The sequence below is a fragment of the Vicia villosa genome, linkage group LG2, assembly GCF_029867415.1.
Source record: "Vicia villosa cultivar HV-30 ecotype Madison, WI linkage group LG2, Vvil1.0, whole genome shotgun sequence".
NCBI lineage: Eukaryota > Viridiplantae > Streptophyta > Magnoliopsida > Fabales > Fabaceae > Vicia > Vicia villosa.
This window is the reverse complement of record NC_081181.1, coordinates 133,814,193-133,886,281: the sequence shown is the minus strand read 5'-3', so window position 1 is coordinate 133,886,281 and position 72,089 is coordinate 133,814,193. Positions and strand designations below refer to the sequence as shown.

Genomic DNA, 72,089 nt, shown 5'->3' with positions numbered 1-72,089 from the left:
TGTAATTGTTATATTTAAATGATAAAAGAAAATTTGTTGAATTTTGTCTAAAAATCAATCAAAGGCATATTTTAAGGATATTCTACATCCTCCAAAAAAATATAGGGTATACAATCTCAAAATACAAATTGTATAAAAAAATATGTGTTATATTTCTGATGAATGTAAAAATTTTGACAGTATAAGAAGGAAGATGATGACGAAGATGAACAACACCCCAATTTTGATATCAACCAAAATAGTGAGGATAAATAAACTCCATCCTCTTAAGATCTTCTAAAGAGTTAGAAAATAGTAAAATATTATCGTCAAAATCAAATTATTGGATATATGTCTGATGAAGTCAAAACATGACAATCCTTTAAAGAAGATCCAAGCAACACGATCATTATCTCTCGGTTAAGTTAAAATCGATAAATGATCATGGGACGAGACTAAAACTAAAAAGGTTAAATATGTTTGTGGTACTCCTAAATATCTCAAATTTCGTTTTTAGTCCCTCAAAATACTGTCTTCAAAGTATGGACATCTTAAAATTTTCCTCGTCGCTAAAATTGACACTAACTCAGTTGCTAAGTAATAAATTGTCGCTATTTATGTCCCTAAGTTGTAAAAATCGTTGCTAAGTTGAAGGAGAGACCAAAAGTATGGATGAAAAATTTTAGGAAGACCATTCTTTGAAGGATATATTTTGAGGGACTAAAAATGAAATTTGAGATATTTAGGAGGACCACAAACATATTTAACCTAGAATAAAATACAACTTGAAGATCTTTTCATCATTGAGACTAAAAGTAAGAAACATCACTAAAAGAGGTACATGTTATTTCTACGGTTAAATATGCGACCCTTCAATTTTAGTCCTTCTAAAATTTTCCTTCAAACAATGGTCCTTGTAAACTTTTCCGTCCATAAAATTGGTCTCTCCTGTTAGTAGAAATTAACGGGAGAGACCAATTTTAAAGACGGAAAACTTTAAGAGGACTATTGTTTGAAGGAAAATTTTAGAAGGACTAAAATTGAAGGGTCGCGTATTTATAAGGACTAAAAACATATTTAACCCCTATTTCTATTTGTTTGTTTATGTGCATTTATCTCATATTATAACTTCTCTCTTTTTCCATGATGCATGTTTTTCCCTTTTTTTTAATGATGACAAAATGGAGGAATGAGTAAGGGAGAAACATTTTAAGATTAAAATACATACATATTATCGATTTTTATTCATTTTATATTGAGACAGTATAATCTTTCCATTGATGTACAATTTAAGAGGAGCTAGACATTTCTCCAAACTAAAAAATTAAAGGTGAGTTCTTATCTACCCAACTCAAAAAGTTGGGTAAAGTTACATTCTATGTAAAATATCTTGGAAACAACCAAAAAGTATACTATTTAATAATTAATTAAATAAGATAAAATTAAATGATGTAATGCAAGGTTGTTAAAATCTCGATTTAAAACCTAAACTCTATAGATTTCACGTTTCTAGGTCAGCATTTCGTGTTAAATCACAGGTAAAAACCTTTTTATGTAAAATCGTATTCCATAATGATTTTACGTGATTTAAATCGTCCTGAAGTCAGTAAAATCATGTAAAATCGTTGGATTTTACTCTTTGACCTGATTTTACTTTTTTTTAGTCAAAATTTATAAACCAAATTTTATATTTTGGCCCATAAAATTTTCTCTATGAATTTTTAATTTTATTCACATTCATATCCTGGTTATAATATTAAAGAATCTTTAATATTTGGAGATGGATTTAATCAAGTCGAATATGAATGTTCTAATGAAGATGATGTTGTAGAAGCATTGAACTTTTGTTTAAGTTGAAGATGAAGATGAAGATGAAAAGATTTGTTTTTTTTTTTTGAACTCGAAAAACTTATGAAACTATTATTTTTTTTATAATATTTTAGATGTTACATTTTATGATTTGGTGGACAATTTATGTAGTTTGATACAAATTTGTGAAGATTATGATTATATAGTATATTTTTACTTTATAATTAAGTTAAAACTTTAAATAATTAATGCATTTATAATATTATATAAGTATACATATGTCGTATATATAAATTTAATATAATTTTAATATGAGGTAAACTCTATGATTTTACATTTCGATTTTACCTAGGTAAAACGAGTCAAGGTAAAAATTTGATTCTGACAACCTTGATGTAATGTGATTGGTGGAAGGTACACTAACCAACTTTTTGTGATGGGTAGAGAAGTTGTCCCCAAAATTAAAATCTTAATTACAAGATGTTTGTAATCATAAAAAAAAGGAAGAGATCGTTGAGTTTTTTTTATGTTTTAAAGATAACAATTTTTTGTGTAAATATAATTAAGATTATGATCTTATTTGTGATTTGATGTATGCTCTTGAGTGTAAATAAATACGAAAGATTCATTCATTCTTACTCAAGATATTATATTATGGTATAATTATTCTTGAAATGATAGCATCCCTCAAAATGGAAAGAAGAAGAAAGAATTTCCAAGGATACAAAAGCCAGAGATACAAAGTTGAGGATACAAATCCGATAATACAAGTGTCGAAGATGTTAGAAAATTAATTTCAATCAAATGGAATTGAGACTAGAATCGTGTACGGAACACTTTCCTTATAGTATTTCAAGCACTCCCAATTTGTCTTAGAGTTTCTACGCAGGAATACCCGGGATAATTCAGCCTTATCGAGTTTGCGCAAGACCGGCAAAAACTCGAATGTAGCGAAGAGTGCTCTGGAATTATTCTAAAGAATTTGCATTTTTTTGTGTTGTTATTTTATGAATTTATAATAAATTATTTATAGGCCATATTGGTATTGTTTCATAAAGTAGCGACCCTTGGTGAAACAATCTCTTTTAATCACAATGATTGGCCTACAATAACACATTTCAAGAGTTGCATGGTTTCATTCTACAACACTTCATGAAGTGTTGCCATTTTTCAAATCCACTTCTCTTGTCATTTTGGAACAACTGTTATATTATTAATTATTATTAATAATTTACAACAATCCCCCACTTGTTCTAATAATGTCAAATCCAATTTCAGAATATAGAAAGAAAAAAAGTGTTAATACATTTAGGTATCTTTCGATTTGAACTTAACCTTAGTAAAGATAACGCAAAGTCTAATCGGAACGTTAGGTAGCTATGCTTTGAATCGTTATCCCATGTGATCAGACCGGCGTTACTATACACACACTCTTTAAAGGTTCTTCGCCTACATATCTCGCCTAGCACTATTTATGGCCATGTGCTTTTCCTGTTTTCATGAATTTTTCATGAGAGACACTCCAACTCCCACTTTAAGACGGCACCATCTTTAAATTCATATAGGTGAAGTTCAGTTTTTATCTATTTCTTGAGATACATATCCTCCTCGATATAGAACTTCATTAAGAGTTTTTCAAAAAAACTCAACCCTCAATTATGTAATAGTCAACATTGTCACAAAATGTTGCACCAGCTTCCAAATCAACGACTTGTTGTTACCCAATGAATCTTAAGTTAAGATGTATTAACTTCAAATTGGGTTGCTATCATTGTCGGAACACTTATTCATGGAGTTTCAACCTCATGCCTCTAGAGGTTGTCTTTACTAAATCCCTGGCCAGTATTTTAGTAAATGAATCATTCAAATTATAGATCCATCGTGTATACGTGAATGAAATGATTACATCTTTAATCAATTTTCTCACGAAAGAATGTCTAAGGCCTCAGTGCCCAGATTTTTTATTTTACACTTATCTGAATTCTCTTGCTAAATGGCTTGACTATCACATTGTGTTAACACCTTTGAAACATTGTCTTTAGCCAATGGAACTTCCAACAGAAGGTCCTTCAACTATACAACTTCTTGAGTAGTGGAAGCGAGATCCACACACTATGGCTCTATAGTCAAGATAGTGGTGCATGTTTGTTTCTTGCTCTTCCAAGAAATCTCACCCCCAACTAGTGTAAATATCCATTTAGTTGTAAACTAGTACTTTCACCCGTGCGATGCACGGGACAAAAATATGGATAAATAATTTATTTTTATAAAACAAAAATGAATATAAATTAACAAAATTTTATATCTTCATATTTTATCAAACACAAAGTTATAGGTGTATCCGTACAATAGAAACATATACAAAAACATGAAAAAATATCGCAAAATTTTAATAGAACATGAAAACATACATTTCCCTTTTCTGAATTGAACAAAATAAAACTATAGAGTAAATTCATCATGAGATTTGAAAGAAAAAAATATGAATGAGAATTTAAAACTCATTATAAAAAAATGCAATCAACAACTAAAGATAATGATAATTACATTTTAACAAAAATCCTTTAAAGGGGTAATTAGCGTCATCCACCGCAAACTTAACCATGATATAAATTAATAAAATAGGAGGGAAAACTGATCATTAATTTTTTAATTTTTGTATACTTATGATATATATAATATCAATTTCTATATTCGAGAGTGGAATTAAAATTTTATATGATTGGAGAATCACACTAAGATTTGGAACGAAAAGTATTCAAGAGAGGAAGACTCTGTTTTTCCTTAAAAGATTGAGATTTATATAGCATTAAAATTTACATATAATAGTATGATATTATTCTATCTATTATTACATATAGATAATTATTATTATATGAAAAAAATAGATAAAATTTTTATAAAATTATCTTTTATTGATGATATAGAAATAATAAATTTAAAAAATTGAAAAAAAGTGAATAATAAATATTTGAGAGTATAATAAAAAATATCATAAATAATTTATTGACGTTGTAAAATGACTTTGTTATAAATTTTTTAAAAAATCTATAATATAAAATAAAAAAATGGAGAGAGTACACTCAAATAATAGTTTGAAATTATTATTAATTAGAGTACCAGTTTAAATAAAGAAATTTATTCATTTGATAAATTAAAGATGTTATATGTTTAATTGAATAGAACAATCTTTTGAATTAATATTGCATTTCTGAATTAGTTATAAAAATTATTATTATATGAAAGGGTTATAGAGTAATAATTATTTTACATTTTAACATTTACATAAATAATAAAAAATTATATAAGTGTTAATCAGAGTGATTTTTTTAAGGAATTGTATGGAATAATTTTGAAAAAATCATTGTAAGTGGGTGGAATTAGTGGTTAATGAAAAAAATTATTTAAGGAGAAAATGTAACTACTATTAGAGCGATTAATTAATCACATGTGCTTGGACCTATGGTTAAAAATTAGAACAAACTGATACAAAATAAAATAAATCACATTTATTTCTATCCTTTTTTTCTTATATTTATTTTTGGAAGAGTATCTTTTTTATTTATTAAAAGTATAAAAAGACACATGATATTTGATAGAATTAACAACGTCTAATGTAACAATAATAATAATAATAACAATAATAATAATAATAATAATAATAAATGATTTTAATTTATTTGTCACATGCTGTTTAAAAAATTAAAAATCTCCTTTACTAATTAATATGGATTAATAATATATAAGCATATATCCATCATTGTCAATAGACAAAAACAAAAAGTATTGATATGAATCAAATTCAAAATATGGATCCATATAGATGTGAGCCTCTCTCACACAATCACATAAATAATGATAGTTCATGTGAAGTCACATAATTCATATTTAACTTTGGTTTTGGATTTCAAAATTTTATAAAAATAAAAATCAAATTCTCATTCGAAACAATTACAGAGTTTTTTTCTTAGAAGTTTAATGATAAAAAATATATTTTAATATTAAATAAATAGAGTGTACTGAATTCAAATTTGCACTACTACACTGGAATATGATGCATAATTAGTAGTATAACAGGTATATAAGTGAAAAGTTATAGTAGTTATTAATTTTTATTGAGGAAGTTTTTAGCCACAAAGTGAATTCTCTAGTAACATAATATATTATAACTTATATAGTATGAGTATTCTTTAAGATGACTTAAAATCACCAAATAAGGCCGGTTTAATTGAAGCTTGGATGTTTGAACAGTGAAAAAATTACATCACTAAATGAAAATATAATAACTTGGTAAAATATGAAATAACACATGATAGGTTATAAACAACAAATGAAATACTCACATTTTCAATTTAGAACTTTTGTTGATTGAGCGGTTCAAGTACATAGAATTAGTGGTGGAGTAATTAGTAGAAGTAATTAATATTGAATTTTAATTAATACATTAAATAAAATTTGTTGGACTGTTTCCTTATATTAAAAGATATGAAATAGTAACTGCAATAAGAATAATAATTATTATAATAGTAACCGAAATATACAAATAATTATTTTAATATAGTATAATCATTATGAAATATAATAATAATTGTTCCAAAATTAATGTTTAGTAACTATAATAAAAATAATAATTATTATGATAGTAACTGAAATATATTAATAATCATTATAATATAATATAATCATTATGAAATATAATACTAATAATTATTAATTTAATGTTTATTCACTGCAATAATATGAAATATACTAATAATTTTTTTAATAATATAACACAAAAATATTATTTAATATTTAAGTATAATTAAATGATAGCATGAAAACAAACTTTAATTATTATATGCACTATGATAAAAGTATTATAACTATAAAATTAAGATTTTAAAAATTAAACACTTTTATATTTTTAAGAATAAATTTGAATTAAATTATTATTATAATAGTAATCAAAATATATTAATTATTATTTTTAATATAATATAACTATTAAAAAATATAATAATAATTGTTACTAATTTAATGTTTAATAACTGCAATAAAAATGATTACTGTTATAAAACTAATTGAAATATACTAATAATAATTATTTTTATGATATAACATGAAAATAATATTTAATATTTAATTATAATTAAATGATAGCATGAAAATAATATTTAATTACGATATAAATTATGATAAAAGTATTATAATTATGAAATCAAGATTTTAAAAATTAAACACTTATATTTTTAAGTACAAATTTGAGTTAAATTATTTATAAAGTCAAATTTCAATAAAATCAAAGATAATGTATTTTGAATCCAAAAATATATATTAGAATCTTATTTTTTTTATTTCTTAACTTTTATAAATTAATTTGATTGTAAAAATAATTTTGTATAATTTAATCCTGATTATTATTTATTTATTTATTTATATTTTTTATAGCTATCTCATTATTATTATTGTTATTATTTTTATTTTAATTATTAATATTGTGTCTACTTAATTAATAATATATTATTTATTATAAAGGGTTAATGAACTTTTTCGTCCCTTTAAATATTTCAAATTTTATTTTTAGTCCCTTCAAAATTTTCCTTCAAGAAATCGTCCCTTCAAAATTTTTCTACCGAACAATTGGTCCCTAACGTCAAATTTCGTAGCTAATCGGTGGCTAAAGTTGTAGCTAATCTCTAGCAAATTTGACGTTAGGGACCAATAGTTTAGACGAAAAATTTTGAAGGGACGATTTCTTAAAGGAAAATTTTGGAGGGACTAAAAACGAAATCTGCAATATTTAGAGGGACCAAAAAGTTCATTAACCCTATTATAAAATATTATTTATGTTTTTTTATTTCTTCTCTATCATAAATTAATTTGATTGTTAAAATGATTTTGTATAATTTAATCTTTACCATTATTATTATTATTGAATTATTGAATTATAATACTATAAAAGTAAAAAATAATTTAACTATTTATTCCAAAATATTATAATACAAATAGTTAATTAATATTAGAAATTTTAAGAGATTGACACCTCAGCATTAATGTTATATTAGAATGACACATCATTTTTAGGTCTAGGGTTGTTGCAAAAGTTGTCATCATGACAACCTTGCATTTAGATTAAGTAGATTTATGATCTCCAACACTCGATATCCAACTCATATTGGTATATGTAACACCCCTCTAATAACCCGCGGCAATAGAATAAATATTAATCAGAGTCAACATGCAAGAGGTGTCACAATTCATAAATAAAGAAAAATACACGTTCGGTACATGTCATGCATTCACTGAAAACGTCTGTAATTATAACTCAATAAACAAACCATGTCTACACAGTAGGGGTGTTCAAAACCAAACCGGCCCAATAGAAAACCGCAAAACCGAACCAAACCAAACCGAAACCGCAAAAAACCGCATATGGTTCGGATGTGTTTGGGCCATTTTTTAACAAACCGCGCGGTTCGGTTTGCGGTTTGTATTTTACAAACCGAATCAAACCGAACCAAACCGCATTATGTTACAACCCTCCAAACTTCAATTAACTTATATCCAACCCAAACTCAAACCTATTATGCCTTAGTCTTACGATTACTAATAATTTTCTTTTCCTCACTTAAGGTTTCAAGTCAAGTCTTCTTAAATCTCTCCTAGTGGTATTGCACCTTTTTTTCATCTTCTTTTCCAAATACATATCGATCACATATTCTTTTCTAGTCTTTCACCTCTTAAGTTCGTTCTTTTTCATCTTATTATTTTTATTCTACTATTCTCTCTTTCAATTATGTTTTTAATGTTCATTTTCTTATCTAATCGCATCTCTTCCGCTCTTTCTTTTTCGTCTTCTATAATATTTCATCTCCTTTTTTTTCTATTTCATTATAATGTTTTTGATATTATTTTATGCTACTATTTAATGTTTTTTATTCCATTTTTATCTAATATTATTTTTGTATATTAAATCGAAAGTTATTTTCCAAATATGATAAATTTTGTTGTTATTTGATAACACATAAATGACTAAATACAAAGTTATGTTGTCATCAATATGTGTATGTATGGCTCAATAAATTTTAGTAAAAAAACCGAACCAACCGAACCAATCCAAACCGCATTGGTTTGGTTTGGTTTGGTTCGGTTTTATTTTTAAAATTCAACCGAACCAAACCGAACCGCACACTTTTTTCTCTTGCGGTTCGGATGATTTTTTACGTCAAAACCGCCCAAACCGCACCGCGAACACCCCTACTACACAGCGCAATTAAAATCATCAAGTCAACATCCATCATTAATGTATCAGACTTTAACAACAAAAACAAATAGAGTTATAATCGAACTCTAAAAACAACGCGTTCCCAGTGTTACATCTACCAGAGCATGACACCGACACAATACTAAAAACCGACTTATGAGCTAATCCTCACCAAGTCACGCCGCTATCCTCAATCTGAAAATGACAACAAGTAAGGGTGAGTCTCATCACAGTTAACCAATGTTATTGCATCATAAATAATAACATATCATAGTGATATCATTCACCAACTGTTTCATATTCAGACAAATCATCATTCACACATCCACAGATAAACAGACAAGTCATCTTAAAACATACACCATCATGTTATAAACAAATCATGCACATGTATGAAACTGACACTATGCATGTGGTACCAAACATCACCAGTGGACATCATCCACCGACCGATCTATCATCATCCAGATACGGCCCTGCCAGCACAGATTCCACACAATGGGAATCCTGGCCTTCACTGCATCCTCTCATCTTTAGGATACAGCCCTCATACTATGACTATGAATGCATGCAACATATATACAACATACCATCATCATCATCATCACACAATGAGTAGCCTCGTCTATACTCATATATCATCATTCATCATCATCATCATCATCATCATCAACAAGTATGTTCGTATACATATAAATTAGATTGCATCATTCAAATAATCATATAATAATAAATCATACAGATATACCAGCTCGAAAGTTACACGCCATTAACCTTCCAAAAATCACAAAACAGCAAAATCTGTCAATCACGCTGGCCATACGCGTACCATACGCGTACCAACAGGGCCAGAACTTCACAAAAACACGCCCCATACGCGTATCATACGCGTACAGGCAGAAGCACAACTTCAGACAAAACATACACACCATACGCGTATCATACGCGTATGGACAGAACCATATTTCCACACAAAACAACATCATACGCGTATCATACGCGTACCAGCAGAAGGGCACATTCTGATGCACCATGGGGGAGCGTACCATACGCGTACCACACCCCCCATACGCGTATCGTACGCGTACCATACATGAATGGACAGCAGTTCACAGAAACCTGCAACTTACCATTCATCTTCCTCGCGATTTCACCTGCACAGTCCGCGATTTGGGTCTAAAAACCAGAAAATTCATCTCATAACAGCATACGAATTCACCCAGAAACTACAGTATATGATCCAATAATCAATTTCGTTCATCATACTCTAGATCTACTCAGTTATTAGGGATTTATCAGTCCAAAATTTCAATCCAAAAGATGAACACAACACAGAACATGGAAACTATTGATCAAAACAATACTACCAATCTATACTATTACCTATAACACGGTAATAGAGATTAAATGGAGAGTCTCCCCTTACCTTAGACAATTGTTCTTGATCCTTGATCTCTCCCTCTACAGTTCTCCTTCACGTTCTTCGTTCCAAACCTCTGTTCTTTCACGTTCTTTCTTACTTCCCAAATCCAATTGTTTTATGAAAAATAATAATAATTTAGTAAGAAGGATTACAAAATCACCCCCCTTCTTTTACTATTCCCTCGTATGGTCCAAATGCCATAAACCATTATTTCCATTATTTTCCACAAAATTCTTAATAATTCTAATTATTAATTCAATGTTCCAGGTAACATTGCCTTCAGCTGGTCCTCCCCAAGCTACTCTGACCAAGGCTATTTCCTTGCCTCGCAATTGCTTCAGTCTTCTATCTTCAATCCTCACAGGTAAAGTCTCAACCGTCAAGTTATCTTTCACCTGTACATCATCTACTTGGATCACATGGGACGGATTCGAAATGTATTTCCTCAACTGAGACACATGAAATACATCATGTAAATTTGCAAGCATCGGCGGTAAAGCGATACGATAAGCCACTTCTCCCACTCTTTCAGAAATTTGGAATGGTCCAATAAAACGCGGAGTCAACTTCTTTGACTTCAATGCTCGACCAATTCCCGTCATAGGAGTAACTCTCATAAACACATGATCTCCCTCTTGAAACTCAAGTGTTTTCCTCCTTTTGTCATGATAACTCTTTTGACGACTCTGAGAAGCTTTCATCTTCTCCTGAATCATCTTAATCTTCTCTGTAGTCTGTTGTACAATTTCTGGACCAATCACAGCACTCTCACCAGATTCGTACCAACACAACGGCGTCCTACACCTCCTACCATACAAAGCCTCAAACGGAGCCATACCGATACTCGAATGATAACTGTTGTTGTAGGTAAACTCAATCAAAGGCAGATAACTACCCCAAGTACCTCCTTTTTCCAACACACAAGCCCGCAACAAATCCTCTAATGACTGAATTGTCCTCTCAGTCTGTCCATCAGTCTGCGGATGATAAGCAGAACTCAATCTTCGCTTAGTACCCAAAGCTTTCTGCAAACCTTCCCAGAACTTAGACGTAAACCGCGGATCTCTGTCTGACACGATACTTGAAGGAATACCATGCAGACTCACTATCTTCTCAATATACAATTGAGCCAGCTTCTCCATCGGATAATCCATTCTCACTGGTATAAAATGTGCAGACTTCGTCAACCTGTCTACCACGACCCAGATAGCTTCACAATTTCTGACAGTTCTCGGCAAACCCGACACAAAATCCATTGAGATGCTATCCCACTTCCACTCAGGAATAAACATCGGTTGCATCAACCCAGACGGTTTCTGATGCTCAATCTTTGACTTCTGGCAAGTCAAACAAGAATACACAAACTCAGCAATTTCCTTCTTCATTCCCGGCCACCAAAACAACTTCCTCAAATCATGGTACATCTTGGTAGCACCAGGATGAATGCTCAATCCACTACGGTGTCCTTCTTCCAAAATACGCTTTCGGAGTTCATCAACATCAGGAACACAAACTCGGTCACCAAACCTCAGTATACCATTCTCGTCGACTCTGAATTCACTACTCTTGCCTTGATTAACCAAAGTCAACTTATCAATCAATTCCACATCAACTTTCTGACCTTCTCTGATTTCTTCAAGAATACCACTAGTCAGCTTCAGCATACCCAATTTGACACTAACAGGAGTACCTTCACACACTAAGCTCAAGTCTCTGAATTGTTCAATCAAATCCAATTCCTTCACCATTAGCATAGACATATGCAAGGTCTTCCTACTCAAAGCATCAGCAACCACGTTTGCCTTACCCGGATGGTAATTCAAACCAAAATCATAATCCTTCAGAAATTCTAACCACCTCCTCTGCCTCATGTTCAACTCTTTCTGGTCAAAGAGATACTTCAGGCTCTTATGATCACTGAACACCTCAAATCTCGAACCATACAAATAGTGTCGCCACAACTTCAACACAAAAACCACAGCTGCCAACTCCAAATCATGAGTCGGATAATTCCTTTCATGCACTTTGAGTTATCTCGACGCATAAGCGACCACTTGTTGATTCTGCATCAATACACCACCTAAACCCATCAGTGACGCATCACAATAAACCATAAATGATTCTGTTGGATTCGGCAAAATCAAGATAGGAGCACTAGTCAACCTCCTCTTCAGCTCTTGGAATCCTTCCTCACACTTTGCATCCCAAATAAAAGCTTGTCCCTTCCTGGTTAGTTTAGTTAACGGCAATGCTAACTTTGAAAACCCTTCAATGAATTTTCTGTAGTAACCTGCGAGACCAAGAAAACTACGAATCTCTGACACTGACTTCGGGGCTTCCCACTGAGACACAACTTCTATCTTTGTAGGATCAACAGCAATACCATTCTTAGAAATCACATGTCCAAGAAAACTGACTTCTTTCAACCAGAATTCACACTTCGACAGTTTGGCAAAAAGTTGCTTCTCTTTCAACAGCTCCAACACAGTTCTGAGATGTTCCGCATGTTCTTTCTCACTTTTAGAATATATCAGGATATCATCTATAAATACCACCACAAACTTATCGAGATACGGATGAAAAATCATGTTCATGTATTCCATAAAAACACCAGGTGCATTAGTAACTCCAAACGGCATTACAGAATACTCATAATGTCCATACCTCGTTCTAAAGGCAGTCTTCTGAATATCGTCGTCTTTCACACGAATCTGATGATACCCAGACCTCAGATCAATTTTACTAAATACACATGCCCCAACCAACTGATCCATCAAATCATCAATCCTCGGCAATGGATACCGATTCTTGATAGTAACCTTGTTCAATTGTCTGTAATCTACACACAGCCTCATTGAACCCTCTTTCTTCTTTACCAACAACACAGGCGCACCCCACGGCGAAACACTAGGACGAATAAATTTCTTCTCAAGCAATTCCTCTAACTGCTTCTTCAGTTCAGCCAATTCAGACGGCGACATACGATACGGCGCCATCGACACTGGACTAGTTCCCGGAACCAAATCAATAGAAGACTCCACTTCTCTTTCCGGTGGTAATTCATTCACTTCTTCTGGAAAAACTTCTGGGAACTCACACACAACAGGCAATTCGCTACTCGCCACTTTCTCCTTCACATTCATCAATGCAAACAACATAAACACTGTTGCACCATCTCCGATAGCCTCATTCACCTGTCTAGCTGTCATTTCCAGACTATCAGAACTAACCTCTTCAGGAAAAATCACTGTCTTTGCAAAACAGTTGATATGAACACGGTTGAATTCCAACCAGTTCATTCCCATGATTACATCGAGTTGTTTCAACGGAAGGCACACTAAGTCCATCCCGAATTCTCTACCAAAAATATCAACCGGACAATTCAAGCATGCAGACGAAGTAGTTACTGAACCCGACGCAGGAGTGTCAATAACCATACTTCCATTTATGTCAGATATCTCAAGATTTAACCTCATAGCACAATCCAAAGAAATAAAAGAGTGAGTTGCTCCAGTATCAATAATTGCAACCAAAGGTGTGCCATGAATGAAACACGTACCTTTAATCAACCTGTCCTCTGGAGTAGTCTCTGACCCGGTCAAAGCAAAAACCTTTCCTCCCGATTGGTTCTTCTTTGGCTTAGGACAATTAGGACTGATGTGACCCTCTTCACCGCAGTTGTAACAAGTCACAACCCTCTTCTTGCAGTCAGCAGCAATATGACCCACTTGGTCACACTTGTAACACTTCTTCTGATCAAGCTTGCACTCATTCCTACGATGTCCCATCTCACCACAATTGTAACATCTGATACGAGCACTGGAATCTCCCCCACTGGGTTTCTTCCAATCAGCAGGTTTACCTCTACCATATGGCTTACCTCTATCCATATGTTTCTTCCCTTTTCTGTCAACCAACTCGCGAGAGTGAGATGACCTCAGCTTGATGTTATCTTCCTCAAAAATCCTGCTACAATCTACCAGATCAACAAACCTCCGGATTCTCTGGTACCTGATACCCTGCTTGATCTCATCACGAAGACCATTCTCAAATTTGACACATTTTGAGAACTCACTGGCTTCATCATCATTATAGTGCACATAGTACCTTGCCAGTTCCACAAACTTGGCCGCATACTCCGGTACTGACATATTGCCTTGAACCAGTGCCAAAAATTCAACTTCCTTTCTGCCTCTGACATCTTCAGGAAAATACCTCCTCAGGAATTCCCTCCTGAATACAGTCCAGGTAATTGCTGTACCACCAGCATCCAGCTCAGTTCTGGTTGACATCCACCAGTCATCAGCCTCCTCAGATAACATGTGAGTACCATACCTCACCTTGAGATCCTCAGCACAGTCAATGACTCTGAAAATCCTCTCGATCTCCTTAAGCCATTTCTGAGCACCTTCAGGATTATGCGTGCCCTTGAACAATGGAGGATTGTTCCTCTGAAAACTGTTCAGTTGTCTGTCAGCACCAATCGCAGCTCCATTGGCATTCCCTCCCAACACACCAGCAATCATGCCCAGAGCCTCAGCGATAGCATCATCGTTTCTTCCTCCTCTTCCAGCCATTGTTCTGCTTAACACAACAATCCAGTCAGAACAAAAGTATCGACAAATAACTCGTATTAGTCGCATACACGGAAAGACTGACACTAAGACTCTGGTCACAACGACCGACTATGCTCTGATACCACTATTGTAACACCCCTCTAATAACCCGCGGCAATAGAATAAATATTAATCAGAGTCAACATGCAAGAGGTGTCACAATTCATAAATAAAGAAAAATACACGTTCGGTACATGTCATGCATTCACTGAAAACGTCTGTAATTATAACTCAATAAACAAACCATGTCTACACAGCGGAATTAAAATCATCAAGTCAACATCCATCATTAATGTATCAGACTTTAACAACAAAAACAAATAGAGTTATAATCGAACTCTAAAAACAACGCGTTCCCAGTGTTACATCTACCAGAGCATGACACCGACACAATACTAAAAACCGACTTATGAGCTAATCCTCACCAAGTCGCGCCGCTATCCTCAATCTGAAAATGACAACAAGTAAGGGTGAGTCTCATCACAGTTAACCAATGTTATTGCATCATAAATAATAACATATCATAGTGATATCATTCACCAACTGTTTCATATTCAGACAAATCATCATTCACACATCCACAGATAAACAGACAAGTCATCTTAAAACATACACCATCATGTTATAAACAAATCATGCACATGTATGACACTGACACTATGCATGTGGTACCAAACATCACCAGTGGACATCATCCACCGACCGATCTATCATCATCCAGATACGGCCCTGTCAGCACAGATTCCACACAATGGGAATCCTGCCCTTCACTGCATCCTCTCATATTTAGGATACAGCCCTCATACTATGACTATGAATGCATGCAACATATATACAACATACCATCATCATCATCACACAATGAGTAGCCTCGTCTATACTCATATATCATCATTCATCATCATCATCATCATCAACAAGTATGTTCGTATACATATAAATTAGATTGCATCATTCAAATAATCATATAATAATAAATCATACAGATATACCAGCTCGAAAGTTACACGCCATTAACCTTCCAAAAATCACAAAACAGCAAAATCTGTCAATCACGCTGGCCATACGCGTACCATACGCGTACCAACAGGGCCAGAACTTCACAAAAACACGCCCCATACGCGTATCATACGCGTACAGGCAGAAGCACAACTTCAGACAAAACATACACACCATACGTGTATCATACGCGTATGGACAGAACCATATTTCCACACAAAACAACATCATACGCGTATCATACGCGTACCAGCAGAAGGGCACATTCTGATGCACCATGGGGGAGCGTACCATACGCGTACCACACCCCCCATACGCGTATCGTACGCGTACCATATGTGAATGGACAACAGTTCACAGAAACCTGCAACTTACCATTCATCTTCCTCGCGATTTCACCTGCACAGTCCGCGATTTGGGTCTAAAAACCAGAAAATTCATCTCATAACAGCATACGAATTCACCCAGAAACTACAGTATATGATCCAATAATTAATTTTGTTCATCATACTCTAGATCTACTCAGTTATTAGGGATTTATCAGTCCAAAATTTCAATCCAAAAGATGAACACAACACAGAACATGGAAACCATTGATCAAAACAATACTACCAATCTATACTATTACCTATAACATGATAATAGAGATTAAATGGAGAGTCTCCCCTTACCTTAGACAATTGTTCTTGATCCTTGATCTCTCCCTCTACAGTTCTCCTTCACGTTCTTCGTTCCAAACCTCTGTTCTTTCACGTTCTTTCTTACTTCCCAAATCCAATTGTTTTATGAAAAATAATAATAATTTAGTAAGAAGGATTACAAAATCACCCCCCTTCTTTTACTATTCCCTCGTATGGCCCAAATGCCATAAACCATTATTTCCATTATTTTCCACAAAATTCTTAATAATTCTAATTATTAATTCAATGTTCCAATTAAATTAATATTAAAATTATACGGGTGTTACAGTATATCCTTCTACCATGGCAGGAAACCTACCATAATGGAGGTCAAGATTTGGTTTTTAAAAGATAATCAAAATCCTTGTGATCAAAAATCCTTGTGATGGCCTTCCAATGTCTCACCATTTGGATTGTTAGTAAATCTACTCATTTACTAATTGCAAATGCTATGTCGGATATAGTGCATTGCACTAGAAAACCAATTTCACTTGTGTATTCTAATATGACCACAACTCTTCCATCATCATTTTGACACTAAGATCAAATTGAATATTCACTTTCAAGAAACGTGATAGTTTGAACTTATCAAGAACTTTCTCAACAAAGTGTATTTGACTAAGTTCATAACCCCCACTATTTTCGTATTACTTTTGATCCCCAAAAGAGTGTCAACTAGTCCAAGATCTTTCATCTTGAATGTGGAAATTTTCTCAATATAGTGTGTTTGACTATGTTTTTAACCCTCACTCTTTTGCCTTACTTTGATCCAAAAGAGTGTCCACTATTTTAAAATCTTTCATCTTGAATATGAAAGCTAGAAACCTTTTTTGTTTCTAATACTCCATTCATCTTGTTTCTAATGATTAACATGTAATCAACATAGAGACAAAGGAATATCACAATATTCTCACACAATTTTATATACAAACACTTTTCACAAAAATTAAATGAAGAACGATTTTTAGATAATTATGCATGATGGTGCAAGAAGGTCTTTAGATAAAGTGAGAGATGAAATTATGAGCAATATAAAATAGTATAATATAAATTGCAATGAGTACCTTAGTTATGTTCACTTCTCTCAAATTCTTCACTTGAATTTCTTTGCTAAAACTTCTTGATAAACTTCATCATTGATGTGCATGACACTTTTGATCTTTTTCTTCTTTGATAACCTTTGTCTTCATCAAAACTAAATATAAGATATATTCTTCACAATCTCCCCTTTTTGATGATGACAAACTCTTTGAATTTGTATTTTGATAAGATTGAAACATCTTCCCTTAAGTTGTATGTCTCCCCTTTAATTTGTGTGTTTCCTGCTTAATCGGAGAATATTACAATGACAAAGTTTAACTTTTAATGTCATTGTTTCGGTGCTTGTTTTAATCCACATAAGGATTTGACAAGCTTTCACACCTTTTGTTTATTACCAGGAAGCACATAACCTTCTGGTTTCTCCATGTAAATCTCCTCATCGAGATCTCCATTTGATGAACTATAAGATCATGCAAAGAAAATAATGCAAACGGAACTCCAATGTTCGTTGTGCTTGCTATATTAGTGCATATGTGTTGAAATAATCAACATACTCCTTTTGTCTAGACCATTTCGCTACTAATTTATCCTTATTGGTGTTTAGTGTACCATCACTGTAATACTTCCTTCTAAACGCCTACTTGCAGCCAATTAAGTATGGTTTGACATTTTTGAATTCATCTCGTCTTGGATATCATCCTTCCAAAATAAGGATTCTATTGAAGTTACTGCTTCATTATAAATCTTATGATCATCCGAGTTCATGATACAGATTCTTCTTGTATTCTTGATTTGATTTATTCTCTCCTTTCTTTGATGTTTGAAATTGAAACCTCGATAGCCATTATATTAAATACTATAAGATTGTTAGAAAATTAATTTCAATCAAATGGAATCGAGGCTAGAATCGTGTACGGAACACTTTCCTTATAGTATTTCAAGCACTCCCAATTTGTCTTGGAGTTTCTACGTAGGAATACCCAGGATAATTCAGCCTTATCGAGTTTGCGCAAGACCGGCGAAAACTCGAATGTAGCGAAGAGTGCTCTAGAATTATTCTAAAGAATTTGCATTTTTTTGTGTTGTTATTTTCTGAATTTATAATGAATTATTTATAGGCCATATTGGTATTGTTTCACAAGGTAGCGAACCTTGGTGAAACAATCTCTTTTACCAAAAGTCACAATGATTAGCCTACAGCAACACATTTCAAGAGTTGCATGATTTCATTCTACAACACTTCATGAAGTGTTGTTATTTTTCAAATTCACTTCTCTTGTCATTTTAGAACAACTATTATATTATTAATTATTATTAATAATTTACAACAGAAGATACAAGTTACATGTATACAAGTGTTATGATAGATCAGTTACTTGTGCACCAAGTATCATAAAAGATATTTCAATATGATGTGACTAGACACTATGCACTTTACTTCATGAAAGTGCATTTGAACAATATTAATTGTTCTTTTGAAAAATCAAGTTCCAAAGTAATTATTTTCCTTTCGATGAGTCAAACTGCACATATGACAAAACTCTAATTAGAGATATTTTTCATGGACAATCTTTAATTTATCTTTTTACATCAGTCACATACTCAAATATACATATAAATTGAAGCCTTCATTTTGTTTCAAGGTGAGACTTTGCATATTAAAAGAAAAAAGAAGCAAAAAGAATTATCAAGCATCAAGACAGCTTCCTTTCTCATTTAAGTCATTTCAAATTATCAAAATAAATTACCAAATATATATCCTTATTAAACATCTCACTACCATATTGTGAAGTTTTTGTCTTTCTTTGATCCAAATAAACTCTTTTAAAATTGTGTATCCTTCATTACATTTTAAGTTTACCGAAGCAATATTAATGAGTATTATAAGTCTGGTGAGACTAAGAAAATACATAGTTTCAAAGGTGCACACAGAAAGAATGGAGTAGTTACTTTAGTGAATTAGTATAAATCTCTTGTATTATCTCTCTTAAACTCTACTCTTTTTACTTATAATATTGTGAATCACATTCTCACACGTGTAGAACACTATTATCTAAAATTTACTCTAACTTTTATTCTCCAAGAGATTCATTGAGAGATTGTATTTTTTTTATTAAGCTAAAGAGAAATCTTAAAAGGGTCACAATTAAACTCTCCTCCTAACATTTATAATTACTTCATGATTTGTAGGCTTAACATACCATTAGCATAATAGATATGCTTGTAGAATATGATGAGTTAAATGAAAAACTTTGAAGTGTGTGCTTAGATATTTGAATTGTTTATTTAAAAGTGATTTTAAATACACAAAAACAACACATGGTAAAGGCTTTGGCTAATATGCATAAGGATTTTCCTTATGCACCATGCATAAGCCTACATAAGTCATTGGATCATGCTTTTAATCCAGTATTGAGTATTGAGTATTGAGTGGTGAGTATTGAGTAATAACAATTGATGTCTAGAATTTGATCCAATGATCCAAAGGTCTATAATAATCTATGCACGGTGCATAGATTTTTATCTATGCACGGTAACTGCACCCCATGGTAAAGATACTTTGGTGGGATATGTAGATATGAACTATGTTGAAAAAGTAGACACTATAAAATTCTTTTGTAGTAATATTTACAACTCAAATGGATTACATTTTCAACTCAAATGGATTACATTTTCCTTGTTAAAGGGGTCAGGAAAACCAAATGGTTAAAAGGTACTCCCTCCGTTCCTTTATAATTACCACTTTTTAAATTTTTTCACATACCAAGAGTCCAAGACAACCAATGATTATTGTTACTTTTTAAATAATGATTATTCTTTTTTCAATAATACCCTAAACTTTTATTTAACTTTTTCTCTCTATATCATAATGATTATGGGTAATTTTGACAAAACAACAAAATACTTTCTTGAACTTTGAAATGTGACACTTAAAAATAAACAAATTTTTTTCACAAAAGTGACAATTATAAAAGAACGGAGGGAGTATAATTGAGAAGTTAGAAATTACTCAAGAATGTTTAAAACTATATTGAGATAGTCAAAATATAATTTATTTGGCCAATCATACTGTGTAAATTGTATTTGGCCAATCATATTGTGTAACTAGGATAAAGCGCGTAGACATTTGTTTGCACTTCATTATAGACATGATTTAGTCGAAATATATTGAACTTTAAAAGACTATTTCAAACGATAATCTAACATACATGTTTACTAACCTAAGTCAAGGTCTAAACATTACTTAGATTTAATCAATTTTGTTGAAGAATAATTCAAACTTAGATAGAGTAGCAAGATGGTTAATATTCAAATTGACATCACCATTGTTTTTCAGGCACAGTGGAGATTTGCAAAATGTGCCTAAAAAAATTCAACAAATGAAGCATTTTGTTACAGCCTCAAATGTGATGCGTTATACATTGGTTGCGAGGTGGGTATGCATTGGAAAATGTTCTCTTGGGAGAAATGGAAAATGGAGCTTTTCACTACTATCTCATTTGCAAGGCAAGTGTGGGTACACGCAAGGCGAACACTTCGAAGTGTGAATTAGAATTTCTTAAGGTAGAAGAGAAGAGAAGTTGTTTGATTCTTAAGGTAGATTATGAGAAAGCTTACGATAAGGTGAATTGGAATTTCTTGAGGTTCGTTTTGGCTAAGATGGGCTTTGGTGATAAATGATAAGATATGGATGCTTGTGTGTTTACTAGTTACATGACAATGATTGTTAACGGGAATAATACGAAGGATTTTAAGGTGGAGAGAGGTCTTCGTCAAGATGACCCTCTCTCGCCTTTTTTGTTTGTTATTTTGATGGAAGGCCTTACTAGGCTTATGGAGAAAGCGGTGGATTTAGGCGTTTATAGGGGGTTTAATTATGGAGAGAATTATTATGTGCATATTCTACAATTCGCGAATGATACGATAATTTTCAGAGACGGTAGCAACGATAATTTGTGGGGTTTTAAAGCCATTCTTAGAGGCTTCAAACTTATGACGGGATTGAAGATAAATATGTGTAAAAGCAACATTTACGGTATTAATCTCAGTGATGGAATTTTATCTATGGCTTCTTCCTTTTTAACTTGTGGAATAAGAGCAATTCCATTTAAGTTTTTGGGGGTTAAAGTTGGCGACAGTCCCATGAAGGTAGCTATATGGAGAGATGTTATTAAGAATGTGAGTAGCAGACTATCTAAATGGAGTGCTAAGTTTCTCTCTTTAGGAGGGAGGGTGGTGTTAATCAACTCGATTCTCAATATGCGGATGATACAATAATTTTCGGATACGGTAGCAACGATAATTTGTGGGGTTTGAAAGCCATTCTTAGGGGCTTCAAACTTATGACGGGATTGAAGATAAATATGTGTAAAAGCAAAATTTACGGTATTAATCTCAATGATGGAATTTCATCTATGGCTTCTTCCTTTTTAACTTGTGGAATAAGAGAAATTTCATTTAAGTTTTTGGGGGTTAAAGTTGGCGACAGTCCCATGAAGGTAGCTATATGGAGAGGTGTTATTAAGAATGTGAGTAGCAGACTATCTAAATAGAGTGCCAAGTTTCTCTCTTTAGGAAGGAGGGTGGTGCTAATCAACTCGGTTATCAGTTCGATACTGTTGTACTCTTTATCTTTAAGGCTCCCAAAAAGATGATTCAAGAGATTAGGAGATTACAAAGTAGATTTCTTTGGAGGGATGTAGATGGCAAGAGATTTAGGCATTCGGTCAGTTGGAAAAAACGTGTGCAAAGAGAAGTTTCAAGGGGGCTCGGAATTAGGGACGTGGAATGCTTCAATACGACTCTGTTATTGAAATGGAAGTGGCGTATCATAAAGGAGAAAAATGTGTTGTAGAGGAATTTGTTGAATTATAGATATATGTGTCTTAAGGCGAATATGTTTGTTAACGATAACAGAGTAATCTCAAACAAGGATTCAATTTGGTGGTGAGATCTCATTTTGATTAACGTTTGCGTAGGATCCATAGGAGTTTCTTTCTCATATCTGGTTGAGTGCAGAATTAAAAAGAGGAGACTCTTGTTCTTTCTAGTTCATTAGGTGCAATCAAGCTCTCTCGGAAGCTTATCCGGAGTTGTTCGTTGTAGCGGCAAATCCGTTCTTGATAGTAGTAGAAGCGGGGGAATGGACAGAGGGAGAATGAACTTGGATCGAAGCCAAAATTTTGCGGCCCGAAGTAGATGTTGAATTCTGGCTGGTTGCATAATTCTTTTTAATGTTGTACGACGCTGCTCTAGAGGAGGGTGAAGAAGGCAGTTTCAGTTGGGAACCTGCGACAGGCGTAAGTTTTACAGTGGGATCGTCGCGAGTGTTTTCGCAGACAGAGAAGAACAACACAATTTTAATCATGGGGTTAAGGAAGCTCTTAATTTTCTTTGGAAACTGGACACTCCTTACAATATAAGGATATTTGGTTGAAGACTTTTGTTAAATAGACTTCCTACTAAATATCAACTTTGGAGTAGAGGAATAATCGAGAACGATAGAGATACTGAATGTGTTTTTTTTGTTCTTCTGAAGTTGAAAATTCTGACCACTTATTTAATTCCTCTCATGTTACCATAAGAGTTTGGGATGAAGTCTAAAGGTGGATTGGAAGATCTTTTCTTGTAAATTATAAATTTGGAAACACTTTCTAAATATCTAAACACATGTATTGAGAGGAAGAGATATTTGAATCATCGGAGAACTATTTTTTGCAAGTGATTCATTGTGGATTTATTTGCACTTAGGCTGGTAGATCAATTTTATGTTTTAGTGTGTTTTTTAATGTGTCAGATCTTTAACTTCACAGCACAATCAATTTGCCTAATTGTTATCTGCATACTGTATCATTGGAAAATTGTTATTTCATAGCAATCACCTAATCCCTCCGTCCCACGATAAATGATTCATTTGAAATAAAATAATATTTTAAAATAAATGGCAGCATTTTAATTTTCAATACATTTTTTTCAATTTTACCTTCTAATCAATAAAAATTTCACCATTCTCAATATACGATAAAGATATTATAGTAAAAATAATATTATCTCTCTTACTTTCATACATTTTTTTAAATGGTATGAAATACTGACAACTGATTATTTGAAATTTAACTCAATAGTAAGAATATAAACCATTGTATAGTTACAAACGTGAGGAGATAGGTAGGTTTTTAGACTTAGTAGAGTAGGGATTATGGACCAAAACTCAAAGTTTCCTAGGTTTCTTTTTGTACAGCTTATTTCCGATAAATTCTTCACTCTTATCTCTGGCTTTCTATTTTTCAACCTTTTCTGGTCTAGTTCTATCATCATCTTTTATGCTCCTATTAGTACTTGTTACCGATTTCACTCCTTCCCCCTCCCAAAGCATTTTCTGTTATGTGAAAGCATCAAATATAGTTATGCTATTGCTTAGTGTGATAACCTGTATCTTTCATTGCTATGTTGTTTGATATATTTCTTTCTTACTTCTTTATTGCCATGTATTAATAATAATATCCATACTACCATCTACTATCAATAAATTCATCAGTAGAATATGGAGTCAGAAGTCTCTTCGCAGCTTCAGGAACTAAAAATATACACAGTTTTCCACTGCCAAGTAGCAAACATAATATTAAAAAACGATAAATGATAAATGGCCAAGTAACGTTAAATTCTTTGATAAAAATTCACTGAAAATCTGTCACTACACTAATTCCTATTCCCCGTGTTTGCAGACCATGCTGAAAAGATACATAAACAAGGCCTTCCAAAACTAATTTGATAAATAAACAAAATTAGCCAAATTTTCCAAGCTCACTGCATATAAATGTGCAAGCAACTCACTGCTATGTCTTTATGAAATGAGGCACCAGCAGTTTTGTAACAGTGAAGCCATTGAAGGAGTCAACATCAAAGAGTTCTTTCAACTTTTCGTCGCATATTATTTGCCTCTTGTCAGAAGGATCCTTCATAAAGCAATCAATCAAAAACTCAACTTAATTTAGCTAGCATGTAAACACAATAAGTTCAAGCTATTTGCAGCTAAAGGGTAGTTAGCAATTAGCATTTCTATGCTTATTGGGGGGAAGTTGGTGATTGACAAATGCATTGGTCAGAAAGAGTGTACAAACTTTATGATAAGAAAAAAATGGTTATGACAGATATCAAAATTGACCAAAGAAAGAATCTGAATAACATTGGTTAAATCAACTTCAACTTTTTAGTCTCTTAATTATAGCTGGTCTTACGATCTTCAGCAAATAAGAGGATTGGTCGGATTAGGTTGACAACCTAGCATGAAATAAACGTGTGCATTTGTTTTATGCTGTAATAATAGAAAAATGGAAAAGGTGGAGGGTCAACAGCCAAAAGTTGAATATTTAAACATGGGGCAGGGTTATGCATTGCCAAGTTACATCATTACCCCTCCACAGTTTCCAAATGCACCCCAACTGAATACCAACAAAATGAATAGTATTTTAATGGCTTTTCAAGCTTTAAGCATGAAATTTACCACTAATGTGCAGAAACCATCAAAGCTTTATCAAAGCAATATATATGGCTGGAGGACAATTTAGAGAAATAACAAACCTGAAGGTTGTTTCCTTTTATATAATCCCACATTCTTTTAATGACATCAGATCTTGATAATTCACTTTCTCCAAGGAACTTCGCAAGGGCATCAGATAGTTGAAGTGGAGCAAGAAAACCTTTTCCCGATCCTCCCTTCTGCCGTTTTTCCTTTCCTTTCGGCTCATCTGAATAGACGCGGGAAACATGGTATAAAAAAATTGGCTATTTTCTTTTTGTAAACATGTAGACAAGCGCAGAAAATTTACAACCATGTACCATAAGTTTCACTAAAAAGATGGTTTGGCTGTGATCAAGTAAAAAAATAGTATTAGAACATAACAAAGTTAATGAATCGTACCATCATCTTCTCTCTTTTGCTTCTTCTTCTTCTTTTCCTTTGGTGTCGACTTCACCTGGATAACTATATCAAGAGATGAAGTTCAAACAATTTTTTTCTTCTTTCTATTCAATATAACAAAGTTAATGAATCGTACCATCATCTTCTCTCTTTTGCTTCTTCTGCTTTTCCTTTGGTGTCGAATTCACCTGGATAACTATATCAAGAGATGAAGTTCAAACAATTTTTTTCTTCTTTCTATTCAATATTGCCAACAAAGAATTTACTTCAAGAATAAAACAAGGAAGCAATTATTTGCAGGATCGTCCTATAAAAGTTAACAAGTAGAATAGAAACCATATATTAAACCACTCGAGTTCTTTCAAAATGCCGTAGTATAACTATATCGCACTTGGAAGTCGACCCAAAAAACAACTAATTTGACAAGAAATCTCAAAAAGAAGATTTCAGAATAACATGATATCATAACCCCTACAATTAAATGAGGATCACAGGGAGGTATTTAAAAAAGGATTAGGGTTCGTGTCTAAAAATTTACAAAGGAAACTAACAATATAAAAGAATATCCAATGTCTTATTTTGAAATAAGAAAAAAGTAGTAAGAGGGAAGGATAAGGTTATAGGAGCATACCATCATCCGAGTCCAGCGGCCAGATATGCTTTGCCAATACTTTATTCATTTGGAACATATTGATGGAATTCACACCAAAAAGAGCACGCAGTGGTTCATCACAATTGATATTTCGCCTATTGTTTGGGTCTTGCAAATTTTTCTCCCTAATATAGGCCCACAATTGCTTAACAACCTAAGGTCACCATTATACATAGATGCTATGAGGCCAGAATCATAATCACATCATGTACTCACTTTTAAATAAATTCTGGATATTATCAACAGTCAGTATCAGAGCAGCCTATATCTATCTACAACATTTTTTTCACCAAAAAAGGGGGGGAAAGAAGAAGAAAAGATTATACCTCAGTCCTAGCCATCTCCGGTGCTCCAGTGAATTCCTGAAGTTGTGGAGACAGGCTACAAATTCTACAAAAACCATTGCCGCCTTTTTTCTTTACTACCTCATCACCTGACTTGTTAGATCTGAAGTAGAAGAAGAAACAGAAGCTTTTAAAACAAGGGTACCTCGTCCAAAGTAAATATTTACAACTATAGGTATTTGTCCATATTGGCTAGGAACAAGACTGCAACCTTTCTGCAAATGTTTTCCTCTTCAATTTTTTAAGGTAAAATAGGGTTAAAGATGAAGAGGTTAAAACATTTTTATCCTGAATGTATGAAGAGGTTAGAACATTTTTCATCCTGGATGTATGAAGACGTTAAAACATTTTTTATCCTGAATGTATCAAGGTCATTGTATGTTCGAGGAAGTCTATGGAAATAAACAAAATCAAATTTCAGCCAAATATGAAGTTCAGTTAGTAGTAAATGCAGTTGGAATAAATTATTCTTAGCAGTTTTGCTTTCTCTTTTTTTAGTTTTCTTCAAGCAATAAATTTTAACAAAATGCATTATAAGAAGAATGAAGAATCAAAATCTTAAGTTCTTAACACTTGCTGTCAAAACTTTTCATTGTGTGCTTTGGAAAATGGTTTACTCTTGAGGTCCACAACAATGTAAGTTTATATATTTTGTACTTTTGAACTAAAGACAGATATGGTTAGTGGTCAGGGTAAAGTTGCATCAGCCTTCAGAACATATTTGCCTAGCAAAATCTTGGGAGATCAACGATGTATACACATAATGACAAATATATGAAAAAGAATTACATGCTATTTTCTTTACTTATTGTTTGAAGCATGAAAAGTAGTTTAACTTGTAGTTTGGCAGAAGAGTGATTAACAGGTAAAAGAGGAATAACAGAACCAATAAGTAGTTTAGTAATGTATGAATATGAAAATATGCTACTAATACAATCTTAACAAGTGTCAATTTCAAAGCCAGAGAGGCCATAGAAATTAAATTTTGATTTGTTATTGTCTTTACCTAAGGAGAAAGCATCCATTACATAACAATAACAAGATTAAATGATTAGGTCAAGCAAAGAATAAGATGACAATGCATTAAAAAACCTAAAATTAAACACTTTTGCTGGTCTAAGAAGCATAAAAATGTACACTTTTTGTTGATGAAAACCTACAAATCAAGCAACCACATCACTAACTTCAAAAGCACCCAAATTTTAAACAAACTACCAATGGACCCCAATCACAAAACAAAGCCATGTGCTTTTGTTAATTACTCATCATCATTAAATCAATAGCATTAGAACAATCTCATTCAAACAATGGTGAATCACAACTATATAAAAAAAAATTGAAAACAAAATTGAGAAATGGCAAAGAATATAAAATGAAAGAAAATCAAATGCAACATTTTTTTGTTTTTTTCTTCAATCGAAACGAATTAGAAGGGAAAATCAATAAACAGAAACTAACTAACCGTTTTTTACTCTTCGTGTTCTTCTTCTTCTTATTCGCACTTCTGGTTCGCCTAGGTTTTTCTTCCGCCTCTTCCTCTTCCTCATTATCACCATCTTCTTTAACTTCTTCTTCTTCGTTTTCTTCCCTCGAACCAGAACCTTGGCTTGGTTCAGGTTTATCCGCGTCTTCTACTACGTCATCGTTTTGTGGTTCATCTTCTTCTTGTGGTTGGTTAACGCTTTGAAGGAACGAGTCTACCTGCTCTCGAATGAACGCTTTTCGATCAGACAAATCGATTCCGAAATCGCTCTCTAACTGACGGCGGACGGTGGTGGTTGTGGTGGTGGTGAGGTCGGAGCTACCGAGGAACTCGCGGATGCGGCCGATGAGTTCCGATTCGGATACCATATCGAACGAGTTGGGTTTTTTTTTGACTCAGTGTTGAAAGAGAAGAAATTTTCAGACTAGGGACAAAGATGGAAATAGAAATTTGTAAGGTTTTCTTGTGTTTTTCTTTCGCCTATTTCTCGTTAAGGAGTAGAAGAAGTGCAGTTACAAATTCTAAGTGCCCACACGTGCCACATATGTACTTTCTTTCTTCTATGCGTTTGTATATCCACTTTATTTTGTTTTCTCTATTTTGCCCTTATGTTTAGAATTTGGAGTAAAATTAAATTTAAATAATAAAGTGCAATATAACGGGTTCGAAAATAAAAAAAATATCTGATCTTGCTTAAAATGAAAAAGACATTTTATTCATCAAATAGTGAATTAATCACATTTGATTGGTGCGTTTTTTTAGTGAATAGAGAATATTCTTTGAGAAAAGGGGTCATGCACTGACAGTGTAAAATATTTTTACACTGTCAACCAATCATCATCATGCATCCAATTAAAGCATTATTTTATTTAAAAAGAATTTTAATGACATGGCAAATTGATGACTCTCTATTGGATGACAGTGTAAAATAATTTTACACTGTCAGTGCACTACCTTTTAACTCATATTTTTTTGATAATAGTAATGTTCTGGACTGGGCCAAGACTAGGCCCAACACCGCTTTCGGCCCAATAAGCCTCAGAGGCCCATGTATAGTTCATGGCCTTCCGACACGCCTTGCTCGGCACCAACACCGCGCTCGGCGTTCATTCTCCCCCGGACATCATCCTTGCCGAGGACCCTGCTCCGCGCAGGGCTCCTTCATATCCAATCCTCCGAATAACTCGGATCCCACGTGGCTCCTAAAAGACCGCGTCCTCCCTTGGACTTCGGAGCGGTTAACCAGGACAGAGGGCGTACACGCACCTCCGATATTTCCGCTCAGGAAACCTGGCAGTCTCCTAGTTGGGCTTGGGAATCCAACCCAATAGCGAGATCATGGCCCAGCGCTAGGGGCTATATATACCCTCTTTAACTAGAGGGTCAGGTATTCAATTCTCACTCACTCTTAGCTAGTACTTGCGCTCCTTTGCTCGTCATCTTACTTTGGCATTGGAGTACCTTGCAGGTACACCCCCCTCCTCCTCCTTCCTAGAAGATCCAGTCCGAGCAGCCTACGACGATTCTTCTGATCAGGTACGATCAGTGGCGCCGTCTGTGGGAATCTTGCTTCCCCATCTTTAAAGAACAAAGATCAAAGCTAATCATCTCCAATCGTCATGGCTGAGAACAACAACATCCCAAGCGCTGACCCTTTCCTCCTCCACGAGCTGATCGAGGAATCCTCCCGCGAGCTAGCTCATCATCGTCGGGGGGATCGTCGGCGACAAAGGTCCGGGCATGAAACCCAGGACACCCAGCTGTTGCAGGTCCTACAACAGGTCCAGAATGTCGACCATGTTCCTCCAGAAGGGCACGTTCAGAACGGTGAGCAGATCAGAACGACCAACGTGCCGGAACATGCCCAGAATGTGAATGAGACCGACCCCCGAGACGGGCAACATGCTTCCTCATTCACCCACACCTCCGAGAGGCGGAGAGCCCGTCATGGGGAAGAAGAGGAACCGCTCAACATTCCCGAGGATGCTGACCCCATCACCGTCCGCTTACTCAAAGAAATACAATTGACGAACAGCCTCCTCAGAATTCAGGATGACCGAATTCACGAACTGGAAAGACAGCGGCGACGTCGCCCTTCTCCACGGAGGCGCTACAGGTCACGCTCCTATTCCTCTTCACGCTCGCCGCCGAGAAGATACCGTCGGCGTTCCCCATCCTCTTCAAGGTCTCCCCCGAGAAGACACCGCCGCCGGAGGACTCGTTCCCGTTCTCCACACAGAAAGAACAGGAAGAACCAGAAACCTGAAACCGCTGAACAAAGAAGCCCCTCCCCCGAACAGGGCCGTCGGGGCCCCTCCAAAGCTGCGACCGGTAACAACCAAGAGGATCCCCGACGAAACAGGCACTACAATTCACCAGGACCGAGCGACGAGGAGGACTTCCGCAGCCCCTTGTCCGCCAGTATCCGGAGAGCCCGCCTCCCTCGGGGAATGGAAAAACCGCCAGTGTTGGACCAATACGACGGAACCACTGACCCCGACGACCATATCCGGAGCATCGAAGCGGTCATGGACTATCACGTCGTCCGAGGCTCGATCAAATGCCGCATTTTCCCGACCACCCTCAGGAAGGGAGCGATGAATTGGTACAGGAACCTCCCTTCGAACTCCATCCATTCTTGGACCGAGCTCAAAGAACTCTTCTTGAGCCACTTCACAGCCTCCCGACGGCAACCGAAATCGGAAGCCAATCTCGAGGCCGTAGTACAAGGACCCAACGAACCTCTTCGAGATTACCTTGAAAGATTCAACAAGGAGGCCGTCCAAGTACAGACAGAAGACTACATGAAGAGGTACATCTTGGAGCGAGGACTTCTCCCCGGCAGTGACTTCAAAAAAGCTATTAAGATTGAGAAGGTGCACTCGATGAATGACCTCCTCAACAAAGCAAAGGCATTCATCGACTTTGAGGAAGGCGAGGCAGCCGCAATCAGAGCCCCGAGGGGCAGCGGTGCCTCTCGCAACTCAAACCTCGAAGACCCGGGGTCGCGCCGAGGACAAGACAAAAGAAGGGACGACCGATCCCGAGATGTCAAAGAACGGCGAGGACCAGCAGGGCGTTTCAACGACTACACTCCTTTGAACACCTCCCGGGAGAAAATTCTGGCCGACTGCCAGAACGCCGAGTTCAAGAAATCCAACATCAGGCCCCCGAAGTCAAATCCTACAAGACCGGGGACAGACAAGTCCAAGTACTGCAAGTACCACAAAAGCCACGGACATATGACCGACGAGTGCATAAATCTCAAAGATGCCATAGAGACCCTGATCAAAGAGGGCCACCTGGCAAGATACACCAAGAAGGGAGAACCCCCCAGAAGAGGCATCCCTCGAAACTCGGACGAGGGGAACTCACCAGACAGCAGACCACTTCAAGTCGCACTGTCCGTAAGCCGACCGGAAGACTTCATCCCTTCGCTCGGCGTGACGACCGCCCTCAGCACCTGGGAACATTTCCCCACCGCTATGGTCATCTCCAACGGCGGGGACCCCGGCTCTCTCACGGTCAGTTCGGTCAAGAGAAAGTTCGACGAGCTACTCAGCGCCAATGCAGATCTCGGCCCTACTCTCCGGAAATTCCGAGGAAAGTCAGAGCCAATCACTTTCTACCTCGAAGAACTGCCCGGCGGAGCTCCAAACGCCACCATTCCCCTTCTCGTCCGAGCCAGAATGGCAAACTTCGATGTGCGACGGGTCCTGGTAGATGAAGGCAGTTCAGTCGACATTATGTACTCCCACCTCTTCCACACACTTCAGCTGGACGACTCGCACCTCACTCCCTATGTGGGTTCCGACCTCCAAGGTTTTAACGGAGCCACCACCAAACCATGGGGCTACGTCGAGCTGATTGTCACCTTCGGGGAAGGGGAAGCGTCCAGGCAAGTCAAAACCAGGTTTTTGGTAATCGATTGCAAGACATTGTACAACTGCATCATCGGGCGACCCACACTGGCCGAGCTAACCGCCGTACCCTCCACGGTCCATCTGAAGATGAAGTTTTACACGAGGACAGGGAAAGTGGCCACCATCAACGCCGACATTGAAGCCGCGAGAAGGATCTTCGATGCCTCCGTCAAAGGGCTAGAGCTGATCGCTCCTCCGACCAGCTCCAACAAAAAACCAAGAGCCGAAGACAAGCATCCTCGGGAAGATCAGCTTCCAACGGCCAACGTCAGCTCAGTCGACCTTGACGCAAGGTTTACACAGGAAGAACTGAAATCCGGGGAAGAGACACTATCAAAAGCCCCTCATCCCGTCCGGCCTGTCCCCGACGGAGACTTCGAGCTGATCCCCCTGGGAGACAACCCCGACAGAGCAGTGAAGATCGGCAAAGGCATCCCTGACCTGCCGAAGAAGCAACTCGTAGCCTGCCTTCGAGCCAATGCCGACCTGTTCGCCTGGAGCGCCGCAGAGATGCCCGGACTCGACCCTGAGGTCGCCTGTCACCACCTCTCCATCAATCCAACCGCCAAGGCCGTAGTACAACGTAGGCGTCGGCAGTCTCCCGAGAAAGCGGAGGCTGCCGAGAAAGCTGTAAAAGACCTCCTAGAGGCAAAATTTATTTCCGAGGCCAAGTATTCAACTTGGCTCTCAAATGTTGTACTTGTTAAAAAATCTAATGGAAAATGGAGAATGTGCGTTGATTATACTGATGTTAACCGGGCATGTCCAAAGGACGCCTACCCTTTACCTAATATTGATAGACTGGTCGACAACTCGGCCGGCTATAAACTGTTGTCCTTCATGGACGCTTATTCTGGTTACAACCAGATTCCCATGGCGAAATGCGACAAACAATGCACGGCTTTCATGACCGAATCGGGCAATTATTACTACAACGTAATGCCCTTCGGACTCAAAAACGCCGGAGCCACTTACCAGCGGATGATGAACAAGGTCTTCCGAGGAGAAATCGGCGACACGCTCGAGGTGTATATGGACGACATGATCGTCAAATCTCGAGAAGACTCCGACCACACGCTACATCTCGAGCGGGTTTTCGAGCAGGCCAGGTCCTGCAAGATGCGCTTCAATCCAGAGAAGTGCACCTTCGGAGTGCGGGCGGGCAAATTCCTCGGCTTCTACTTAACAGAGCGAGGAATAGAAGCCAACCCTGATAAATGCCGAGCATTCTCAGACCTCCCTACTCCCACCAACAAAAAATCCATCCAGGTGCTAAACGGAATGCTCACGGCATTATCCCGCTTCGTCGCAAAATCCGCCCAGCATGCACTTCCATTCTTTAAGCTTCTTCGGAAGGAAGCAGCTTTCGAATGGTCCGAGGAATGCGAACAAGCATTATCCCACCTCAAACAAGTGCTCTCCAAACCCCCGGTGCTATCCCGACCAGACAGCAACGAGGTTCTCTATCTCTACTTGGCCGTTTCTGGCGAGGCGGCCAGCGCGGCCCTGATCCGAGAAACGGAAGACGGGCAGAAGCCAGTGTACTTCACTAGCAAAGCCCTACAAGGACCCGAGGTCCGCTATCAACAGATAGAAAAAATCGCGCTGGCCCTAATAACGGCCGCCAGAAGACTGAGGTACTACTTCCTCGCCCACACTATCATCGTCCGGACAGACCAACCGATCAAACAGCTTCTCAGCCGACCAGATATGGCCGGAAGAATGCTGAGATGGTCCCTCGAACTGTCCGAGTTCGACATACAGTACGAGGGCAGGAAAGCGCTAAAAGCCCAAGCACTCGCCGACTTCGTGGCCGAGATGACGACGATCTCCAACTCCCCAACACCCACCGAGAATAAGTGGACCATCTACGTTGATGGCGCCTCAAGCCACGCGGGCAGCGGAGCCGGTATCATCTTGGAGAACGACGAGGGGCTCCTCATCGAAGTATCCTTAGTCCTCTCCTTCGCCACATCGAACAACCAGGCCGAGTACGAAGCCCTCCTAGCAGGCCTACGCCTTGCCAAAGACGTAGGCGCTCGGGAAGTCGTGATTTATACCGATTCACAACTGGTCGCGTCGCAAGTTAGCGGCGATTACCAGGCCAAAAACGATACACTAGCCGAGTATCTATCGCTCGTCAAAGAAAAGATGAAAGGATTCGCAAAGGCAGACGTCGCTCACATCCCTCGGGAACACAACTCGAGGGCCGACCTCCTATCCAAGCTCGCAAGCACGAGAAAGAAGGGAGGGAACAAATCGGTGATACAAGAAATCTTGTCCGACCCGAGCGTAGGCAAAAACGCGCAGGCCATACAAGTGTTTGCCATCGGAGACGACCATTGCTGGATGACTCCGGTATACAATTACCTCATGAACGACGAGCTCCCCGACGATCCAAAGGAAGCTTCAGCCATTAAAAGGAGAGCCTGCTCGTACACAGTCATCGAAAATAAACTCTATCGGCGCGGCTTCTCCATTCCCCTCCTCAAATGCATCGACGACTCGCAGGCGATGGAAGTACTGCAGGAGATCCACGAAGGGATTAACGGCCAGCATCTCGGCGGCCGGTCGCTGGCAAGGAAAGCCCTCAGAGCCGGCTACTATTGGCCGACCATGCAGCAGGACGCCAAAGAGCATGTTCAAAAATGCGACAAATGTCAGCGGCATGCCGACATGCACCTAGCTCCTCCCACCGAGCTCAAATCCCTCTCCTCTCCTTGGCCTTTTTCCACCTGGGGAATGGACCTCCTCGGCCCTTTCCCGGTCGGATCGTACCAGAATAAATATCTCGTGGTCGCCGTCGATTACTTCACGAAGTGGATAGAAGCCGAGGCGCTTGCCAAGATCACATCTCAAAACGTGCTCCGTTTCTACAAACGAAACATACTTGCCCGGTTCGGGGTCCCCCAGGCCATAATCACCGACAATGGCACCCAGTTCACTGACAAAAGATTCCAAGAGTTTGTGGCCAAGCTCGGCACGAAGCAGCACTTCACCTCAGTCGAGCACCCTCAGACGAACGGGCAGGCCGAGGCAGCCAACCGAGTCATCCTCCGAGGATTAAAGAGAAGACTCGGCGAAGCCAAAAAAGCCTGGGTCGAGGAACTACATAGTGTACTCTGGGCGTACAGGACGACACCCCATTCGAGCACAGGCGAAACTCCTTTCCGACTAACCTACGGCACCGAAGCCGTAATTCCCGTAGAAGTCCGAGAGCCTTCTCGGCGCACCGAATTCCCCCTCGAGGAAGAACTTAACGACGAGGCCATGAGGGAAGAACTCGATATGGTAGAAGAGATTCGAGCAGGGTCAGCCCTCCGAGAAGCTAAACTAAAACAGCAAATAGCTCTTCGCCATAACGCCAAAGTTATAAAGCGCGAATTTGAAATCGGCGCCCTGGTACTTCGCAGAAACATGAAAGACTCGCGCGAAGGCAAGCTAGCCCCAAACTGGGAAGGCCCGTACCGAGTTTATGACAAAACCGAGAACGGCGCCTACTACCTCGAGAATCTTCTCGGCGAAAAACTTGCTCGACCCTGGAATGCTGAAAAACTCAGACGTTATTACAGTTAAACATAAGCTAAAACGCCCGGCCTCTAACCCAAACTCGGGCAACGGACGGGCACGGATCCACGTCGTCAGTACGGACGTGAGTGTTCCACGACAGCAACGATCGGTTCCTCTCATCGGATAGATGGACCGACCCCTCGGCGGATTCTACACCTAGACCCCCCGTGGAAGTACCTGCATGGCAGAACCCCAGCTCGCGATGGGATCGTTCACGCCGCGAACGCTTGCCCGCAACCGCGGTCTCGCGCTCGCTAAAAGCGCATACCCGCTCTGCGCACCCGGCCCGTACTCAACACGCCCGGGCAATCAATCTAGGTCGAGCATAGCCCACAAAACCAATAATATCACAAGTATACTGGTGACTCTCCGGCATGTCCGAGCATAAGTCATCAGTCACCTAGAACAACCGCAAATACTCTAAGTATAGAGGAAATACCTCGTCATACAAGCACGGCAGGAATGTTATCAAATAGAACAAACATACAGTGATAACGCCGAAAGTAAAAATAAACAGATATAAGCAAGCAGAATTGTAAGACATTAAAATTGCCGACCAACTTGGCCGGCGATGTCAAAGGTTACAATCATTACCGGGCACGCAGGCCCCAAAAATTATCCGGGCATAGCCCAACAAAAAGAATGGCACGCAGGCCGAGAAAAACGGACACGCAGGCCCGGAACTACACTTCCTACTCTTCGCTCCCCGGGGACTCAGGCACCAACACGCCATCTACGATCCTCGAAGAGAGCCCGACATTATCCTCCTTCAAACCAGGGTTCAGAAGCCTCAGCTGGTTAAGAGCACGCTCGAAACCGACGTCGGCCATGTCGGCCAGGCTTATTTTCAGGTTTTCTATCTTCTCCGCAAACTCAGCCCTAGACTTCAGAGCTGCCACATCCGGCGACTCGTCAGCCGAGGGAGCCCATTCGAGTCGAAGGTCAGCCAGCTTCTTCTTCTCAGCCGCGACCTCCGCATCTTTCTGCTTCAGGGCCGCGTCGACCTTCTTCCTCAACTCCTTGCGCTCGACCTCCATGGTCTTCACCTTGTCCTCGGCCACCTTCTTAGCCGCCTCGGCCTCCTTCAGGGCCTCGGTCGAGCCCGAACCTCCACTAGCCAACACTTGGGCCATCTCCAAGACCCTCACCACGGCGGCACTGTCGCACGCCAACTGTTTCTGAAGGGACGGGGGATCCATATCACTGATCCGACGAGCTTCATCCGGTGAGGTAGCCAAGGGGAACTTCTCAAAATAGCCTCCATCCTTGTAGCAAGAAGGCAACACGAAGGCGCGCCCGGGACCTAGGTTCGACTGGTCTGGACGTCCCCCCTCGGAAGCACGAGGTCTCTTGGGTAACCTCTCGTCGACATGAATCTTGTGAGGAGAGCCTGCCGAGCCTGAGTTCTCTCCAGCTCCGGTACCCTGGTTCTTCTTCTTCTGATTCTTCCTCGCATCCAATGCCTGTTTCAGGATATTATCCTCCTTCTCCGGCATAGCCTCTGCAAAGAAAAAATAAACGAGTTAGCAAAATACCGGACAGAGATCACAAAGCAAGGGTAATGGACACAACCTAACAACGCCCAGGTCTCCTCGGGAGTCCGACAAGCTAGCAAAGCCTTAGTATTAATAGGCCGCTGCTCCGTGATCGGCACCCCGTCCTCGTTCAATATGGGATCTCCATTCCTCGTCACCCAACGAGACAGGGTAAAGCTATCTACGTATTTGCAGAGGACCGAGTACGACTCCCGGTCTTGATCATCCAAGTCATCGTCCTCCCAAGCGTAGTATTTCGGAGGAGACGCAAAATGACCCTTCCACCAGAAAAATGGAAACGTTGTGCAGAACTCCCTTACTTCCTGCCCATGTTCATCCCTTACTATCTCCCCCTCGGCATCCCGCTCGGCCACCATATCCGACACCGAAGAATAGGCCATTGGACTTAGGGGGCGGACAACGAAGTATCGATCCTTAAAACCCTTCACGGAGTCAGTATACATTCCGAAGAGTTTACGCTCGGCGTTCCTGAACGAAACCCAGCTGTACCGCCCGTTTGACGCCTGCCGTTGAACACGAAAAACACCTTCCGAACAACGCAGACGTTGCACCTATACCCAAATACTCACAAACAATCTCGAATGCCCGCATAAAGGCAAAGGCATTCGGATGAATTTGGGACGGTGCCAGAGATAGAAACGCCATGACTGAAACCTGAAAATCAGAGAAGGGTAACCGGAAGCCGAGCTCCCTGAACACGTACTCGTACATCGCAAATCCGTCCCCGGCAAACCGAGAGCACACGCGTTCGTCTGGAGACGGGCAACCTATTTGATAATTGGGCGGATCTCCTTCCCCCAGGACCTCAATTTCTGTAAACGCCCCATCCAGAGACGCGGTATACCGAGAAACAACAGACAGAGCCTCCTCGGCTATCCAATCGGGCGCAACGGTATGTTCATAACTGAATAACGGCATAGGAGAAACCCCTCCCTCGGCATTCGAACCAGGGGATCCCGTGTGAACGCTTTCGGCCGCGGGAGTGCCATCTTCCTCAATAATTTCGACGTCGGAACTAGTTGCCGTCGAGCTGTCGGAATCACTGGTCGTCGAGTCGGTGTCCGAGACAGTTCCTGAGGTAGCGCTCGAATCTGATTCACCTGCACGCAGAAGGGAGAAGTGAATTCGATGGTCTATCAAATCCACCCTTCCACCGCAAGGCAAGCGAAAGGGTAGAGCAGGAGCAGCAGAGCCCCCGGCCAAACCCCATCGAGGAACAACACTCGTCAGCCGAGGACTCACAGATGACACGACAACCGGAAAGCTTATCTTAAGCAGTTTAACGCCAACGTGCTCCGGCCTACCAACCCACGCTGACCCCCGGGCATCGCTTAGATAACCCGGGGAGGATGACGTTGGCGAAGACCTCGGAAGCGAAACACAAATTCTATGAAAAATAGTAAAGCAACGACAGGCTAAACGAACTTACTTGCAGACATGATATAGATGGCCGGGGAGAATCCTTCGCTAAGCAACGATCTTGATATGACGAACGAGCTGGGAAATTATTCTCCGAGGAACCCTTGATCGAAGCCGAGCAGATAAATAGAGAAAGGAAAACTCCCTTATGAGAGAATTCGCCCCCTTTTATAGGAAAAAGGCTCGGAAGGCGAAGCGTCACCTCTCCTGACAGGCGCCGCCTCCTAGACCCTAGGCCATCAATGCCTATGCCACGTCAGCGCGTGCTTCCCACGCGCGACGTTTCGCCCACCACTGGATTTTCCTCCGAGCGCGTATATGTGACGAGGACCGATCCACCGAGCAACCACGAGAAATGGGGGTCCGAGCGTAGAAGCAAAGTCACAGTTTCTTAACCAGAAAACTCCGACTTGGGGGGCTCCTGTTCTGGACTGGGCCAAGACTAGGCCCAACACCGCTTTCGGCCCAATAAGCCTCAGAGGCCCATGTATAGTTCATGGCCTTCCGACACGCCTTGCTCGGCACCAACACCGCGCTCGGCGTTCATTCTCCCCCGGACATCATCCTTGCCGAGGACCCTGCTCCGCGCAGGGCTCCTTCATATCCAATCCTCCGAATAACTCGGATCCCACGTGGCTCCTAAAAGACCGCGTCCTCCCTTGGACTTCGGAGCGGTTAACCAGGACAGAGGGCGTACACGCACCTCCGATATTTCCGCTCAGGAAACCTGGCAGTCTCCTAGTTGGGCTTGGGAATCCAACCCAATAGCGAGATCATGGCCCAGCGCTGGGGGCTATATATACCCTCTTTAACTAGAGGGTCAGGTATTCAATTCTCACTCACTCTTAGCTAGTACTTGCGCTCCTTTGCTCGTCATCTTACTTTGGCATTGGAGTACCTTGCAGGTACACCCCCCTCCTCCTCCTTCCTAGAAGATCCAGTCCGAGCAGCCTACGACGATTCTTCTGATCAGGTACGATCAAGTAATAATAATTAATTAATATTTGCATAGACAAGAAAGGAAAACTGACCTCAAAAATTTGGATAAGCAAGAAATGGATGCATTAGGATTGAGGGTTTAGAAGCTGCGTCACGTGCATAAAGTTGGGCTTTCAATACAGGGTCACGTGCATAAAGTTTAGAATGGGCTTAAGTTTTCAAATGGAATGGATTATTAGATGGGCTTTTTTTCTAGCCCATAAAGATAGGTTTCTAGAAGAAAGTGCAAAAGGAAGAAATTTAACCTTTTCTTTGATATTTTGGTGTCGTTTTTCATGATGACACAAATGCATAATAATCAAATATCAATACTATCTGTTATGATAGCGAAGGGGAACATCACTTTCGTGAAGAATGACTCGAAATAAGATAATTTCATTGGCTGGATTTATTTTCACCATTAAGCCATAAAACGATGAGTACTATGTATTTGGTGGGTGATTTAAATTTTCATTTGTTTTATGTGAAAGGGAGTGATTTTAAAGTGGTACTAGTACCACCGTGGAAGTAATACAGATACAGCATTCGCTCTTTTATTTATTTATTTATTTATTTTTCTCTTCAATTTTATTAAAAAACAACTCATTTTTATTTGTCTGATTTTAAATTTTATCATATTAATAATAATAATTTCGTCAAAATATATCCTTAATAATAAAATAATAATAATTTTATGTATAGTCACTTGTCATTTATAAAGAGGCCTTTCATAAATCACAACAAATTATAAGATGAGTGTCGTTTACCACAAACTATTGTTCTATTCATCAATATTATTCTGCTAACCTCTCTTTTAATCGTTATCTTCATATTTCACATGTTTTTAGTTAATTTTCTAACTTTTTTTTGTTTTGGACCGATTATATCGATCTACGTCAACCACTCTTAAGGAAATATATCTAGAGTCTTCTCATCACACGAGAACTATCATACTGATGATCATAGAGAATCTCAACTTCAAATGCATCGTCACTTTTGATCCACACTTCATTTTTTGGTTCCAAAACAGAACAGTTGCGTCGTTTATCGGAAACAATTTGTGATTCATGCATTTTCCATGATTTCACGTTCACTATTTGATTTGTCTGTTCATAATCTTCTTTGATCATCGAATCAAGAGCATTCAAGATTAAACACAAAATTTTGTCGCGTTCGATCCAATTGAATGTCATTTCAACTTCAATTTCTCAAATCTTCAGATCTTTAGTTCATATGATTCAAAATGATGGTTGGATTCGTTATGCACCCGGATTTTGGTAAGCAAAATACCAAAATCCATGGAGAAGCCATCCTAGTTAAATAAATATGATGGGAAGAATTATCTAGGTAAGCACATGCAGTTCGTCAATGAGCGATTAGACTACTTCGACGCTTACAAAGAGTCTAAATGCAAGTTGTTTGCCCTGACCTTGGTCGGACCAGAAAGACTATGGTTTAAAGGTTTGTCTAATATGAGCATCAAGTCATGGATTGATTTTCGTAAATGGTTCTCTGTGCACTTTGCTACCTAAAAGCGATGATCGATGAGTGAAGTCGCTTTGGACTGAATTATCAAAGGTAAAAAGGAAAAGTGTCTACAATTTCATCATAGGAAGACCCTTTGCCACTATGGTGGTCGTCGTAGCCTCACTAGTGCATCTCAAACTCAAGTATCACAACCTTTAGGGAAAGCCGATCACCAATAGCGTCGACATAGAGGGAGCAAAAAGAATCTATAAACGCTTCAGAAAGACCAAGAAGAATGCCTGGCCATGGAGATTAATGTAGCTTCTTCACCAGCTTTCTCAACATTATAGATAGGCTTATGTCCCTTAAGAAATGGCTAGGACGACAAAGGGTGAATAGGATAAATAAGAGTCGTCTAGCCTGTCTGGTTATGTTTCTTTTTCATTTATATTACATGTTCTAACTAAATAGCCCATTCCCCTTATGTACATGGGCAACCCAAAATTATAACTAAAATATGACTCTTTATGAACATTCTCTTCTTTGTAATTGTGCATAGTAACAGCGAGACCGAGGTACGTCTGACAAGCTTGAGACCCAATACAAAGAAAATCAGGGATGTTGTCAGAGATGGTTTGCACGTCCGACTATAATAATTAATTCCACACAACACAAAACATGCACATAGAAAATCAAGGGCTCTCTCAGAGACATTTTGCATGTCTGACTACAACAATTAATTCCCCACAACACAAAGCACACACAAAGAAAATTAGTGGTGCTGTTGGAGACACTTTGTATATCCGACTACAACAATCAAAACCCCATTGTCAAGGGCACTGTCAAAGATGTTTTGCACGTCTGACTATAACAATCAAATCCCTACAGTTGGGGACGTTGTCGAAGATGTTTGGCATGTCCAACTATAACAATTAAATCCCCATTATCAAGGGTGGTGTCGAAGACGCTTTGTACATTCGGCTATAGAAAACGAATCCCCACAGGCAATGACAGTCCACCCCCTCTGACAGCTAGCCACTCTAGAGGCTGTGGTGGGTGGCCACACGTCTACCCCATACCAATTTTTCATGTAGTGGTAGGAGGGGGAAGCGACCCTTGGTCAGCAACGACCTTAGTGACGTAAATCACCTTGCAACTAGACCGAAAAAACGTGTGTCTTCACTTTAAAGACTTGCATTAACAATCCTGGTTCCATGAAAGGGTTCCCATATCACCAACCCTTCTCATATTACATGAAAGTCTCAAGAATATTATTTAATGAGTATTTTGTGCCTACTGTTGTAAAAGATGATGTTTCCATAAGTTATAAACCTTTAGTTGATTAGATCTTTAGTTGATTAGATATACCTTGATAATAAATAAATAGTGTAGTGTAATTTACCTTGATATTAAAAAAAACAAGTGTAGTGATATTGAAAGATGAAAAGTATTCTCATCTCATATTTAAGAGTTGTTGAATAGTGTCACATTTCATACGAGAATACTACGTAAGCAATGTGGGATGCTTTTCAAGTCTTCCACGAAGGGGGCATGCAAAGTAAAATGATCAAGAGTGATGTTGAAAGAAACATTTATAGTAGTATTTGTATCAGCAAAAACCACAATGAAGTGAGTATATTTTATTGTCTCCATAGGGACTGATGCGATAGAAAACCTTATAGATGATTGTTACTATTATAAGGAGAAGAGTTTCTAGATTGTTTTGAGAGTTGTTTTATAAACTAAAACAAGGTGAAGTAAAATATGAAAGTATTAGGGATAAAGACATGTTTGGGTTAGATTGCAATTAATATTGAGACATGCATATAATGATCAGTTATGCACATTTAAATAATGTTTCATATTATCACCTATTTCTAAACAACATTATTCATATATAAGATAACCTCGTGATATCAAATATATTTTTTATTCAATGATACGTCAACCTAATAAATAATACAATAACATTATATTTTAACACTATATGTGAAAATCAAACCTATATATATCTCTACAGTCTAGGTGATAATAGATGATTACCTAGGTCTAAACCTAAAGATCACTCCTCAACGACGGTCTAAGTTCACAAATCATGTTATAAATAATTAAGTCATGTTTAAGCATAAATGCATATCATTACTCTAAACTTAAGAGTGTTTTTTTACATTTGATATATTCACAAACATGATACGAATATAACATGAGCATTAGAGAAAAATGTGTAAACATCAAACACGATTGAATAACTAAAACAAACATAATATCATGATCACAAGTATAACATATAAGTAACAATATAATGCGAAACTAACCTCAATGAAAGAAAACTCAACCACACACGGTAGAAATATAGAAGGAGTAGAAATAAAACATAATCAAGTTACCTTTCAATCTTATACTAAACCCTATCGACATGCCTTCAATGTGAAAAATATCCCAGTTCTCTTTTGCTAGCATTTATAATATAATCTAATAAAACAAAAATATTTACAAAGTGATGGATGATTCAAATGATTGCTTAGTCTTCTATTCATAGAATTTCAAATTTTCCTTCATTTGTTGGGCAAAATGTGGCTCGCCCAATGAATTGAGTTTTTCCAGCATTTCTCCAAGTCAAAGCAACCTTTTGAACCACCTTAAATTCGTTGGGGAAAATATGACTCGCCTAATGAATTTTCCGTGTTTTACAAACCCAAATCTCTGCCCCAGCTTCGCTCATTAAGGGTAAATTCGCCCAACCAATAATGCTTCGCTTTGGCCTTTTATGATTTGGGTTCCTTGCTTCATTTGACTAGGAAATTAATTCTCTCTTCTTGTCTTTGTATCCATTATACACAAATAGTAACAAACCATAGTCGATTCACAATTTGTTACTTCATGTGAAAGTAAGTTAATAAGTATCTGAAATTAATAAATTAGATAAATTCCACACTTATCAAGTCAACTTGATTATAAAGAATAAGATATATTGTGCAAGGAAAAAATAGAATTAGTGAATTCCCTTCAAGTTAATCATAAATAACCCCAAACAACTCATGTTGAACCTCATAATATTTATAGTTGGATGAAGTGTGCTAGTTTTCAAATATATGAAAATTTGTAAGAAGAAATTATATTTCCAAATAATAAGTTGGCACAATTTTCAAACTACAAATAGCCCAAAGCAAATACGATTCATCCATTTTTGTTTTAACTTTCTTATTTTATTCCTTGAGTTATTACTTTGTATTATGATGTATTTGTTGAACACGTGACTTCATACACAAGAGTGTGGAGAATTGTGGAGTTTTGAAAAATGATAGTTTAAAGCAAAAAATATTTTTTAAATCAGAATTTGAAAATATTTCATCAAAAAACGTTTGAATAAGTAGCGAAAAATCAAGATAAAGAAATTAAGTGGACAATAAAAGAGTTAAGGGAAGACAAAATGACACTAGAAACTTATAGTGATTCGGTCTTAAAAAAAGTGACTTACTCCTCTCCGCAAGAACTAATTTTGAAAGTATCCAATAATGCTTGAGATCTTTTAGAAGGTTAAGCCCATGAACCCCCATATACAAGGAGATGAAGTTTCATGCTAACTTCTAACCAAATAAGGAACTAAGTTTGAAGCGATTAGTGTCCAAACAACAAACATGCTTGAAGTATTTAGTCTTCTCACCAAACAAAAATTTTTCACAGGATGATCTCAAACCAAAATGGAGTTTTGAGCTCACTCTCCTCCAAACTGAACCGAAGTTTTACATGGGCTGACTACGAACTGAACCGAGATTTTTATTGGGATGATCTTGAACCTACTGATCTTTTACAAAGGCTAAACTCTTAAATCGAGTGAGATTTTACGCTGGGCTAATCTTGAACTGATAGAGCTTTTAACCAGGTTGAGATCAACAATCTTTGTGAATATTTTTCTCGATTTATTCTCCACAAATCCAAAATGAGAGTTTTTCTTCAATGGTGGAGCTCACGAACCAAATGGAGACTTATACTAATAGTTAAAAGAGCTTTTACATTAGTTTTGCCCCAAACCAAAATAATTACTTCCTAAGGAGAATGATTTACTCGAGAGAAAAACTATTCTTGGTAAATTTACAATAAAACCCTCACCCAAAACAAATACCTCATAAAACTCGAGAACACTCTCTAAACACTATGGCTAAAAATATGTGAAAGAGTAGAAATGATTTAGAGAGAGTATGAGAAAGGAAAAGTGAGGTGTTTCATGTTTTCTAGATGTTTTGAAATGATATAGAGCCTCTATACTTATATGCCAAGAAATGGTATAGTTTTGGAAACAATCCATCAAATAAATGACATAGTCGATTAGGTACTTGCAATAATCAATTATTGCTGCCCAAATAAGAAGGTTTTGATAGAGATATGTTATCATTCATTAAGATAATTTCATAATTGATTATACACTCAATTTTTCCTTAACTAATCGATTAGGACAAGTATCTAATTGATTAGACAATTATAAAAGTCTTATAATCAATTGAACAATTTCCTAGTCAACTAGTTAGGCTCTAATAGCATTTTTGGTTATTTTAATTAAAAAAGAAAGGCTTCAAAAATAGTTTTTAGTGAGTGTATGATGTGTGGGTGTGTGTGTGATTTAGCCATGCTACTTCCAGAAACGCCCTTATGTTTGTATAATACACTGATCACTCAGATAGACACAGTCATACAAACTTTATCACTTCCTCTCTTTCATACTCTGAAGCTTCAAGTTTTTTTGTCGGATATACTAATTATATACGCACTTGAATTGAATCTTCTATTGGACGAAGCTTGATATATATTCATGTTAATCACCATCATCGGAGGATTACAAAGATATCATTGGTGATCATAAACCCTAATTGTTTAGCTTGATTTAGAGAAGTAGTTTGATCAACCACCTTGTGCATCTTTTACCACTTGAGCTAGCTATAGCAGTTGCTTGACTCTAGGTGTTGTTATCCTCAAAACCAAGTCAAATGTTGTCATCATCAAATAAGTGTTGCCATCATCCATACCAAGTCATCATCAAGGCTAAGAATATGCTTTATGTGTCTTGCTATCCATGATCTTTATCATCTTGGATCATTTCTTGATTATACCTGCAAGCATATGGCTCCACAATATTTGTTATGTGGAATAACTATTTATGTAGTGTTTTGGATATTCGGCTTCCAATTTGAACTTATGCTCGAATGTTAAGTGTACATTTTATTATATTTATTTTCTTTTGGTATTTTCGTCTAATTTGTGTTGTTATATTATGTGACGTTGAACTACTTTGACCCTTTTATTTTTTTCTTTTCTTCTTTTTGATAATGTTAAAGGATAATAAGTTTTATCAAAGTATTTGCATACTATAAAAATGGAAATCTCTATGTGAAATTATGCCTTAAAAACTCTAGTCATAAAAGGGAGAACTTTTCCCATATAGCTAACTTTTGAACAAAATTCAAAGATTGATCAATAGTTGACTTAGTAAACAATCAACAATCAACATTTGACTCGATTAATAATCATTGATTAACTTGATTAATAGTTAATGGGATCACTGGTCAATGGTTTGATTGGCCTATGAGTGGCTTGAGCTAGTGTGCAAACCTAATTTGGATATCCGACCCATTAAGGTTTCAAAATACTATAAATATGGTTCTCTATCACTTTTGTTAGTAAGAGAAAAAGATAAAGGGAAGATGTGTAATCCTAGTTAGCGAGACAATGATAAAAAATTCTTAGAGTTTTTTGGATTTTGACAGACCTTTAAAGGTATCTAAGAGAATTTAAAAATATTTCTAAACACATTGGGTTTGTGTGATTCATGTATAGAGATGTGAAAAGATTGAAAAATACTTTAGGTAAAAATAGAGTTTGTTATTGAGAACTTAGGAAACTATTTTCCTATAACTCATTTGTAATATCACGTAATAACTTTTGGAAATATAGTGAATCGACAAATAAGTCTATACCCTAAAAATGGAGGGGATCAACTAGTTTTTAAAAATATAAATTTAAAAATTAAAAAGTCAATATTTAAAATGAAAAAGTTAAAAATAATTAAATTAGAGGAATAAAAAGTGTTTTTAAACCTTAAAAATAAATCTTGTGGGAAAAATATAAATTTAAAAATTAAAAAGTCAGTTTTTAAAATGAAAAAGTTAAAAATAATTAAATTAGAGGAATAAAAAGTGTTTTTAAACCTTAAAAATAAATCTTGTGGGGAGGATAATCCAATATCTTTACCTGCATCAAAACCCGATCTAATCTCTCAAACTCAAAGTATTAATCAAGAGTTTTTCATAACCGTTGAATACTTCAACCATAAAAAATATATGATTTATACAAATGAATGAGTTAATGAGATGCCTCTTCATGCCTCACTCAAATTTTCACTAATTTTTTATTCACTTAATTTCCAATTCTTACTTACACTTTTTTTCCAACTTTATTTCATCATCCAAAACACAAGACATAAAGCTAAAGAATTGAAATTCAAACTGAACTCAAGTGGCTGCGTTCTGACAACAACACATGACCAACCCAATTTAACAAACCTATAAAACCGACAAAACCCCCTTTAAAAAATAATAAAAAAACAAATCCCACTTGCACCATTTGCATAGTACATTTCATTTCACACTTCATCAAGACAGTGACGACCCAATCATATTTTAAATAAAAAAGGCCACAATGTTGCTTACTCGCCAACAACAACCGTAACCCTCTCGGAATCTCCACTTCCACGCCGTTTACTTCCGATCTCTCGCCGGAGCAGCAGTCATGGATATGCCGCCGCCGATCATGCATGACAGTGACCGTTACGACTTCGTTCGTGATATCGGATCGGGGAATTTCGGTGTCGCCAGACTCATGACTGATAAACTCACCAAAGAGCTTGTTGCTGTTAAGTATATCGAACGCGGTGATAAGGTTAGATATATATATATTTTTTGTTATGTTTCCTAATTCCTTAGATTATGCATTTATTAAAGATACTAATTATAGAATTACTTAACTAACTTAATATTACTGGTAAATAATCAATTACTATTGCTAATATTGAGTCTTTTGAGGAAGTAGCGTATTACTACTATCGTATCGTTGTAGAAGATATAGATTGAAGAAAAGTATATTGAATAATAAGAGAATATTATTGTTACATGAAGAAATACAAAACTTATACAACCAATAAAAACAACTAACTAACTAACTAGTTAGGCTTAAAACAATTGATTGATTTAACTAATTAACTAACTAGTTTACTTATCTTCTAGTTTGAAAATTACAACAAAATCGTTGAAAAATCATTGACGAAAAAAAAAAATGAAATATAAAAAATACTTTGGCTAAAATGAATGAATTTTATGACTTTATGAAAAAATCATTCCTAAGTTAAGTTGAATTGAAGTGGACCCTGATTCAGAATCATATGCATTGGCCCCTTCTTGTTGATGTATTGGGAAAAATCCAATACCTATCGATTTGCGGCACCCACCATTTATTTCCATGTACGAAGTCCAATAGTGGTGGACATGATGGAGTGTATTGAGAAAAATTCAAGTTTCACATAAATTAAAAATATAGTCCGAAAATAGTTTGTAAAAAGGGACACGTATAAACATACAAATCTTACAAAACCGGCTTGTAAGGCGAAGAGTGTCACTCTTTATAAATTATTTTCAGTCTCTATCTTTAATCTACGTGGAACTTGGGTTTTTCCCAATATGATGATTTTACTTTATGGCTGCGGTCATTTGTGTCAACCACAAAAGTCAAACGTTGGATTGGTTCAGTAGATACTGCAGGGTGGCTTAGAAAGTTTTTAGGCTTATGTATTCACAATGGAATTGCAAACATGGAAACAAATTTTGTTGTTTCAAACCATACTTTTGATTCAAGTATGATCTTTTTGAATTGAACTTTACTGTGCAATTTTCGTGCTAGTTTCTTTATAACTTTTACCGATAGAGTGTGATTCTCATTTTCCCCCTATCATGTTATTGTGTGTCGCAGATTGATGAAAATGTTAAGAGAGAAATAATCAATCACAGGTCTCTAAGACATCCTAATATTGTCAGGTTTAAGGAGGTTAGTAAGTTTCTATGTTTTTTATGTTCAAAGAAGGATAATTATATTTACGGAAATGTGCTATGAAATGTCACTCAGGTCATTCTAACACCTACTCATCTGGCCATTGTAATGGAATATGCATCTGGAGGAGAAATGTTTGAGCGAATCAGCAAAGCAGGGCGTTTTACTGAGGATGAGGTCTTTATACAATTTGCTTACTTTTCCTATCATTCATTGAGATTAGTTTGTACTTATAATTTATTTCTCGTTTAACTTGTTAACCAATTTGTATGTTGCAGGCTCGTTTCTTCTTTCAACAACTCATATCTGGAGTCAGCTATTGTCATTCAATGGTAATTGAGCTCCTCTCCCTTCCCCACTATCTGATATAAAATAAATCGAGTTTAAATGACCTTAGAATGCAGCATAGGTAATGTACTGTTGTACCAATCTTTCCAGTATTATGTATAATTTGTCTCTTTATGAAGCAAGTATGTCATCGAGATCTGAAGCTGGAAAACACGTTGTTGGATGGAGACCCAGCACTTCATCTCAAGATTTGTGATTTTGGATACTCCAAAGTAAGGGTTCCTTTGTTTCTCAAGATTTTTGTTGTTTCAGTTTTGTGCTTTACATATTTTATTGCGATTGGTATGCGGTTGGCAAGTAATTTTTATCTTTAAGTAATTTTATCTTAGAAATCTAATATATCATGTTATCGGCAGTCTTCAGTGCTTCATTCACAGCCAAAGTCAACTGTGGGAACTCCTGCTTATATCGCTCCCGAAGTACTTCTGAAGCAAGAGTACGATGGAAAGGTTAGAGATTCAGTTTATGACCTTTTTGACCTTTTTATGACCTTTTTGTTACTTTCATAGAAAAATTCATGATCGAGTTCTTTATAGTATTTTTTTTTTTTGTTTTTTGGAAATTGCACACATGTAATAGTGTACCCGCATTTAGTAATTTATGGTTGTAAGGATACTTTATCATATTTTTAATCTGCAATATCACTAGTTAAGTTCTTACCAATAAACTTATATTCTTGAGTCCCACCCCCGTTTTTGGTGGTGCGGTGAGTAGACATTTCTAGTTTTCATGCTGTGAGTATGTGTATGGAGTATTCGAATGGGTTTCTTTAACGTTTCCATACATTTAATATCAGATTGCCGATGTCTGGTCATGTGGTGTAACCTTATACGTGATGCTAGTGGGGTCATATCCTTTTGAAGATCCCGATAATCCGAAGGATTTCCGGAAAACAATTCAGGTTGATCAGATATTAAGCTGTTTGCATGTTTTTGGTTTATGAGCCTCTGATTGTGAGCCCGACTGGTTTTGGTTGGTTCCCTGCAGAGGGTTCTCAGTGTCCAGTATTCCGTACCAGACTTTGTTCAAATATCTTCTGAATGTCGCGACATTATATCAAGAATCTTTGTTTTTGACCCTGCTGAGGTAATTTCTATTTTCCAAGAACTACTTCTACTTAAGTATCACTTGATGAACACTACACAGTTCCTGAAGAATTTATGAAATATATGCATTTTTTATGCTAGCAATCCACCCGATGTTGAACAATCCAAAAGTAAGGAAGGAGAGGGTTTTCTCCATTTCTTTGGATGTTTCTAAACATAACTCAGCATAACAAGTCTACAACATAATGTGTATTTTCCCACCATCCTTCATTTTTTACTTGTTTTGAATCTCATGGTCTCAATTTGTCCATTGTTATGCTCTTCCTGTATGCCGAGCTTTAAAAATAACCTGTGATCTGTGAATTTGTCCATGGATTTTTATTTGTGATGCCATGTTTTTTCTATTTTGGCCTTGTTTGGAGCTATGAAGTATGAATCCATCTTAATTAAATTTATTTGTTGATTGCAAATTGGTTTTATGGTTTACTTTGTTACTAAGTTAGAATTTCATTATTTACTATGCACATAGTTTTAAATTAAACTATGTTAAGGTACTACTATAATAAATGTTTCAAATTTTATTTTTGTATTAAGTAAACTCATTGAGATTCCACAACTTTCGGAGATTCTTAAGTTTAGCAACCTCGAGTATATCTACTGTTTTAACATATCTTAATGTTATACCTTTTCATTTTCTAGGTTCTTCACTTCTTTTGTTATATATGGAGCATTGTTTTAACTATATTGCGGCATAGCTGTATCCATTACTATATAATAAGAAAACATGATCAAATCGAAAAGGAAAATTATTGATTGCAAATTTAAACCGAACCTCTCGATTATATAGGATAGGGATTACTAGCTTCCATTCTTGCTAGTTTATTCGTTTATTTGAATCTTATGAATCTAAAATGCGAATGTGGCAGAGAATCACCATTCCAGAGATAATGAAAAACGAATGGTTTCGAAAGAATCTTCCTGCTGACTTGGTGAATGAAAATATAAGGGATAACCAATTTGAAGAGCCAGATCAGCCTATGCAGAGTATGGATACGATCATGCAGATAATTTCAGAAGCTACCATACCAGCAGCTGGGAGCTATTATTTAGAACGGTTTATCGATGTGGATGAAGATATGGATGAAATAGATTCTGACTATGAACTTGATGTAGATAGCAGTGGTGAGATTGTATATGCCATATAATTTAATCATCATAGAGGCCACATATTGAAAAGGAAACACCTTAATATTGAGCTTTACGGCCTTCTCAGCCGCAAAGCTAAAAAAATATTCTGAGACTATTTCCTGCAGACTCGATGATGCACGAAGTTCATCATGTTGATTTATATATTGTATGGTTTTTTGGAACATTCATTGTCCGCACCATTTATAAGTATCACTTTGTGAATCGAGTAACATGTTTTCTATTTGTAGGGATCCTCTTTATTTTTGAAAAAAAAGTTTCTCAACTTCAATTTAGGATGTATAATGACATATTATTAGAACTTGGCATGGTATAATTGAGATTTATATGCATGAAATCATGATAACGGCGCTCTTCATTTCTTTTCACAAAGGGAGAGGACCTCTACTTGATTTGTATGCTCTGAATTCGAAAGAGATTTTGGCCGAGGGCAATGATCAATTGTTCGTTATCTTTTTGCTCTTTCTTGTTGAGTACTACATTGTATTATTGTACACAAATTATCCTTGGCTGTGTCCTGCAAATTAAGGGAAATGTTGTTTACATTTCCCTGCTTATGTACACATATTCTTCATGACCTTTTTACCTTGAAGTTCTTGTGCAGTATATCTTATTCCTGTCCGCTATCGTTAGTACTTAGTGAATTTCTGTCGAAGCATTGCTGTACCTGTACTTTTTTGTTGTTGCTACAGTGTAAGTTAAGTACAATTGAGATTGATGTGATCATGATTGTATATTCTCCAATTTTCATTAGTGTAAACGGGGTGGACAGTTCAAAGGTTTTACTTCCTGAACTAAGATAAATGACCCTTCTTTCTGTTTGTGGTCTATGTATTTCTGTTACTCTTACTACATATTAGTTGTTTTACTTGTGATACTTTTTATTTGCATAAGATAGAATAATTTTGTTTTTCCGATTTTATTGTTAAAAAAAATTCAAACAATGGAAAAGTTATTTTATTAAACCCAAAATAAAAGTGGTTCAAGGAATAAAAAGGGACTCTGACCACAATCTGCAAACAAATATTTTGGAGTACCATAACACTTTTGCATACATATAAAAAGGGACTCTATATTAGACATGTAATAGTTAAGCATGTAATAGATATATAGCCTAGATGTATAAGGACTGACACCCAGTACAATAGGTGTGACCTGCTAAGTATAGTGCACTAGTATAAATACAATGATGTGGCACTGTTGTAACTAACTGAAAAATAGTATCCAAATTATGTTATCATGAATAATAGTTCATCTATGCTTTATGAGATGGTATCAGATTGTTAATCTGATCTTCGACCATGACTACCTCACCACCGGCGACATCGTCGTCGTCTTCCACCCGCACAACGAACATGCTGACGCCAGGAATGTCATCTTCTCACGTCGATCTTCGTCATCTCAACTTCTCTCTCAAGGTCGCACAAGCTCGATGAGAAAAACTTTTATCTATGGTGCCAACAGGTAGAGCCATACATGTTAGTTCTCTAGTTATAAAGTTGGCTTAATTTTTGTAAAATAAATAAAAGGATCAGTATGTATAAATGTATAAGAACAACAAGTACAACAAAGAGTTCCACTGAAAGTATAAAACATAGTATGTATAAATGTATAAGAACAACAAGTACAACAAATAGTTCCACTAAAAATATAAAACATGTTATGTTGGAGTAATTCAACATCTGGAATAACATGTCACATTGGATGTTACGACATCATGCCTGAATTAATATTGTTTCTAACATTAATAATACTAAATAACATTATTAGTAATCAACCGACTAATCAACCTAACTAATCGACTTAGCAATTTAATCACAACAATTCACGACAAATACTCGAAAATAATTTAATTAAATACTTAATTAAATTACGGGCGTTACAACTGAGTCCTCTACTGGCATCAATTCAGCAGCACCAACATCTACTGATCCTAGTTCATCCTCATCTCTGTCAGTGTCCCCTTCTTTACCTGTCAATGTTGTTCCTATATTGCACAAACCCATCAACCAACACTCAATGGAAACCAGAGCTAAGTCAGGTTTCACCCAACCAAGTTGGAACCTAGACTTCTGCTTATTCACTCTGAACCAAAAACAGTCAAGCAAGCACTAGCTGACTTGCAGTGGAAGGCTACTATGCATGGAGAATATGGTGCCCTGATGCATAACAATACCTGGACCCCAGTCCCTCTCCCGCCTAATAGACAAGCCATAGGCTGTAAATGGGTCTTCAGGGTCAAGGAGAATTTTGATGGCATTGTCAATAGATACAAGGCAAGGCTTGTTGCTAAGGGTTTTCACCAAAAGCATGAGTTTGACTTCAATGAAACTTTTTCTCCTATGGTAAAACCTATTACCATAAGGATCATTCTTACCATTGCCTTAACTCATGGGTGGTCTATACAACAAATGGAGGTAAATAATGTCTTTCTTAATGGACTCCTTGAGGAGGAAGTCTATATAGAGCAGCCTCAAGGTTTCACCAACTCTGACTCTTCACTTGTGGGTAAATTGAACAAAGCCTTGCATGGCCTCAAACAGGACCCAAGGCAGTGGTTTAAAAGGCTTCAATTTTCCATGATCACTCTGCAATTTAAGCCTAGTAAGTGTGATCCCTCATTATTCACCTATTTTGCTAATAGCCATAGTATCTATATACTGGTATATGTAGATGACATCATCATTACTGGCAGCTCTAAATCCCTCATGCAGTATATCATCTCCAAGCTCAACTCTGCATTCTCTCTCAAACCTTTGGGGGACCTTAACTATTTTTTTGGCATAGAAGTAAAAAATGGAGCTGATGGATCCCTTGTTTTGACTCAGTCCAAATATATTAGGGACTTACTACTTAAAACCAATATGGACGAATCTTCTCATGTTAACACACCTATGCAATCCTCTTGCAAACTCACCAACCATGGCTCTCCTGCTCTTTCAGATCCTTGCTTCCACATGTCGATTGTGTGGGCTCTTCAATATGCCACCATAACCAGACCTAACATAGCCTATTTAGTCAACAGAGTGTGTCAATTTATGTCACATCCCCTTGAGACACATTGGACTGCAATCAAGAGAATACTTAGGTACCTCAAAGGTACCATTGGCTTTGGCATGCATCTGACTCCCCTGCCATCCACTGCTCCTTCTACACTTTAAGTTTTCTGTGATGTTGACTGGGCATCAGATTCAGATGATAGGAGAAGCACCTCAGGTACTGCTATCTTTTTTGGCTCAAATCTCATCACTTGGTTGTCCAAAAAGCAGTCTGTGGTGACAAGATCCAGCATAAAGGCTGAATATATAAGTCTGGCTCAAGCCACTGCTGATCTCTTGTGGGTGCAAATACTTCTACTTGAGTTGAACATCTCCACAAAGTAGCCACTCAGTTTGTGTGACAATCAATCAGCGGTTATGCTGGCTCATAATCCCATCATGCTCTCAAGGACAAAGCACATGAAGATTGATTTGTTTTTTGTCAGGGAGAAAGTCCAAGCAAGCGAATGCAGGTGGTGCATATTCCTGGTGTTTATCAGCTGGCCGATGCTCTTACCAAACCTCTGCCCTCATCTAAATTTTTGGAACTTAGGCACAAATTCAGGATCATTAACTTTCCTTGAGATTGGGAGGGGTATTAGATATGTAATAGTGAAACATGTAATAAATATGTAGCCTATCTGTAAAAGGACTGACAGGTGTCAGTACAGTAGGCGTGACCTGCTATAGCAAGTCACTATAATGCACAAGTATAAATACATTGATGTGGCACTGTTGTAACTAACTGAAGAAGAGAATAACAGAATTCTGTTGTCATGAATATCAGTTCATCTATTCTTTCTAATACTCTACAAATGAATGGGAAAATATTGTGCTAGTTTACTGCAGAATAATAGTCATGTTTAACACATAGAGTAATATCTCAGGTCACACTAATGTAAATTACATTTGGAATACCGTCCAACACAAACTTATGTTTAGTTCACGACAGTTGCCTGGACAAGATTATGGTACAAATACGAAAACACATGAGTGGCAACACTCTTTACAGGTATCAACATGACTTCAAGTCACTTTATCTTAAGGAAACAACACTCGGGAACGTGTTCCATGAAGAAAATTTAAGTTAATATCTACTTCAGGCATCTCTATCTTTACGTTTTGAATGTTGGGAAATTGTCCCCACAGTGCAGCGGCTTCATCATCACAAATCACAGATATTTTATGCTTTACATTTTCAAAGTTGATGACCGAATAAGGCAATTCACTCAACTTTGAGCAACCCTTCATGTAAAACTTTTCAAGCCTTTGCAAGTCGCCAATATCGTTTGGTAATTGTGGAAGACTCACACAGTCTGATATGTCGAGACAACGTAGCTTGCTAAGGCCTCCAACAGATTTTGGCATCTCTACTAAATCAGAGCAGGAACAAAGCCTTAGCACTTCCAAATTCTCCAACTTTTCAAGATCTTGAGGCAATGCAGAAAGCTTGTGGCAGTTTGTGATACTGAGCTTCTTCAATGAGGTAATGTTACAAATTCCATCAGGCAATTTAATCAAATCTTTGCAATAATCAATGCTCAACTCTACTAGATTTGGCATAGCATCTGAAATTTGGATAGAACCGCTTTCAAAAGCATTCTTTGTATTGCACATATGAAGGGATAACTTTCGCAGATTCTTCAGTTTGCATAGACAAGGGACTGAAACCTTCTCCAACCTTATTCTTTTCAGGTTTGATAAAAAACCAAGTAGCTCAAACTTGGTTAATTCAGAATAATTGAAACCATAATTTGTGATTATTAAAACTTTTAGTTCCCACATTTTCTCTGTGAAATCTGGTAATGAGTACTTGTCAGACCGAAGATTTAAAACCATAACCTCAGCTTCATCAGGTTGCATGTCACACCAATCCGAAGAAAATGTTTCATCTGTAAAAACATCATATAAGAGTAAATCACCATAGTCATAGAATATAACAAGAGAATGAGTATTTCTTATTGCACCTATGCAAGAACATTGGTAGAGTGAATAGATAAACCAGTCAAATGAACTAATGAACTTTGTGAAACCTTTGGCAAAATCTCTTAATACAATTACTTTGTAACAGTGGTGTTATTTTATTAATTGTAAGTGCGTGTATAATTAAGAGATAAAGATATACCAGTTGATATAGACAATACGCGGGCGTCAACTTTTAGTTGTATCGGTTTTACAAACATTCCGGAGATGAACGAGTACGCACGACTAATGAGTCCTTGCTGATTCGGTCCTATCCACCAATCAGGACGATTATCTCCATTTAAGTCAATGATCAGTCTTTTTCTCTGTTCAATTGGTTCCCCTTTGCTCTGATGAATTGCTAGCTCTCTGAGGAGATCATGCATCATGACATAGTGGTTATTGTAGTACTTGTCTGTTTCTGTTGCAACTTTCCTTGTAGCTATGACATTAATCAAATTCCTGGTGATTAAATCATGAACAATGGCCATTGCTTTTGTACCATCTTCATCTAAATTATACAGTTCTGCCCACATATCAATGAGGACAGTAACAGGAATCCTCTGGTCTTCGGGAAATAGTCCCATATCCATGAAGCACTCTTTTTGATTGATATCCTCCAATATATCCAAGCTTTGTTGAAGGAAACAAAGCAAGTTAGTGCTATTCAACTCCAGAATGGATTGACTTTGCAAAAACTCTTTCATATTTTGCCACTTCTCAGAAGGCTGCTTACAAAGTGATCCAGCAATGACCTGAAGCGCCAGCGGCGAACCCTTACAGCCTCTCACTATCTGTGCATGGAAGTGAAATCAATAAGTAACATCAAAGGCTTAAAATATAATCATGTCTATTTAGTTGGATGGAAGAGACAGTACCTCGCGAACAAGTTTTTTCTCAGGCATGTATGAGCTTTTGTGATTCAATTGAGCAAAGTGACGGAAAAGAGACACTGCAGGACCATGATCAAGTGGATCCAACTGGCACGGGGATCCAAATCTTCTAAATGCAACTCTTGAAGTCACCAAAATCTTATAATCTTTCATTTGGAATTTGAACTTCTCCACAAGGCCTTCTGAGTTAGGCCAAACATCATCCAAGACTAACAGTATTGGAATTCTGCCAACTTGCCTCATAAGAAGTCCCAATCGGTTAATTGCCTCTTCATCGGTTTGAAACTCAGGCACACGACATCCACAATGTTCAAATAGTGTCTGTACAATGTTCTTCAAGTTGGGATTTTTTGAGACAGTAACAAAGAAGATGTTTCCACCAAACTTGCCTAGTCAAAACAAAAATAGCTTTCTAAATCAAAGAGAATAGATTGTATTTAAATGAAGCAAAATGGAATACAATGAAATGAAATAAATTAGAGGACTAACACCCTATTGGAATAAACAACTTATTTACAGGTTTATCATATAAGTGCTTATATTATAAGTTATAACCCATTTCTATGATGAATGATAAAGTAAAGTAAAATTATTTTCATATAAGCTATAGACAATCCTGGAGAGCTTATGAAAATAAGCTGAAAAGCACTTTATGGATATGTTATAAGCTCTTTAAATAAGTTCTCTCAAACAGTTTCACAAGTTCTTATATCAATAAGCTCAAAATGCCAATCCAAACATACCCTAAAAGATCATTAAGCTCAAAAAGCCAATCCAAACATACCCTAAAAGATTAGCAACAATTTAGTGGAAAAAAGCAATTAAGTAGAATTACTACCTTTAATTTGTGGATGCCAACAAAGCTTCTTAGCAAGAGTACTTTTACCAGAACCACCCAAACCAGTCAAAACAAGCACATCAACACCATCTTTCATCAATTCAATCTTCAACTTATTCAAAGCCTCAACCATTCCCAAACACTCCGGCTCTTCCGGAGCACCACACAAACCCCTAATCTGATTCCCTTCAAACTGACCAGAATTCATCATTCTGGTCAAAACATCCAAAATTCCATCCACCTTAGCAGAAAGCACAATCAAATCCCTTTTATTCTCAAGTTGAACATTAACAGACAAATCTCTCTGAAGCTCCTTGTCTTTCTTCTGAAGCTTACCTTGGTAACCTGGAAAAGAGAAAAAGTTCCATAGAGTAAGCTTCTTGCATTTTTTAACAAGCTCTTCACCTTCTCTTATGCGTTTCTCTAGCCTCTCTATCTCTCCTCTTGGTCGATCCAACAAATCGTTGTAACCTTTCATTTCTTCTACTAGAGGAGCCAAAGCTTTTAAGGTTTCTATGTTTGTTTCGAGTGTTGGACGGAATTCTCGACCCTTTTTGATTTTTTGAAGAGTGTATTTCACCATTTCTCCCATTACTGCTCCAACTGCACCTCCGCTCAGTAGATCCGCCATGGCTATGCTACTCTTGTGGCTGCAACAATGAAAGTGATCTTGTGGTTTTGATGTTATTGTTGAATTGAATGTTTTAGAATATTCGATGAAACGAAAACATATGAACTCAACAGAAACTACCATTAGTTATTTATAGAAACTGTTTCGTTGACTTGTGAGTTTCGGTCTTTTTGCTAGGAAAAAGCTATGGTACTCTGTTTGGTGGGATAACTTAAGAAAAATAGAAAAGAAAAATGTTAGTTTTGTGCTAATAATTCAAGATAAAAATATAAGTTAAGGTATATTTGGACTTCCATAATTCTCTAGAGTGTAACTTATCTAAAAATTTTGTTTTAATAAAAAAAAACTATTTTTAGTAATTTTTTTTACTTTTAGATTTTTTGAATGTTTTTATTTGAATTGGAAATTTTAAAAGAGTTTAATGGTAGTGCACTGTCAACTATCAGTGTAAAAAGTATTACACACATATCCATTCAGATTGTTTTAAAGTACTATAAGTGCACATTCCCTTTTCTCATTTTAAAAAGTAATAATTATGTTAAATTTAATAATAAAATTAATACTCCCTTCGTTTTTTTTTATTATAAGTCGTTTTTAAAAAAATTGTATTTAAATATAAGTCGTTTTACCTTTCCAATCAATAATTAATGCTATTTTTTATTATATGCTTAAATATTTATTATTCTCTCCTTTTCACTGTGAAAATTTATCTTTCCACATGTTATTAATGAATGACAATTTTATAAAAATCTTCATAATTTCTCATTTTTCATGTAACAACTATTATTTTTCTTAATATATAAAAAATTCAAAATGGCTTATAATGAAAAACAGAGGTAGTATTATTTAATAAAATATTTTTATTAATTATAATGAATTAAAATAAGTTAATAAATAAAAATAAAAAAATTAAATAAAAATCACATCAATATTCTAATATAATGAATAATTATTTTAAAATAAAAAATATATATTTTATATAAAATAGAGAGAACATATTCAAAATAGTACAAGAATAAAAAAGAAATGAGAAATTGACACCGTGTAAGTACATTCGTCTTTAAATATAAGATCCCGTAAATAAAATTACGCTAATTAAGAAAGTTGGTTAGAATATTAAATTTATTGATTATTTGTACAAATTTACAAATTTATCATTAGCAGAGAGAAATAATTGATTTTCATATATGTGTATTTATTATTGATTACAGAAGAAAAAATGAGATATAATTAAGAGAGTGTTTGAAAAAAAATAATTAATGCATTTTAAAAGTTGAAAAGAATTTTATAAAAAATGACAAGAAAAAAAACTCAAAACGATCTTATAATTAAAGACAAAAGTAGTATATTTATATTGGATGTCAGTGTATCTCCATTAAAACTTTAAAAAAATATCATATTAAAAAACTACAAAAAATATTAAGTTATTAAGATAGTTGAACACTTCTTCTAAATTTAATGTTATTTTGTTTTATTTTATATGTGTTCTATTATATTTTTGTGAATAAAACTAAATAAAAATAGCTACAATATTTTATTTGAAACACAATGACATTAATTATTGTGTATTATAAATATAATTTTTTTATATAATCGATACATTATTATTATTTATAAATTTTATTTTATAAATAATTAAAATAAAAATAAAATATTAATAAAAATTTAATAGTTACGGGTAATCGATAGTGTATAATTTTTTATAACATATCAATTAAATTCTTTTTGTATACGGTTTATATACTGTTCTTTTTGCTTGTAATACTATACTCCATTCTAATTTCTAATACCGCGTTTATACCACAGGCTTGACATGAAACTCTATTGCTGAAGTAGCCGCCACTATATTTGTCATTTATTTCTAACTTTCCTCTCTTTTTCCTTCACCTAAGAGAATGTAAAGAAGATTTTGTGTGTTCCTAAAGTTTATCCTGTTGTTGTTGACTGGTGTAAGTAAAATATAGTAGGAGTATTTTGTTCTGTTTCGGTGCCTTTTTGGTTGTGCCGGCAGTTTGCATCATCTCGCATTGTTTGGACTGGGGCATTCTTTATGCCTATGTATAGTTATATAGAGTTTGCTATATATACACCACATTCTTTACACCGTACCTGTACACCATATAAAACAACAAAAAAAAAATAATTTGTACATAAATTAACATAAAATAAATTATTAAAAAAATAAAATTAGTATGTTTTGGGTATAATTCTACGGTGTGGGTGTCAAAAATCAGTGTAAAAATATAATTTTCCATCGTTACAATGCTTTTGTTGTTTATTTATATGGAAAAAAATAAATCAAATAAATTTGAAAATAGTTTGAAATTTAGTTCCACAATTTAATTGTTGAATTAAGTTCATGAATCAAATCAGATGAATATGAGTTAAAAACTAAATTTATTAACTAAAAGAGCTGAATTATGTTATTTTCAAGAGTAGGTTTAAGGAATTGTTCCAAATCTTAACCCTATATTTTCTTTTTATCTAACGGTTTTAATTGATAACTTATATATTCTTAAGTGAGCAAAATAATTATACTAATAATATCAACATCGTATAAATTCCAATCTTATAATTTTTATTTAAAAAAATTAATTTAGAATGTCAAATATATAAAAGAGAATAGACTTTAAAAAATGACTTTTAGGTCTGTGCATAATATGCAACTAACTGTCATCTATCTGAACTTCCAAAGACAACATATAGCTAACTTGGAATATAAGTAGACCAAACAAGTGCCCCCAGATGTACTCATGAATCCACTCCAACTCAGCAAAGTATCTTAGGTAAACCACATCCACGTGATAGGCAGTCTACCACAAATATGAATGTGTCAACCAAGTAAAACAAGTATGTTCTCAATGCATATGCTCTATACTATATAACCTGTTCATAATCACCATCGGTTTGCTCTGCCGCAGACAACTGGTGTGCATACAACCTTTCAAGAATCCAAATCTAGCATGACACCCTCGAGTGTCTTCTACCTCATTTAGGGCATCACTTGGGTCAATTCCCAAATAGGTCATCATCATCTCAAATGAATTATCTCTGGTAATCATGGAATGGTCTAATAATCTTCTCCTGATCGAAAGTTTCAACAGGCATAACACATCCTCTAAAGTGATGGACATCTCACCATGTGGAAGATAAAAAAAATGTCTCAGAGTGTCATCTTTGAACAAACTCAAACAACTTGCCATGGTTAATAGTAGAATAACCGGTCAAGCATAAAAATTGCAATCTAGATGGAAACATCGCATCGTGAAACCACTACTCATCAGGCTGATGCAACCTCACAATCTTCGGACCATGGTTTATGCATTTTAAAGCATCACGACACTGCAGAAAAATAGATTATTATCAAAAAGTTCGAATATCATAATACATTTGTTTCAAAAATTAAATACATATAAATTTTACCTCTCTGTCCCACACATGACTGATAGCATGGTCTGCATATATATGCAACAATGAAAAGTCATACAAGCCTCTTACGAACCCTTCGAGAATAACTGCATCGACATCAGGAGCCTCAACCTAAACCGGTGGGGCTTTGTATCAGGAGGTGTCACTTACTTTCTTCGGGAAGACAAAGTCGGAGATGCTTGAACCATGGAAGGTTTCGCTTCCGCATCAAACAAACTAGAACCAACCTGTTGTTGTGAGGGTTGGGCTCTTTCATGCGAGCTAATGCATGCATCAGCACATTATTGAGCCTCATGCAATCTTGGTTATCATCCATGTTGCCTATAATTAAACCATACAAGTAATATATAGTAGAAAAAAATCAAACCCAGATGAAACATAATGATAATCAAGCCAAAGAATGCAGACAAATCAAATATGGAAATGCACTTTCATATTCCTAGAAAATTAGATTTTGAACAAATACGAAAATGTATTTCCGTATTGACCTGCAACGCCGAAAAAACGAAAGAGCGGGTTAAGATTTTAGACCCGCCTACCTTAATGTGCTCGACTCGGCCCACCTTGTTTTTTGCAGGGTTTTAGAGGCGCGAGCATTACCAATTTTTTTAGCCTAAAAAGATGCAGTACATGTGGGCCTATCCTGCTCCGCCTTAATTTTTGCAGGACATACCAAGGTTTTAGGTCCGTACACTCAACTGTGTTTGTCTCGTCCTAGTTTTTGCGAAATTTTGCGTAGCAGGCCTAAATGGGACGGACATGCCCGTTTGTCACCCCTAATCGGAGGAGTATTGAGAATGATATAGATGTAAGTTTTATGTTTTGTTGCGCTAGAGGAAAAAAATGTCTAGTTGTTTTGAGTGCATTGATGTAAGAAATGTTTATATTTTGTGTTCATTAAACTCTATTTTATGTTTATTTGATATTTTTTTAGAATTAAATGCACTTTTGATCCATAGATGATTTTTAATTTTTAGTTCCTTCATTTAAAAAATTAGTTTTTTAGTCCCTGAATTTTACATCACTTGAGATTTAGTTGGATTTTGCAGACGTTGTAGTGATGATTAGAAATTTTTTTTTTTTTAATGAGTTGAGAATATTGACTAGAGTAATTAATTATTATTTTTAAAAAAAAAGTTATTTTTAGTGAGTTGGAAATATTGATTAGGATAATTAATTAAGTTTTTTTAAAAATTAATTAGTTCAAATTTTAAAATAATTTTTGTTGGGTCTAAGCATATATTTTGGCGACATTCCTACAATCCAATGTTGACACTACTGTGCTTTATAAACACTTAAATTTAAAGTAACCTAATTGATGTAGGACTTATAAGAAACAAAACCAGCAAAATCCACTGCATTTGAGAGAGACATTGAGGATATCGTCTGTTTCAACTTAATCCTGCACTGCATCCAACAAGAAACAACATGGCATAAGTTCCTACTGTTTCAACTTTATCCAACATTAAAAATTAATTAAGATTAAAAGATCGTAGTTCCATATTACGAGTAAGAAGCATTTGATATATATCTAATATCTTAAACGCAATTCACCAGCTGATTCTGATACCATAACCTGGACCAGGATCTGCTACCTTTAATGTAAATGAGAACATAAATGCATGACTAAAATGTTGGTATCACTTGGGGAGATGGAAGAGGTAAGATTCTCAACAATGGTCAGCTTCTTACTTTTTCTCTAGACAGAACCTTTGGCTCTGGCTTTCAATCCAATAAACAAAATCAAAATGGTAAGATTGACATGCAAATTGTCATACATATTCCTTTCTATGAAATCCTACGCATGCTGTGTAAGTTTAACAGACATAAAAAAAATTGAACCTGACGTGAATCGAACACGCAACCTTCTGATCTGGAGTCAGACGCGCTACCATTGCGCCACAGATCCAATTGTGATAGTTTTCACAGTAACCTAAATAGCTTCTCTGAGTTTCGACTCTCCATTCTTAGAAACAATGAAATATTTAAGAACTACAACAGTGCATAAACTGTTAACAAAAACAAATCACTATAGACCTTCATAACTACGAATTGTTAAATCCAAAATAGAAAGTTAATTTGTTAGATTATTTTTTTCTTTCAAATTTATGGAGATAACGCTGTGAATGAAATTAAAAAAAAGTTAAATCTTTCTTGTAAAAAAGGGTAAGTGAGTATAATTTGAAAATCAAAGACAAAAAAGATAATTTTTCATTCTGAAAAATCAATATATGTATAGTAGTTTAAAAAATATTTAGTAGGTTTGAATTTCACCTTTATATAAAAGAGAAAGTGTTGTCAAATAATTAAAATTTTGACATTTTAGATTAGTGGAAAGTTACAAAATTATAATATTTTTGAGCTACCTTTTGTTCAATTGGATACTCGAAGCGAAGGGAAAGCTTTTCGCATAAAGGCATTGGTGAGCTAAAGGAGCAAGCAGAACGGGAAGAACATAAGTTCCCAACTCTTAGAAAGAAAGTAAACCAATGGCCCGAGAGAAGCCTAATCCAAGAATACTGAATCCTGGATGGGAGAAGCTGCTAACAAGAGGTTAGCTGCACTTATCAATAGCAGTTTTTCGACTGGATAAATCTGAGTGTAGTATAGTTAAGCGGTCATAAGTTGTTCGGATCCATTACTATATCTCAAATATTGTTTTAGAGTATTTATTTAGTACTAATGTTCTGAATTTTACTTTTTCCTATTTTATATTGAAGAATTGCTATTCATACACTAAAATTGTTACACTTATACTTACACTATGTGAAATACATCAAAGACATGTGATAATTTATATTAAAAGATGTAAAAAAATAATTATTAAATATAATAGAAAAACCAAATTGTATAAATGTAAGGTGTAGTTGTCATGTTTAGTCTAAACATATCATTACTCTTTATATTGTGTTCAAATATTTTAGAGGAGCATTGACGTGTATTCAAAAGTGAGTTTGAAATTATTTTAGAGACGATTTTGATTTTCCTATAACTTCATATTTGTTTAGATTAATGAGTCTTGTTCCAGGTGAAATTGATTTCCTTTGAGCTTTGGTAAGGTTAACTGCACGAGTCAACAAATGTTAGGGTTTGCTTATGCAAACCCTATAATCAGTACTACTACAAAAAACACATCTAACGTCAGACGCGAAATGCGTTTGACGTTGGTTATAGAAGCGAGGTAACGTAGGCCTTCATGAAAAGCCACCCCTTATCACCTCGGTTATTAAAACGCCATGGGGTAAAGTTAACTGCACGTGAGTTTGATTCCCAACATCATCATTTTTATTAATTTTAGAACTGGATGAAGAACCACAGCAACACGAACAACATTAATGGAGAACAACAAGAACAAGAACAAAATTAATAAGAACAATAATAACATCAATGACATAATTCATTAGGAACCTATAAAGTACACATCATTACATCAAATTATGCGTAAGAAGGAGTGAAAGGAATATCAAAGAAGGGAAAAAGAAATTTGAAAAGATAAAGATGTAATCATTCAATAGCTCAAGGTTGCTAGTCTACCAGAAGGTCTTTCCAACTTCCAAGATAAGAACACCTGGAAAATTAAAGAAGCAATAATTAGAAGGAAACTTGACATGCGTGAAATCTTTTGGCTTTTAGACTTTCTAAGATCAAAGAAGAGGAAGAATCAGAAGAATCAATATAAAAACAAAAGAACTTCATCCAGAGAAATCAAAGAAGAGAAAGAATCAAAATGAGTACTTTTGTTGAAACTTTATCCAAAGAAATCAAAGAAGAGGTCCAAGTCATGAAAGAACAAAAACAAAAACTGAGTACTTCATTAAATACTGAGAGAACAGAAGCTGATGCAGATGTAGAGATCCAAGTCGTTGAAAGAGACCATGCTACTGAACCTTTGAGACCCAGGAGAGCTCTCAGGAAGAGGAGATCAAGAAGAAGAAAGGTGAAAAGGCCAGACATCATCAATTCTAATGATGATGATGAAGCATATTATACTTGGTCAAACTTTCTGTCAGCCAGAGGATTTTGATATGATTAATAAAAAAGGACTTTTTGTAATTTTACTTAATGAAAGTTTTATTCTATGGTTTCTTATCTGTCGACTTAAGGTTACAACTAATTGAAGAGTTTCATTATATGGTTTCATACACACTAATCTATCAGCTTTCATCCTATACTAAATCTGAATAACCAAAACAAAAATAAAGGAAATGCTTCATACATAAAAATTATAACTTACAGTAAATTATCTTGGATAGGTCCAAGTATTTCTCATATTCATTGATTCTTGAGGCAGTTTGTACGTTAACCATCAAAAACACCAAAACCAAAACCTAAAACAACCCAAAGTAATGCTTCTCAACAACAACACCAATAATGGAGAATAATAACAACAACAAGAAGAACAATAATGGAGAACAACAACAAGAATAACACTAATGAAGAACAACAATAATGAACAAAAACAACAAGAACAAAGTAATGGAGTACAAGAACAACAACAACAACAATAATAATATACCGGATAGAGAGTTTTTTGTTTGCTATGACTCCTTGGAGAAGAAGTGTTCTTTCGTAGGCTGGAGAATTAATGTTCTTTCGTTAGGGCTTTAAAATTGATTTAGGTAGACACTTAAGGAATTAAAAAGATAAAGAGTATTTATCTCGGATAATTTAAAAAATCAAGGTAACAAACCATCCCGTAAAATCTAAAAAATAAAGGTGTCTTTTTGGTTGCAAAAAAATAAATAAATAAATAGGAAGTTTTTATCTCGGTTTTATAGAAAACTGAGGTAACATATCCGTCGTAAAATCCAAAAAAAAAAAATAAAGGCGCCTTTTTGGTTCTATATAAAACATTAAAAAAAGAGCTGGAAATCGAACCTCAAACCTTGAGCATATATTTATGTCAGTTTTATTTAAATCTGAGGTAACTGATTTATTATTATTTTTTAAATAAAACAAGGTGCTCCGGTCACATGTGCCCGCTGTTATTTATCGTACGTGGTGAAAAATTTGTCATAAAAAACGTTATTTATTGTAGTACAGGATGAAGAAGCTGAGTTGCATGCTCGTAACTCCACGCAAATCAAAGATAAAGAAATGTGGAGTTATTTATCAATTTATGATGCTTGGTATGTTACTGAAGTAATGGTACTTGATGTGTTTGCTCAAGTAATGGTGCTAGACATGATGTTTATAAAGTGATGGTGCTTGATGTTGATAATCAACAGGGAGATACATTTCAAGCTTCATCAAGAAGACTCAATGAACTTATGTGATATTAAAGTCAATTATAATGATGTTAAGATTTGAAGTTTCAAAGTGTAAAAGCCTGCATGATCGTGTTTGTTTGAGTGACCAGTATCTTCTAAAACACAAGAGCATTTATGGAAACATTATGGTTACATCTCATACGCACACACATATTTAAACTATTGCGAAGCCTCTCTTTTAAAAATTAAATCACCTAAAAATATTTTAAAACCCTAACTAGTTAATTAGGGGACTATCTTTTTTATTAGTGGACTTTTTCTAACCATGTAATAGATTAAATCCTTAACCTATTAGATGGACTCTGACTAATCAATTAGATCCTTAACCTAATTGAGTCCATAATTGATTATGATAATGTCTTAATGATTGATAACGACTCTTTATCCAAATTTTTCAAAATGGGCATAAATAATCGATAATTTGAGGTATCCAATCGATTAGGATAAGGACCCAATTGATTAGGTGACTTCAGTTTTCTCCCAAAAACTTCCAAATTTTTACCACCCTTTGGCCTATCAATAGAAAGTTTATCTATCATTTTTCACACCAAAAAACGTTAGTTATCTTCCCTTCCTCACTCTAAATTATTTTCTATTTCTCTTCCATAATTTGGTCATATTGCTTTGAGAAAGATTTTTGTATTTAAGTGAGGAAGTTTTTCTAGAAAGGGTAATATTGTAAATTCAATAAGAGTTCTTTTTTCTCTTGAGTGAATCTTTATTCCTTACGAAGTGTTTGTTTAGATTTGGAGCAAAACTTGATAAAATCTCTTTTAAGAGGATTTAGTATTAAGTCTTCGTTTGGTTCATGAGTTTAGCCACATAAGGAAAAGTTCTTCATTTGGGTTCGTGAAGAATAATCGGAGAAAAATCTTCACATCACTTTGAAATCAGGCCGGTGAAAATATTAGTTTGTTCGTGGTCATTGCGTGTAAAACTTCGATTCAGTTCGAAGGATAGCTAGTTCAAAACTCCGCATTGGTTTGTGATAAGTTTGTATAAAATCTCAATTTAGCTTGAAGACTAATCGCTTGAAGTTTTGTTTGTTGTTTGGCGTAAATACTAACTTCCTCCTTCCATTATTTGCTGTTTGGTTCTAAATAAACATGAAATTTATTTTTTCCTTGTATAAGGGACTTAGTGAGCTTAAACTTCTTAAAACGTATAACCATTAATCGATTTTTGGGGAGAGGAGTAGGTCACATCTTTTAGATCAAATCTCTATAAATCTCAGATGTCATCTCTTTTTTATTTTCTATTTCCTTGATTTTCCGCTTTAATATTAAAAAATTTCTTAGTAAATTTGAAAATGATTTTATTTCAAACCCCCGCAATTCACCGCCGCTCTCTTGTATTCACCCCTCTCTTGTATGTGGAATCACATGTTAACATGTTGAGTTTCAATAGTTTGGCAAAACTCAAAACATGTTGTTTAGCTATAATTCATTTTTTTATAAGTGTAATTCAAGTAATTCTACTATAATCAACAACAAGTAATTAAAAAATATGCATGAACATGCAGAGATTTAATAACAAGAGGGCCCCAAATATTTAAATAAATCTCTTAGTTATAAAGCTCTACCAGCGCTAACAATTTAAGACAATTTTCTTTGTCTAAAATAATGACACACATCACAAACGTCTTTACTATCAATCCAAATAAAAGGAAATGTTAAATGACTATCAATTCAAATGTTAAATGTAAGGATGTCATTCTACTATGGAATAAGTGAGACATAACTTAACGTGCCATAAGTCCTTATGGAGCAAAGTTGTAATGGTTTAGACATATGGATTAAAAGTATTCACACTATTATCTTCCAGAATTAAGTAGTACAAACTTTCTTTCCTTTTTAGAAGAACCAATCATTTTCAGAGATTTTATCCTGAATAAAACATTGTGAGCTACATAAATTGACAGTACAATTAAAGAATTCACACAATTTTGAGACATAGAAGTTTTGAAGAAAATTCAGGTATGAATAGAACATTTGACACATAAATTCATGTGAAAAATTCACAGCTCCTAAATGTTTAGCAACCGAAAATTGGCCATTTGGCAGTCTTAACATGTACAATCAAACAATGAAAAATGAGTGTTATTGGACTTACCTAATGATGGATGATCAAAGGCTTTGCATATTTTTCGAATAATGCTTTGAGATTAGCAATAGAAACGTACCAGAAGTTATAAACACTACACCTGCCTAGTTGAAGACAGAGGAGTGAGTGCCCTGAAAATTTAAATGAAATGGGTAAAATGTAAATGAACCTGACGTGAATCGAACACGCAACCTTCTGATCTGGAGTCAGACGCGCTACCATTGCGCCACAGATCCAATTATGCTAAATCTTACACGGAGATTTATCTAAAATATAACAGGATTCTCCATAAATAAACCATATCCTTTCCAACCATGACGAATAACTTTGTTTTTATTAATCAACTATAACAAAATACAAATATAACTGCATTTTTTTTTTTTGTTTTTACATGAGTAATCTATTATTATTATTATTAACATTACATAACCGGGCATAATATTTTTACACAAACTTCAAGCTATATACACAAAAGCAAATTAATCACTCTATTTTTTTCTCATTTAGTATTCTACTTTTGATATTTTTAATGGCCTTTTCATCTATAACCTCATAAGATCTCTTATATTTCTCCCTCAACCATTCCAAGCACTTCTTGATCTTGTCCTCGTTTTTCATATAAATTACAGGAACGGTCATACAACCCAATATACCTATACAACAAAACAAAATAAAATTTAATATATATATATATATATATATATATATATATATATATATATATATATATATATATATATATATATATATATATATAATCAATTATGAGATGAAAAAAGGTAAATAATTAACAAGATAAATAAAATCATATGCAAGTATACCTATATAAATGAATGTTAGAAAGTCCATGCAGGTTCCAACATAAGAGAGTGCCAAAAACCTAGCCATAACTCCCACAAGCACAAACCAATCTTCCTTTGTGGTAACCATGAACAACCACCTTATTGATTCTTCAATCCTTGCTTTAACTATCTTTGCCATTCTTATAGCTGTTTCTTCTTTGAATTCCAACCTCAAAAACTTTGGTGGTTCCCTATATTTCACATAAAGAAACAATATAGACAATATAGACGATAATATAGAGATATAATTTCGATACATCATTGAGGTGAAGGTGCTCACTTGCCGAAAAGTGTAAGCATTTTGGCATAGAGGAATATTGAGGTAATAACTAAGATGGTGAGCCATGAGATGAGAGTGAGGAAGTTATATTGATAAACTTCCATTAACACCCATGTTGCTGTTGCGGCAATCAGAACAAAAGTACCTAGTTTCTTCCTCCTCCATAGTACTATGTCCCTCATTATGTCATTGCCACTACCATCTGAGAAATAATTAAGTTAAATGATGTATTGCTGCATAATATAATATAACAGAAAGCTTGATAATATAATAGTTATACCTGAGGGATGAGAGGGAGTTGTGAAAGGTTCTGTTTCTGCTGCTGTTGTTGTTTCTGTAGACATTGGAAATATCGTGATAATTAAGTGAAGGTGATTTTGTTGAAGTGGAAAACTATATATTGTATAGGAGGAGAGGAGCTGTGTAGTTTCGTTTTGGCTTCAGAATGTGTTACAAAACACTGGTCTTACGGTGTACTCTTTGTCTGATTTACACGTGTATAACTTTGAGGAGACGTGGAAGTCTTGCAGCCTCCGTGGCATGTCCGACGTCTTTCGCATAACTTTATGCCGGTTTATTACTTGCATAAGGATTTTTCCTAAGTTGTCTTAATATCTTTGAGGAATAGGGTTCGTTGTTTTACTTTGTGAATTTATTCGTTAATGAATTATGTTTTGGATTTTTTATGGATTCATTGAATTTCAGAAGTTATAAATATGTATCTTTTGAATGTATAATAACTTTCAAAACTTTTGATTTGACGATAAGGAGAAGGGTTTGGGAGTCCTAGTTGTAATGGCAAATTTTTAAGAGTGTTTCTTGAAGATATTTAAGGAGATTGAAAAACACTACTAAACACCTTGGACTTGAGTGATTCATATGCAGAGATTTTGAAATATTATGAAACATTTAAGTAGAAAATAAGATTGTTCTGAGGAACTTAGGTGACTATTTTTTGAAACTCATTTGTAATTTTTTTATAACAATTCTTGAAGTATAATGAATT

At 35.9% G+C, this 72,089-nt stretch overlaps 5 protein-coding genes and 2 non-coding genes across 7 annotated transcripts; 2 read left to right on the top strand and 5 right to left on the bottom strand.

Moving 5' to 3' along the window:
* Nucleotides 1-21,480: 21,480 nt before the first annotated feature.
* LOC131650060 (uncharacterized mitochondrial protein AtMg01250-like) lies at nt 21,481-22,071 on the top strand. The gene has a single exon (XM_058919802.1). The coding sequence runs from the start codon at nt 21,481-21,483 to the stop codon at nt 22,069-22,071; it is 591 nt and encodes a 196-aa protein (XP_058775785.1).
* A 2,366-nt stretch (nt 22,072-24,437) lies between these two features.
* LOC131652177 (upstream activation factor subunit UAF30-like) lies at nt 24,438-28,743 on the bottom strand. The gene is made up of 7 exons (XM_058921966.1): nt 28,173-28,743; nt 26,693-26,813; nt 26,346-26,520; nt 25,851-25,910; nt 25,715-25,777; nt 25,375-25,541; nt 24,438-24,749 (listed from the first exon to the last, which is right to left on the bottom strand). Exons 1-7 carry the CDS (start codon nt 28,559-28,561, stop codon nt 24,630-24,632), a joined length of 1,095 nt encoding a protein of 364 aa, XP_058777949.1. The 5' UTR covers nt 28,562-28,743; the 3' UTR covers nt 24,438-24,629.
* Nucleotides 28,744-47,705: 18,962 nt separating this feature from the next.
* On the top strand, nt 47,706-52,389 carry LOC131652176 (serine/threonine-protein kinase SRK2I-like). The gene is made up of 9 exons (XM_058921965.1): nt 47,706-48,036; nt 49,120-49,194; nt 49,273-49,374; nt 49,476-49,529; nt 49,665-49,757; nt 49,902-49,994; nt 50,342-50,446; nt 50,533-50,631; nt 51,518-52,389. Exons 1-9 carry the CDS (start codon nt 47,887-47,889, stop codon nt 51,794-51,796), a joined length of 1,050 nt encoding a protein of 349 aa, XP_058777948.1. The 5' UTR covers nt 47,706-47,886; the 3' UTR covers nt 51,797-52,389.
* A 3,262-nt stretch (nt 52,390-55,651) lies between these two features.
* LOC131652175 (probable disease resistance protein At5g66900) lies at nt 55,652-59,342 on the bottom strand. The gene is made up of 4 exons (XM_058921964.1): nt 58,529-59,342; nt 57,676-58,079; nt 56,961-57,591; nt 55,652-56,727 (listed from the first exon to the last, which is right to left on the bottom strand). The coding sequence occupies exons 1-4, from the start codon at nt 59,280-59,282 to the stop codon at nt 55,877-55,879; spliced, it is 2,640 nt and encodes an 879-aa protein (XP_058777947.1). The 5' UTR covers nt 59,283-59,342; the 3' UTR covers nt 55,652-55,876.
* Nucleotides 59,343-64,425: 5,083 nt separating this feature from the next.
* TRNAW-CCA (transfer RNA tryptophan (anticodon CCA)) lies at nt 64,426-64,497 on the bottom strand. Its single transcript has one exon. It is a non-coding gene; the product is annotated as a tRNA-Trp (tRNA).
* A 5,628-nt stretch (nt 64,498-70,125) lies between these two features.
* On the bottom strand, nt 70,126-70,197 carry TRNAW-CCA (transfer RNA tryptophan (anticodon CCA)). Its single transcript has one exon. It is a non-coding gene; the product is annotated as a tRNA-Trp (tRNA).
* Nucleotides 70,198-70,266: 69 nt separating this feature from the next.
* Nucleotides 70,267-71,516, bottom strand: LOC131652174 (reticulon-like protein B13). The gene is made up of 4 exons (XM_058921963.1): nt 71,364-71,516; nt 71,084-71,285; nt 70,783-70,994; nt 70,267-70,614 (listed from the first exon to the last, which is right to left on the bottom strand). The coding sequence occupies exons 1-4, from the start codon at nt 71,425-71,427 to the stop codon at nt 70,445-70,447; spliced, it is 648 nt and encodes a 215-aa protein (XP_058777946.1). The 5' UTR covers nt 71,428-71,516; the 3' UTR covers nt 70,267-70,444.
* Nucleotides 71,517-72,089: the final 573 nt, after the last annotated feature.

Excerpts from the sequence above, each read along its gene's own strand:
- LOC131650060 (XM_058919802.1), top strand. The coding sequence starts at position 21,481 with ATGGATGCTTGTGTGTTTACTAGTTACATGACAATGATTGTTAACGGG.
- LOC131652177 (XM_058921966.1), bottom strand. The coding sequence starts at position 28,561 with ATGGTATCCGAATCGGAACTCATCGGCCGCATCCGCGAGTTCCTCGGT. Across the intron at positions 25,911-26,345 it reads GCCGCTGGACTCGGATGATG|TTATCCAGGTGAATTCGACA; the intron begins GTATGCTCCTAT and ends CTCTTGATATAG. Across the intron at positions 25,778-25,850 it reads GCAAAAGAGAGAAGATGATG|TTATCCAGGTGAAGTCGACA; the intron begins GTACGATTCATT and ends CTCTTGATATAG.
- LOC131652176 (XM_058921965.1), top strand. The coding sequence starts at position 47,887 with ATGGATATGCCGCCGCCGATCATGCATGACAGTGACCGTTACGACTTC. Across the intron at positions 49,375-49,475 it reads GGCGTTTTACTGAGGATGAG|GCTCGTTTCTTCTTTCAACA; the intron begins GTCTTTATACAA and ends TGTATGTTGCAG. Across the intron at positions 49,530-49,664 it reads TCAGCTATTGTCATTCAATG|CAAGTATGTCATCGAGATCT; the intron begins GTAATTGAGCTC and ends CTCTTTATGAAG.
- LOC131652175 (XM_058921964.1), bottom strand. The coding sequence starts at position 59,282 with ATGGTAGTTTCTGTTGAGTTCATATGTTTTCGTTTCATCGAATATTCT. Across the intron at positions 58,080-58,528 it reads TTGGCATCCACAAATTAAAG|GCAAGTTTGGTGGAAACATC; the intron begins GTAGTAATTCTA and ends TGTTTTGACTAG. Across the intron at positions 56,728-56,960 it reads CGTATTGTCTATATCAACTG|ATGAAACATTTTCTTCGGAT; the intron begins GTATATCTTTAT and ends ATGTTTTTACAG.
- LOC131652174 (XM_058921963.1), bottom strand. The coding sequence starts at position 71,427 with ATGTCTACAGAAACAACAACAGCAGCAGAAACAGAACCTTTCACAACT. Across the intron at positions 70,995-71,083 it reads ATGCTTACACTTTTCGGCAA|GGAACCACCAAAGTTTTTGA; the intron begins GTGAGCACCTTC and ends TGTGAAATATAG. Across the intron at positions 70,615-70,782 it reads TCTAACATTCATTTATATAG|GTATATTGGGTTGTATGACC; the intron begins GTATACTTGCAT and ends TTTGTTGTATAG.